We start from the raw sequence: 72,089 nt of genomic DNA on the forward strand, positions 1-72,089 counted from the left end.
AATCTGCAGCATGACCACATTAATGTCACTCTTCATCATGTTACTGACCATGTACATTACATTTCTGTATCACTGTACACTGCTGCCCATTCAGCATACCACATGGTGGGAGCTAGCTGCATCTGTGTGCCTCAATGAGTGGACATGACCTCAGCAGGCACAAAGTCTAGAAGGGCTTCAACTTGGTGCAGCAGTGAGTGCAAAATCTTTCTACACCTGTTGCAGCGGGATCACGGACAGCACCTGTGGACTGTGAAGGCTCCCTTTATAAAGTGGATGCCTTGTACCTGTTTATTAAGGGAGTGAGTGATGCCACTGGCAAAAAAGTAATGACCTGAGAAGGCACCCACCTAGACCTCTGTTAGTGGGAAGAGGAGACTGGTGGGGCACACATATACACCTATTTATTTAACTATTCTCCTTTTGGATTGGTACTATACAGCATGCCTAAGACCAGTATTTGAAATTGCCACGTGCTGTCAGTTAAATGCTGTGCTCATTACTGTTTGTTTTATATTTTCCGTTTCCACAGGGGACTAACAAGAATCAGACTGCCTGCAGAGAGCATGAGACAGTTTCTTCAGGCTATGCGGTAGGTTTCATGTACTGCTGGCAGTAATGTAACAGCTGAATAAGTTACAAAACAGATAACTGAACACCTCTGTGTGTCTCTTATGTTTTGACTTTTTCATTTACTTGTTTTATTTTTTTTAATATTTATTTTATTTTGTTGTAAGATCAGGTTGTAGTGCAGGCAGAGGTGAGGAGCCAGTCACCACACTTACCACTGGGTCCACAGAGCACATCAGTATAGATAAGGGCTGTGACAGTCATACAGAAAATAAAAACGGATATGGCACATGTGGCTTTGCAATCTGTCCCAGGGTATGATTTGCATATAGGTAGTTAGGTGCGATATGCTGCTTCTACACAGGGAAGCATGGTAAAGTGCCAAATTTATAAAAACCTAAAAAGCAAGAGTTATCAGAAAATCATTTATTTAGTATATGTGTACCTCTTTGAAATACATCAAGATTTTCATTTCTGCATGTGAAATATACATTTTTTATTTTTAGAGTAACATTTTAATCCGCAATGGATGAAGGTAATGACACTTAAAAATGAACACATGCTGAAAAAGTGATGGACGAGAAATATTTAACATTTTTGCCCTGTCTTCATCTAAAGTTCATCTGGGGCCTTGCTGAAAATATTTCCCATTAAGATCAGAGCAACCTAAAAAAGCATCTGTCATTAGACATCTCTTTTGTTTGATTATTCATTTTTTGCATATTTTATCATTTTGTCTTAGCATTCAGTGCCACTGATAAGATGTCAATGTGGCATATCTCTGACATACTGCAGAGCTCCCCACTCTCAAAATTTGTTGACACCAGCTCCCTCACTGTAGCAAGACATACCTGACTGTCATCACAAGAATATTACCAATGGACAAACACTGGAGCCGCAGTCATCACATGATGGTCAAATATCATTTCAGACACCTACTACGTTGCTTCCTTTCTATTCTTTCCGAGAGAAAACTATGTATTACATTCTAAGTTGAAAAATCATGAAACACTGCTGACTGCTGTTAAATCGAGTACGTCTAACACGGCAGATCAAAGGGATGAAAGAATGAGCAGAAAGTGAAAAGTATACTGATGAGAATCTTTGGCATGTTTAAAAATATCTTTTTAGAACACAACATTATAACTAATATTCATTAAAGTACCAGTAAAATAAAAGTAAGTACATACAGCATTGCCAAAGATATTTCATCAATCTGTTTCACCATTTGGAGAGCCTCAGGCTTTTTCTGAATCACTTAGTTTGTATGAAATGCCCAGAAACATCAAACATGGTGATGGAAGGGGTTGCGTAAGAAGATTTAGCAGTTACTGTAAGACGGAATTTCCTTCATTGTCTTCTAGAAGAAAAACACACAGAAAAACACACAGCTGCTGAGGTATTTTAAGGTGGCCACAGAGAACATTTTGCAACAGATTCAGTTTGCCTGCCTTTACAAATACTGCTGCCTACACATTGTCACTTAATACTATGGCATTACATTCAAAAGAGTAAACATAAAGAAATATACATATATCTTCTGTGTTTATCGCCACTTATTCTCAACAACTGTCATTTTATCTGTTCAAGCTTGAGACATCAGTATGGTGACAAATAAACATGGGTCAGATGACTTGACTGGATCTTCTCCTTAAATAGTGAGCACTTAGGCTTTGATAAGCAATACTTTATTCATTAAACTTAAATAAAACGTTTTATAACTATTGTTTGCATTTTTGTATTCCCTTTACAGTTTTGAACTAACTGCTTCACAAAGACTGTCTTGTGCTCTCTGATGGGAAAAAAGTCAATTTCTAAAATTTTCCATATGATATTCACATCTCACATTAAAACTATGCCTACATTTTTACCTGCATCTACAGCCAGTTTAGTGGCTCAGAGATTAAGATTTCTGCCATACTGGTCTGGGATTCAATTCCAGATTTTGAGCTACTATTCGTATAAAGTTCGCTTGCTCTTCCACACCAACCAGAACTATCCTGGTGGGCTAGCAGCTCTAAACTGCAATGTCTTTTAAATATATCCTTGCCATTCCAGAGCAGGGAATAATTAGAAAGGCTTCCCAAAGGATAAGTTCACTTATTTGGTTAACAAACAAATAAACAAACAAACAAACAAACAAACATGATAGTTTGCCTTACCAGAATTTGTAATTTCCCAGAAGATGTCATGAACCTCCTGTTTTATCCAAGAATCTTTGAATATTTTAGGCTGCCTTCATATGGCTTTTATAAAGACACTACTACCTTCTGATTCTCCACTGGAAAGTAATTTTTAATTCTCTGACATAAAAGTATCAATGGACTCACCAGAAGCATCCCTTTTTAAGGAGATGTCCATAAAGCAAACATTAGAGAAAGTAATTTATAAATAAACCATTCTCTTTAGATGTGTAGTTCTATTCAGTTCAAAAGTATTATGGCATGCTGATGATACATGGGTGCACCCACAACCTACAGCACTGAGTAGATACACAGTGGCCATATTAGAAGCACAGATGAAAAGTGACAAAAGGAACATGGTTGTATCTGGTCACCTTCCATGTCTCTGAGGATATGATGTTCCCGTGCTTAAAGAAATGGGCTGTTCAGTTCTCCAGTTTATGATATTTCCATTCATTGTTGAATTGGGACCTCATGATCTTAAGAAATCAGTGTTTCTAAGCTTTGAATAGTTGGGTCTTCGGTTGTGTAGAACTGATGAGATGTGTTCAGTAAGTCTTCGGTTACATAGGGTCTCTAGTCCATGAGAAGACTGTGACTGCAGTCACTGTGGGGATGGGAACTCCAGTCTTTGAGTATATATGCTTGCTAGTCCTACAGAGATGGGATTTTTGTTTTGAGAAACAGCACTCCAGTCCACAAAGAAACAGGGTTAGCAGTACTTAAGTAGATGGGTGTAATAAACCTTGACAGGAAGTCTCCAGACCTTGAGAAGATTAAGAGGTCCTTGAGAATGTTTCATCTCAGACTTTCAGAAGTTTGTGTCACCATTTTAGAGAAAGACAACCTCAAATATTCAGCTTTTGAGAAGTCAGGGTTTGTGTCAGTGGTCAATAAGATGATGACCCAAAGGATCTATGGTCTTGTCTTTATGTACAGATGAGCTTCCACTCACAAATATCTGTGGTATCCTCTTTAAGAACTGATGTAAACTCAGTCCACAGAAGTTGGGATTGCAGTCTTTGAGCAGATGAAATGATACTGATCATCTTATCAATGACTATTTGCCCAAAGGCCACATAGGAAAGATTAACTGATGGAATAACACTTTGGCATTAATTACACTCACCTTTGTTATGCAGGATGGGGCTTTTCTTGCAAGCCTCTAGTAAAAGAGGAGACCTGCTGTGCCTCTAATACAAAGAAACTAAATTTGAGGTTCAATCCACTAAACAGTAACGTTTTGCAGTCGACATGTTTGATCAAATATTCCATTTTTTAGCTGAGTGAACACTTCCCAAACTAGGTTATCCAGTCCATTAGCAAATAGTCAACCATTTTGGAAGACTGAACTTCCACTCTTTGAAGAGATAGGCTCTATAGTTATACAGAATTCTGTGTCTTCATTTCTTATTTAGAATTCTGACTTCATGTCTTACAATATGGTATATAATGCCCTTGAGATATTTCTTCAGTTGATTAGATAAGGCAGTCACTTCTTAGCAAATGCATTCCCAAACAATAAAGATGATCCTGTCTATGTTTTTTGAAAAATGGCCACCATTCCTGAAGTAGGTTCTCCAGTCCATGAAGAGATGGAACTACCATTACTCGAGGATCTCGGTCTTCATTACTTGAAAAACTTTGACTACAGTCTTTGAGGAGATGGATATCTACTCCAGTCCTAAGGAGACAGAAAAGTTGAGATTTAAATTCTTCATAAGAATGTTATCCATTCTTAAAAAAAATTGGGACTCCAGTGTATAAACAAATAAAGCCTCTAGTCCACGAGGCAATAATCTTTATTAATGACGATACTGATCAATATTAATTCTAATTTCTAATCTTTGAGACTAGGCATGTCAAGCATTTTTCATTTCAATATATGAGAAGCAAATTCAAACTCTACAGAAAGATAAAGTCAAGTCTTGCCTGCATTATTGGCTGCATATTAAAGGAAACATGGCCAACAGGCACTCTTCTATGGGAATGGAACTTAAGAGAGAATTTGCAGGTGCTTGAATTATTTGCTAAAATGTTCTGTTTTAGCACACTTAGAGTGCAGTATCAGTATAAAGAAGATAAAAGCTTAACCCTCCCCACATTTTTGCAAGCACTCCCTGTACCTGCTATGACTTGCTTTTGAAGGCTTCAGTAAAATATGCATTGCACCTAATTTTGGTAAAAAAAATGTTTGGCCTAGCTGAAGATGTTGAAGGCCATTGTTTCAGAACAAAATTCTGTTAAATATGTTTGATTGTCTTGGAAGGTCACACGCTGAAGTCACTATACGAATATCAGAAAAGAACAGCAGAAAGTGTATCACACACCTTGCCCATGTCACACTGTACCTATCAACCTAATTCTAATGTTTGTTGTACCATGGAGATGAAGTCGTTCTTTTAATGACTTTATGACAGTATTGATTCAGTAAGTACCCTAAAGTGGTGGGACTGCCAAGTGTAGACCTAAGATCATCACCAATAAACAAGGTTCCCATTGAACAGTAAGTCAGCTTTTCTAACAGGTTGTAACCTAGACATAATTAACAAAGTACTAGCAAGAGAAGAAAACAAAAAAATATGTAGCAATGATCATTCAGTATCTACACTAGGATTTAAGTCAGCTGCATCAGGGCTACAGATCTAGGCTTTCAAGTCCATAAGCAGAAGAAAGTCCCTGTATCTCAGTTGAGAGCTAAGTAGAGTTGAACTTAAATAATTATCTGTAATTTGTCACAGGGCCCATGTTCAAATTCCAAGCCAGACTGCCACAGGAATCCCCACAGTGAGCTGCATAAAGGATTTCAGTCTGTGATGGCATAACTTGGCTAATTAGCCTTAAGGACAGGTAGTTAAACCCCTCCACAGATGTTCAGACATCCGATGGTTCTTATTTTTAATAAACAAAAAAAATATTTTATTAAATTGTCCCTTATGACATAGGCAATCATATTTATATAAATGAAAACAAACGATATTGACATAATTTTAGTTGTAAACACTATACATCACTTATAATCTATCTAGTCACTGTCAGTCAAACATTACATAGCTCATTCAGATCCTGCCTTCTTAAACCTCATCCGTCGTCTGCATGTATTGGTCCCACGATTCCCATTTTTCCTATGTAATTTGTTCCTACCCTTTTCTAAAGATCTCAGTTCCAGTTGTTTTATCTTTGTTACTATATTCACTACTTCTACTATAGTTAGTTTAGACTTTGATTTCCATTTCCGAGAAATTGCTTTTTTTGGCAGCTACCATAATTAGACTCAGCAGGGCCTTACTATGTCTAGGCAATTTAGATTCTGTATCATAGCTCAAAAACTACATTTCCTTAGTCATATCAATTTGCTCATCCAATATTTCTGATAGAATAGTCTGCAGGGAATTTGCAATGTCTGCCAACTCATTACACTTCCAGATTTGCCCCAAAACTGGTGATTGCACTGCTTTTTTTCTGAACAGCTGCAGAATTCTTCCCAGTCTGCGTTTTTCCTCTTTCTTCCTCATCACTCCTCCAACATTTGTTATCTATCTGAGGAAAAATTCTTTGGAGACTAATTGGAGTATAAAATACCCGTGTAAAAACTTACAAGCAAAGATCCTAAATCTTCTAGACTTTGTTGCATATTTGGGAAATATATATACACCCCAATGCTTCTTTGTGAATTGCGTATCCAGTCTCTCTTCCCAATAATTTCTAACCTCCTCTGAGTGACTCATAGTTATTATGCAATATTTTATATGCTCTGCTAATTATTCCTTTTTTTATTTCTGTTCTAGATTCTATAAAACCACTACCAGTGCTGGTCTTTCACTTGGGATCCCCAATTTCTCTCTCTTTTTCTATACTCTGATATAATCCCTTGACAAGGAAAACAATCTCTAGCCTGCAGTCCAAATAAGCTCTTGGCATCTTCCCACTCTATTACCTTTCTCTTTCTAATTATTTGCTCCCAATACCTTGGTTCTTTCACCAGTTTTCTCCAATAAATTTCAGCCCCTTATTGCCTATTATCTGTATCCCTAATTGCAGTCATCCCTATCAGCAGACTGTCCTTTCTCCATTCCTGTTTTGGTTTGCTTCTTAGAATACTTTCTGCTACTTTATGAATATATATATAATATAATATAATATAATATAATATAATATAATATAATATAATATAATATGGCTATTGTTATTCCACTCTCTCCTTGTTTCTTGAGCTTTCCTACTGTTTTATCATCATCTCTTTCCAATTTGAATTATAGGTTTCTGCTTATGCTATATATAGGAGCCTTAACTGTGTAGCTCGGATATACCCCCTTAAAATCAGATAACCCCAGACTACCTTATGCTATTAGAAGATTCAGCTTATCCCAATTGACTCTTGCCATCTTCTCCTCCCAGATAAAATCCTTCAACTCTATATAAATTGCTATTCACAACTTTTCCTCTGGTTGATAAAAATATGCCTGACCTATGTATAAAACTAAAGGGACTAAAAACATTTTAACTGCTTCTATTTTGCTATCCATATCCATAAGACAGAGCTTCCAACTTCTCAGTTTTTGTATTATCTTTTGTTTAGTCTATTCCCACATATCCTTAGCTGCCACCACAGAATCCTTTTTATTCCAGTCTCCTAAGTACTTAGTGTTATCATGTCCCCATAAATATGAATTTTTTTAACCAATTTGTGTGGGGGTACATAATTACAGCTATTGCTTTTGTTTTAGCTTCATTAATTTTGCATCCCAAAAAGATATGAATCTGTTTCAAAATGTTCCACAAAACTGAAATATCCTTTTCTGGTTTTGTCAGGTATAAAATAATATCATCTGCAAATAGCGTGAGCTTTTCTTGACTACCATACCAATTACATCTTTGAATTTCTGTGTCCCTTATTTTCTTTTCCAGTGGTTCTAAATATAAAGCAAATAACAAAGGAGAGAGAACACCCCTGCCTGGTTCCCCTGTTCAAACAGAAAATATCAGAGAAGAACCCACTCACTTTTTGTTTCGCCTCTGATTTCTCATATATCCTCCAAATCAACCTTATAATTTTAGTAGGGAATGCAAATGCTTCCACTGTCCTGCTCATAAACTTCCAGCTTACTCTGTCAAATGCTTTCTCTGCACCAAGACCTACCAACAACAGTGGTATTTTCTCCCATTCTGCTTCCCTCTGGATCACTGTTCTGTTAATGTTGCCAAATATTTGCCTCCCCTCCACAAAACCACACTGATCCATATGTATCAAGTTTGGCATCATCTTTGCTGTTCCTTTAGCTATTATAGACATAAACACTTTATAAGCATGGTTTAGGATTGAAATGGTCCTGTACGAAGCTGGATCTGATGGATGTTTAAGCTTTTAGGTATTACAGCCACCACCACTTTCTTCCAGGATGCTGGTGCTTCTCTTTCTCTTAAAATACTATTAAAACTTTCCAGACCTTTATCACTTTCTTCCTCCTAACTTCCAAACTTTCATAGGAATACCATCTATTCCTGGGAACTTTACTGTGGATTGGTTAAATATCACAATTTTTATCTTATCTCCTAGCCTGTTAGTAATTGAACCTCGTCTGCCTATCACTTCAACATATTTAATTCTTCCACAAACATTTCCATTTGTACCTTTTCTTGATTTCCATTTTCTCTCTGCTTTATACATAGACTTGCATAAAAAAATTTGAAATATGTCTAGTACCTCTACAGGATCTCTTATTATCTTCCTTGTTATAGACTTCCTAAGCTTGGCGACATCCATTTTGTTGCCTGATTTGTTGTGCTAAAAGTTTTTGTGCTCTGGAGTTGCTATCACAAGCAATTGCTTAATATCAATCTTTGTAAACTCATGCATATTATCGAGGTAATCCCTTATTTTCTCTAGCATTCTGCACTTGCTCCTCTTCTTGTTCTGTGAGATTCCCCCTATTATTGTACAATACTTTAACCTTTGTCAGTCCCTCTAAATCATCCTTGTTACTTCTTAACCATCTCTCTCTCTTTCTCTCTTTTATTTCCACCCTATTTTTAAATTTCACTTTAATTTTATCCCACTCCTTAGCTATACTTTTTGCTTTTTTATGTTGCAGTGCTTATATTTCTTAAAACTGAACAAGGAGAAAGAAAGAAAGAAAGAGAGAAAGAAAGAAAGAAAGAAAGAAGAAGAAGAAGAAGAAGAAGAAGAAGAAGAAGAAGAAGAAGAAGAAGAAGGGAAAACAGCAGCACCTGTTTACTTTAGTATCTCCATTACACTTGAAAATAACTGAGAACACGTTACTTTATAGCATGCAGATTATATCATCCTCCCTCCTCCTAATTATTCTTCCAAAGATTAATGGCATGAAATACGGCAATGCTTTAGAGTCCTCTACAAGTCCAATATTTCCAGATTTTATTTTTCTGTCATGTTTCAAAAGTGTAATTAAAACTTTGTAATCCAAGATTTATTTGTCAATTTCTGAGCTTCTAGTTTTATTCCTGTTGATCTGCATTTCCCAGATCCAGTCCCTGCTTTATTCCCAACATACTCCTGGTTCTTGTAGTTAACGCTTGTGCTTTTTCTGTCTCTCAAGCATTTTCTGTTCAAACATTTGAAAAGGTTTCACTGGCACAATTTTTACAGCCTTTTGTTATTTGAACTGATATACTCTTTCAGTGTTTCATTTATTTTAATTAGCTCTGAGTACATTTGACTTATTTTTTCCACTAGGTTACTGGAAGTTATGTTTTGCCCCAAAACAGGAGATCGCACTGCTTTTTTTTTCTGAACAGCTGCAGAATTCTTCCCAGTCAGTGTTTTTCCTCACCTTTTATGATTGATTTTCTTTCAGGTTCTCTGAATTTCTTTTTTTCTGGCATCCAGGCAGTGCCCTTACTAGCCAGTTACTGAAACTTACCCAACATGCTGCACCTCAGAAAATCCAAATCCCATCGAGCTACATGCTCGAGAGACTTGAACCTCAGCACTGAAATAAATAGGACATGCTGGAGGGACAGATTCATAACCCAGAGGCTCCCTTCACTCTGGAATAAAATCCTAGGTCAGGTTAGGCAGAGTCCCTCATTGACTCTCTTCAAGAGGAATCTTGATGAGTGGATGGGAGATCATAGGTTTACCCCGGGTATCACTTCTGTGTCACTGTTAAACAGAGGCACAGTATACTAACCTCAAGAAAGGGCATAGCAAAATAAATTTAAAATGGGTGGTGAAAGCCAAACACATTCTGGCTAGGCTTATAAATGCCCTAGGGCAGATAGGCTAGTATGAACCTATGAACCTATGAACAATATTTGTAGGCTCTCTCTTCTGAGTTTCTCTTTTCGCACTGGGAGAGCTGAATGTGCAGCCATTGTGGAAGTCCCAGATGTCTGATGATTCTGTAACAAATATGTGCTCCCTGACATGCCTATTAATTGTTATATAGTACAGCATTATAGTGTGCTAAGATTTAGGTAGGTCCATTATCTAGGTGAAGCCATTACATCTACAGCATTGGTTACCCAGTGAAATTACTCTACTTATATTCAGCTAGCATATTTTTTCCATTTTGATTTGATGTTACTTTTAATCCTGTGCCCCATTACCCTTGCTCAAAAATGTATTCATGCATACAAAATAACCATTGTCCTTATTAGTCAAGAGAAACTAACTGAAATACGATGTAATGTCTCTGATCTGTTTCCTCTTCTGTGCAGAAGAATCATACCTGGTCTTCTTCAGTCCTCGTACACCATGGTATCCTTATTTTATTTTTAAGGAAATAGAGATTACATGGTATTAACTGTTCCGGAACACAGACTCCTCTCTGGTTTGCATAATCAATTAGTGACATAGACACAGGAGGAACCAGCTAAGAAGGGGTAGCACAAATGGCAAATGCTAAAAATCCCATCTTGGGAAGAGATAAAGTTGGTCCAAGTCCCCTGCAGAGAACCAATCGCTTTGGTTTACAAAGTAGAAGTGCATCCCATACACAGTTGGATGTGGGGAACACGTCTGTCAAAGAGTCCATGGCATTCCTGCAGGTGCAGCAAACACACAGTGGAACTCACACCATTATGGTTTAGCATATAGAGCACCAGACTGCCCCTGCTGGGAGCAAGGGTTGGGGTGGGGTTAACAGACGAAAACTTTGTGAGTTTCCAGTAGTCTTTCGTTCTTTCTTCTCTTGCTGTGAATTCCTGGATGAATTAGTCAGCAGGATGTGGGGGTTCAATGGTTGTGAAGAGGTAAGAAGGTGCAAAAATAGATAATAAAAAATGGAAGTATGTAGTATCATCAGTTTATCCTCAAAATTCCTTTAGAATTCTCTGGAAATTTCATAAATATTCTATTATTTATCAGGTTTCTTTTTAAACTGCAATGAGTACAATTAAAATCTAACAGCAGAAAGACTAAATATGAGATTACATATATCAAGTCGGATATTCCAATTTCTTGGAGATTTTCCGTTAAATCAAGGTACAGCAATCCTAGAGTTAGTAAATATAAGCAGCATAGATATGTACCCCTCCCCCCAAACCAAGAAATTCAGTTGGCTTTATTTCAATAGTATGACACAGTGAGAATTGATGCTCCTTGTCTTTATTTGTTATTAACATTTTAATTGCCAAATTGATAGACTCACAGTTGTGCGTTTACAGTCCTGAGAAGGACCATCACTTTGTTCACAAAAAGGGATAGCTTTTCTTTCTGCTTAAAATGGACTGCCAATGACCCCATACTCAGAATGCTTTTGTTGTACTTCTTCTTCCTATATGTCTGCTTTAATGGGCTACACCAAAACAACTATCTGCTTAATATTCTGCGCATACAAGTTTTTGGACAAACCTGTAGTATGCTGAATCGTCATCTGCCATATTATTTTCTTTACTTATTTACTGATGTTTGATTACTGGTAAAGTCCGACTGGGTAGAAGCCCATTTTCACTGGAGGCTTGGGGAGAAAAGCCCCAACTTATTACAAAACATTTTAAGAACAGTAATTTTACAATCTTCAAAAATAAAACAGAAATCTGCAATTTAAATAATTAGAACAAATTAGACATAACCCAGCAGCGTAAAACCTTGGCTTGAGATGATTGTTACTGCGGACGTAACACCGCGACCCCATGTTCAAAATGGGAAAAAGGGGTTGAGGATGGATGGACAGATGGATGTATAAAAACATTAGTTAAGAATCAATATGAGTCATTAAATACTTAGAGGAATTTTAGACAGTTTGTAGAGAAATTAATGGTAAGTTAGTCTAATATAAACAGGAATTGCAATATGAAGTGAGGGGAAACTGTTTTATGGTACATTTAGAGAGAGAAAGACAGGGACGAGAATTTGATAAAAGTAAGGAAATAAGTGATAAAAGGAGAGTAAGGAGGTGAAAGGAATGAAAAGGTACTAGTTCACATTTAAAGATATAGTTTATCCTGGTTTTGAGGAAGAACAGAGACATATTTTAGCTAGGAAGTCTTTCAGAGTGGTTTTGAAAGATGAGATGGCGGGTATTGACCTGATGGATACAGGCATGGAGTTCCAGGCCTTAGCAACCTTGCACGAGTGCAGCCAATGCCAAGCAGATTTGCTAGGGTTGAAGACAGACAGGAGTTTTTGGTAACTGGATCACAATGACCATCTGGGAACATAGTTGTGTAGAATGTTTTTTGGTGCTGGACAGGCAGATGGATTCTGGATAATTTTATAGGTGATAAGAAGTTATGTATATGTTAGCTTATTGGGTAATTCTAAGCAAATTTTTTTGAGTGCTATATGGTTGTGGGGTCTGAAAAGGGTATTTACAGCAAATTTAGCAACTTTGTTGTAGCACTGTTAAAATTTTATTTTTTGTGAAGTCTGGAGATTAGTAAGGATGGGAGCACCATAAAGAAGAGCGGGGAGGAGATAAGTAGTGGCAAGTGTAGTTTTTGTTGCGTCAGTGAGAAAGTTTTTGGCTGTATAGCATAGAGAATCCTTAGTTTTTGATGAGTTTTTCTTATGCAATTTCATATATGCAGGTCGAATATAAGATTGTCATCTTCTATCACCCTGAATAATTTGCTATGAGAAGTGACTTCAATGGTTATATCATCAAGAGAGAGGACTTTAAAGTTTGTTTTTTTTTCATGAGAGAGGGATTTGGGGAAGAAAAGTACTAGTTTGGTCTTTTTGGGTTGAACATGAGTTGTGAGTTACAAAGCCATGTTTCAGAGGGTGTTAAAACTTTCTGAGTAATTTTTTGTAGGTGTATCATGTTGTCAGCTGAGTGCAATCATCTGTGTATTGTATTAGGATGGCTTGTTTTGTGGATGCATAGAGAGTATTGGTGAAAATGTTAAAGAGAAGTGGACCAAGGAAAGAGCCTTGAGGTACACCAGTGATGACTGGGAGGTAGAGAGAGAGCGTAGAGTGCCTTTTTACTGACTGATACCTATTGAACAGGTAACTTTTGCACCACAGAAGGGTGGGCTGAGAGAGTCCTAGAGAGGACATTTGAAATAGAAGTTTGCTTTGACAAATTGTGACGATGGCTTTAGGTAAGTCTAGAAATAAGGAAGAGACTAGCTTGCCATTAACTATATCTTTATTAACAGTATCTATATAGGTTAGGAGGGCAGTGCTAGTACTATGGAAAGGATGGAAGCCATGTTGTTCAGGAGATAGCAGTTCTTCCTGCAGGAGATAGTCTAGCACCTGTTTTTGAATACAGTTTTGTGTCAGGGCATAAAAGAATATCCTAGAGAAATAAAAATGCATATCAGAACTCTTAAGTAACTTGAACTACACTGAACAATTGTCTTAACATTGTGTTTTTACATCCAGGTTCAAAGTCATCCGAGTCTGAAGTTTAAAATGTGACAGAGTGGAGAAAAAGTTTTCAAGGTGATGACAGTTGTGGTTTTAAAATGCAATATTACTAATGGGAGTGATTCTGTTTCAAAGCAGTGAACCTAAATGGGAAAATAATATAAAAGGATGAGTTATGCCAAGTGTGACTTCTGACAAAAATATTTTTACAGGTAAGCACCCCCACTACACTCTAATATAGGGGGCTGTGCCCCAAACCCCCTTTACTAAGATGATATATGCCCAACGTTGCATGTGTAAAGGTAAGCAAAAGGCATTGTCAGCAGCTCTGTAAAACTGGCACTGGATTTCTTCTCCAGGCCACAGAGTCTATACAATGACATGAACCCAGTACAGAAGAATATAAAGATAAACTGCAGTGACGACAGAAAACTTCAACGCTACATTATGCTGTGAAGACTATTAAAACCAAGGAGTGATTCTACTGCACACTGTATGCATATGCCAATGAATAAAAGGTGTGTGTGTGTGTGTGTGTGTGTGTGTGTGTGTGTGTGTGTGTGTGTGTGTGTGTGTGTGTGTGCATGTGTGTGTTGGGGGGAAGCCATAAATTGCTCAGGAAAACGGAAACACTAAAGAACTGTGTGTGGAATTAGAGTACTGAGATCATACTCTGAAAGGCTATGAAAATAAATGTGTGAAACAACTATAACTCTCATCTGTCTCTGATTTCTCCTCATATTCTTAATTAACTTCTTGTAAAATGTATGGTTTTCTGGCAAATTGCTGAAGTTTGTATTCAATAAATAATGACAGCGATTTCAATTTCAGACTTCATATCCTTCTGAAAACATGTTAATGCAAAACTTGTTATTCTAGGAACTTTGCAATTACATGATAGCAATATTGTAAACATAACGCTGGTTTTGAGCCTTTGTCACTGACTCTTGCGCTAAGAGAATGACATATATGGGTACACCTTTTTGATGACAGTAGCAACTGCTGTTGCTGTCCCTTTGTGATTATTTCAATCACTAACAGTAAAGGAAGAGTAAGTGTGTTTTGTTGTTAGATCCCATCTTCAGTGCTTTATACTGTTTTTTGCAGATCTATATTATATTATCAAAAGTTTAATTCAATGAACGCTCACATGAGCAAAAATGCTGGAAATCGAACTTCTTATTGTGGGGGGCAGATCCCCCCCGCTAACTATATATTCCAACTCCGAGATTGCACTACAGTGAGGAAAGGACAAATCTTCCACTCCTCACTCTACCATGACCCCACAAACACCTTTCGATTTCCAGTGTTTTCTCTTATGTGAGCGTTCGCTGAATTAAACTTCCGCTAATATAATACAGACCCATTTCTTTGCCACTATATGGACTTCTAGGTCTCACTTCATAAAACCAGCATATCAATAAGCCCATTGGAACCACACAGATAAATATGAAAATAAAGAAAAAAATGTTAAGCAGCAATAAGAAAATATATTATTGAAATTGAGTGCTTAGTTGTTTCAAATGGATGAATAATAATAAAAAAACAAAAACAAATGAAAAATCATGAGCAAAGGAAATCATGTTTCTTGATGATTTTAATGTGATGGAAGCCATGGCTAAATAGGAAGATGCTTTTTAAATGCAATATTGTTATGGGAGCACTGTCCTTTCAACTGAGAGAGCTACTTTAAAATGTACCCCTTAATTCAGGATACTTTAACAGCAATTACATTTTGTGATTTAAAGTGAATTTTCTATCATTTCATCTTTAGGGTATGTTTACATTTCCTTATATGTGTCAATGAAATGATTCAATTATTAATTATTAATAAATCATATGAGTGGAACTGCATGTTCATAATTTTGCAAAATAAAATATTTTTAGAAGCATGTAACAAAGCCAAATGAACAAGTGCTGTGTGAGATGTGAAATGCTTTAAGGTTTGTTTTAATAAACTCTTACATCTTTTGTGCTTCTTATTACCGATTATTAATGCAACTTGCTGAAATGTGTAGCCATTAGCCAGCTTTTTACAGGGTTTTCCATTGAAGGAAGGATAACACACAAGTATGGGAAAGCATCTCAGAAAGTGCTGATTCTTATTTTTATTGATCACATTTATTAAGCAGGTAAGCCATCTGCACACAAGCTTCTCTTTCAGTATTACTGTGGTTGAATAACTTGCTCAGTCACACAGGAAGCAAAAGGAGTGTTGCAGGCTCAAACTCTGGATGGCAGAATGAAGCTTATCAGTAGCTCGTAGCCTTATTTCTTTGAACTAAACATCTTACCTACTTAATATTTCACAGCAGTGAGTAGGCAAGAAGGCAGGTTAAAGTACAATGCAAAACACCAAGACCATAGTAAGATAAACAGTGAGCCTTTCACCCAGATTTAGATTCACAGTTTATAATCACAAAAGCCACAGTAAGACAATGACTCAAGACACAGTGAGATAGAAAGCATATTTCAGTGCATATGTAGTGCAGACCAACCAAGCGAATGCATACGGCACAACAGATGGCAATATTTTCCATTGAGTATGGCAGTACAGTCTATGCAGGGAAAAGAACAGAGCTCCTGTATGGAATAAGGTAGGGTAGTTCTATGTCAGTATGCCATCATGGGGCACAAACACTAAAGTAAGGTGCACTAAAGTAAGGCAGAGAGGAAAGTGGCAATCTGCATTACACAGACTAACAACATTCATGGCAAGCAACATTTATGGGCACAGTTTTAGCACACCTTAAGGCACACAGTGAAGCAACACCACGTCTTACATCACCCTGCCATGGTGCACAATCCACATCCTCCTATCCAGATGACACAACACACCTTAGCTGATCCTTGAAGAGGTAGGTCTACACAACTCTTCCTACAAAACGTTCCATTTAAAGTCTATACAGGTGTTGACTATTGCTATAATTCACTTCAAAAATCTAATAGAGCAATAGATTTTGCATCAATGTGTATTTTTTGAACAATAAGAAGCGTGAAACATTATTATCTGGCATTACTGGCTGAATGTAATCCTCAGTCATTTTTCAGAAAAACAAAACATTTAAGTAGGGCAGAGCAGAATTATGTGACAAACCCAAGGATAGTTTTGAGGCATGGACAGCAAGTGGAAACAAAACTGTTTTACTTTCTTCCACTTTTTTTTTTTGCCAGCCTGAACTGCCCACAGTTTGCCATAGTGTGACACCTGATCATAATAGCACTTGACGGGGTGATTAACTATTTTTAAGCACCTGATAAATATTGCTACCTTCAGGTCTCATGCTAGAGAAGCTGTTTACAAATTTGTTTTTTTTTTCAGATATTGGAGAGTAATTTTGGTACTCCATTCACAACAGCAGTGTTGTACCGTCTATAAGTACACAAATTAATGAGCACTTAGGACACAGTATATATACTCAGAATGTTAGGCACATGGTACACAGTCTAACAGTATTATGGGAGTAGATGTGCTTTATATGTACGCAGAGCACTAGGCAGATAATGCCACAGTTTAACAGTATTATAGGATTTGAAGCATAACTGTAATGTATGCTGTATGTGTACATAGTGTAGGAGGCACAAAGCACAGTATCTATGAGTATTACAAATACCTACTGTATTAGGCATAAAACACACAGCCTAAGAGTATTATCAGGATATGCTACAGGGCAGTACTTGCGGGCTGTACATGTTACACGGAGTATTAGGTGCACAGTGCATGTTTAAGAGAATTACGGTATGCAGCACAGCACTACCGCAGGCTTGATGCGAACGAGAAATTAGGTGTAGATAGGGTAATGATATGTGCAGGTAGGGCACAGCACAAGCTAGTCATGTGTCCTTGGTCCAGGCAATCTAACATAAGGAAGTACAGATGCACATATACAGTATACATGGAATGGTGGTATGCAGCTTGAACTACCGCAACTAGACCAGTATGCAGGTATTAGCAGTGTAGTTCATAAGCTTAAATGCACTGTGCTCATTTCCATTGCCAACATACAAGTCATTATATTTTTTCATTTCAGCATGTTGCTCTAAGTATTGTCACATAATGATGTATTCTACCACTTTAGGAACCCATATCAGTCCAGTCCACCAATGGATATTTATCTAGCTGCTATCTACAATGGCAGTGCTGGCTTTACAAAATGACATAATGGCACCCAGCTCTATTTTATCTACTGTGCATGCATTGCAGCAACAGCAGCTCATAAATGCAGACTCTTGACATTGTACCTGATGGCATCTCAGGCTGCATGTTCATAGGACAGCAGTGGACCCTCTCCTATTACAGCACCTGTCTAAATGCAATATGCCTCTAGTTCAGTAAGAAGTACAGTTATCACTGATTTGCAATATCAGTGTTATTCAAGCTGTGTATCTGTTATGGACATGTGTTATCCACCTTCGGACTTACTGTCTCACAGTAATGTGCTGTTACTTAGAAAAAGCCCCATACAGTTGTTTGTGAATCAGGAGTTCTCCCTGCATTTCACAATGCATGGGCCACATATACAGTGTGGATCACACATATGAATCTTGCCCTTCATGTAACAAAAACATAAAAGATGCATGAAATAAAATAAAAGGCATGCACACATGCTACTGTATTACATAAAACAGAAGGCAATGGGTACATTATACTGCTGTTTTGTGTTTTTTACTGGACTGCTCCAAAAAACAACCACAGTTTTCAAACATTGCAATGAAGTATTGTAGTTAAACTTGAAGGAACTGGAGAAAAACTTATAACATCTCAAAAGATGAAGGGGATAATCAGGTTAGGGGAAAGAAGAATATTAGGGAGTTAAGAAAGACTACAAGAGTCTAAAAAGGTGAAAAAAATGGGAATACCAAATACATTTTTCTGCTCAGCTTTTATAAAAGAAAATATAGATACTGATGCAAAATCTATTAAACAAATAAAATAGTCTAGGTATGGGTGGGGAGGGTAATCTAGTCCATTCACATTAGGTCTGGCTCTGAAGCATTTTTTAATGGCAGGGCTAAGAAGAAGCAGGGAAACTACAGTCCTAGTAGTTTAATTTCCAACCAGGACAGCATTATGCGAAATGCTCTAGAGGCTAGACTGTCATATCTCCCAAATGCCAGTTCACTTGCAGATGATTAACATTATGCTCCAAATAGAAGACATTTTACTGGTTAGCAAAGTTTCTACTGAGGTGGGGAAGGGAAAAATTGAGGATATGGTTTATTTGGACTTTATTAAATGTTTTTACACTTAACCTCACTAGATGTTGGCAGGGAAACTAAACAGTATGGTACTGGGACAAGACTGATGATGCAGACAGTATTGTTTGTTTGTGTCTTTCGGCTTTTCCCAGTTAGGGGTCGCCACAGCGGAACTCCGATCCGCTAATGATTGACAGTAGAGTTTTTACGTGCTGGCTTGCCGGGCCTAACGCACAACCTTCAAAGAAGGAACGCCCGTTCACGCATGTCCCCACACAGAAGATGCTGTAACTGAGGATCAAACGGGCAGCGTCTAACTGTGAGGCGACAACGCTACTGCAGCACCACCACTGCAGTATGATGCAGACAGTATGTAGGTCATTATCTCTCTCTCTCTCTCTCTCTCAGTTCCATCTGTGTCATGCAGCACATCGGGAAACAAGTGCTCTCCAGCACTCATTGTTTCTGTAGTGGTTGCAGTTTTACACGTTCTCGGTGCTAGCCCAGCTCCCAACACACCAGGGTGGGGGACCACACATCTGTACGCACACACACATGCACCTAGGGCCAATTTAGAGTGTCCAATCCACCTGCTGCATGTCTTTGGAATGTGGGAGTAAATTGCAGCACATAGAAGAAACCCACGTGAATGCAGGAAGAACATGTAGACTCTGCACAGAAGGCACATCAGCCAAGAATCAAACTGGAGAATGTCTTACTGTGAGGTGACAAAGCTAACCATTGCAACACTGTGCCACCCTATGTAGGTCATTATACAGAGTCAAAATTTAGCAGATGGTGGGAACTCTCCAGAGAAGGGTTGATAATTTCTGGAGTGCCTCTCATCCAGTACTGTGGACTAAAACTGTATAATATTCAGTGGATATAAAAACTGTACATACCCCTGTTAAAATGCCAGTTTTTTGTGATATAGAAAAATGAGACCACAATAAATCATTTCAAAACTTTTCCCACCTTTAATGTGACGTATAACCTGTACAATTCAATTGAAAAACAAACAAATCTGTTAGGGGAAAAAAATCTAAAAAATAAAAAACGTACACTAAGCTGGTTGCATAAGTGTGCACACCCTTAAACTATTACTTTGTTGAAGCACCTTTTGATTTAATTACAGGATATCACAATTTGGTTGGACCAGGATAAGTCTATTTACTAATGTAATCAGATTAGATGTAGCCAAGGATGGAGGATGCCATCTCATGCATGCACATCGTGGTACTATTTAGATCCACTATATGGTATAACAGGTAACCGTTTGAAATGTCATGATCCCCTACAGTAAGGCATGAAACAAGGAGAGTGAATGACCAAAAAAGCAGGATTACATATATCAGGTCTGCTATGGCCATTACCCAGAATGCTTCTATTTTTCTGTGGTATGGTGATCTTGGACTAGGTATATGTAACTTGGGGGGGTTGGGCTTGTTCCCCACACTGGGGCTGCAGGGGGGCGTACATCCCTGCAAAAAAGAAGTTTAAAGGAAAAGAGTGATCTTTGAGGTTCTCTCTCTTCTCCTGGATTTTTTTTTTTTTGGAGTGCTGACTTTTCAATAGTTAGCCGGTATAATAGTATAGATGACTTTTCCAAAAAGACACAAATGAAAAAAAGGCTTTTCTTCTGCTTTTTATACTTTCTTTTTCTTTATTGTTTTTTGTCCCGTGCACCCTTTCTGATAGCACTGAGTTGAACTCTCTATACACTTAAATATTTCCATGGAATGGATCAAGAGAATATTTGACTGAACATGTTAACTTGTCACCCAATCAAAGGCACAAGTCACTGAAACTAACTTGTTGCTGTTGTGTACAAGGCACACTTTATCAAAATGGGCCTTTTAGCTCCAACAGAAAATGCTGCATTTTATTGATTTGTGTTTTGTGGTCTGTGGTGTAAGTCTGTATGTGTACATTATTGGGGAGGAGATTGCAGTTATGTTTTTCATTAGGCTTTTTAGTGTGTGTTTTACTGCATGTTGATTGATTGTGGCTAGTGTGGGAATGTGTGCAACTAAGTGTATATTCAATTAGTTTATTTGAACACCTGTACTGTATGCACACACACACACACACACACACACACACACACACACACACACACACACACACACACACACACATGCACACGCACACACACACACACACACACACACACACACACACACACACACACACACACACACACGTGCGCGCTCCCTTATATATACATACACACGTGTTCATTGGTTGACCCACATTTAGCAAACTCACATTTAAGCAACTTCTTTGTAGTCCTGTTGGAATATACAGGTTGTAGGTGTAGAGGACACCCCCAGATACTGAGTGGTGAAAGAGAAATTAGATTTCAAACTGCTGTTGCTGTTAAGATCCACAGACTCTAAAGATGGTCAAATGGAGGCTGACAAAATGTGAGTTGATCAACTGTCCTGTAACATTATATAATACAGTATAATATCTTCATTTGACCTGAGGGACCAAATCAAAGCTGTTGAAAGTGAAGATTGTGTTTTTTCCCTGTATGTGCCTACCCCTACATCTGTCACTGTTGGTGACCTGGAAGTAACCAATGTGTAATGCCTGCTAACATCAACTCATGGATGACTTGAGGATGTGCTTCCATGCCCAGCATTCCAGTGACAGTGCACATACCTGATGCATGCTAGCTTGTCTGACTTGTCTATTATCTGAGATCAATACCTGGCAGGTCTGTAGACAGCTGCCAAGTGACAGCTAAGCCACAAATGGCAAAACATTACCAATCACCTTTTTGTGATAATTGTGTAATCTACTTCTACCCTCCCTTCAGTCAGCATCTCCAATAACTAACCAACTACCTGAATCCAATACAGCTGTGTAATTCTCAGAGATCCGTCCTTCTGTAGCAAGATTTATGTCAGGGGCCTTATCCTTCTTTACCCTGTGTGTGAAATTTCACTTGTTATTCAGTGTATTTCATGATACTCCATTAATTTTCCAAAGTGATTGACTTGGTAAGGGTCACAGTAACAGAACACTCAACAGGACAGACAAGACATCCCTAACAGCAACAGTTTGTAGCTGTTCCCGAGTAAGGCAACATGCCTCTGGTCTCTTTGCACAGGGTTGTGCCTGTTAAATGTCCATTGGAGAGTACTCAGGAAGAATCAAAAAGATGATAAAGCTGGCACAAAACTGTAAAGTGATGAATACATCACAGGTGATTTGAGTTCGCATATCAACTTGTGCATCTATAGGAACTAGCCAAGAAGGTTGGGAGTGAGTAGCCATTGCTGGCTCCTCCTTCCTGGGGGCAGGAATGTGGCTCTGGCACACCACAAGGGTGGCACCTAAAGAGAGCACTAGGTGTTGAAGTCAGACCTGACAAGTCCATGCTGTCATGGTGTTATAACAGCTGTAGCTGAGGGAATTCAGCATACACAGATACACGTTTCTCAGGAGACAACAATAGGGGAATTCAGAGGAGGATTATTAAGGATCATTATTTCTGACATTTGTTTTTATTTTCTCATCAATTTGGTCTTTACAGAAATATTTTGACTATAGTCATAGAAATGGATATAAAATTACAGATAAATTAAGAGTGTTGTCCTCTGAATTAGTCCCAATCCACCAACTAAGAGGTGATAATATTTTGGGCTTGGTATTAACCAACATGAGTAACTGCTGTAGCATCCCTACAGTATCATCCTCCCTGGTAATATCCGACCATAAAGCAGTCACTTCCAAAGTAAGCATCTCCCCTGACCCCCCCCCCCTCTAGCTAGGGTCAAACAAAAAAACTTCTCCAAAGCTGATTACAACCTCCTCAGGGATGGTATAAACAGCTTCACAGCCCCCTCCCTCTCTGTTGGAACTGGCACCAATCTCCAACTTTACACCAAAGTACTATACGAGCATTTATATAGATGCATGGAATCAGGAATACCTGACAGGACAAAATCATCTTCCACAAGGAAGAGTAAACTTGTTTGGTGGACATCTGCAATAAATAAACTATATAACAAAAGGAAAAAAAATTGCTGTCCAGGACCAAGAAAGAGCAGGTACCCAATTGGAAGTAAGCTCTCTTTAGCCTGAACAAGCAAATAAGAGCACTACTGAAATCCTCTAAAGCCAACTTAGAGTCCAAATTGGCCACATCTACTAGAGACAATCATAAGGCCTTCTTCGCATATGTCCACAATCTCAAAGGAAGCACCCAGACCTGTTCAGAACTGGTGGTCAAGGACACCACATACACAAATGCTGTAGATAAGCTGTAGCCAACCTACTGGCTGACAGATTCAGTGAAAGCTTCACCCCTCTGTCGCCCCATCAGTAAATCAGGACATCCTCAGTACCTGCACCCTTCCCTTATCTCTAGAGAACAGGTCATCACTGCCCTCACAAAGGCAAAAAAATACAGCCTCCATGGTACCTGATAACATCGCAGGCTGCATCCTACATGAACTCAATCATGAACTGGCAACACCATTAGGCACCCAATACAACCAAAGACTGAGTACCAGCTTTGTCCTAGCTGAGTGGAGGACAGCCACTGTCATCCCTTTACACAAAGGTGGAGCATCTACTGATCTGGGAAATTATAGACTCATCAGCCTAACTACCCTGATCTGCAAGGCCATGGAATGGATTATCATGGACCTCATTAACAGGGACATTGGCAACCTCAAAACACTCAACCCCACATGGTTTGGCTTTGTCAAGGGGAGCATGTGATCAGTCATGAGGGATTTGGGTACCCAGGTTGATAGCAATTTGACTTTTGACCACCATTTTGCTTCTGTTGTATGGAAAGCTTTCTATGTGGTCCACCTCATAAGTAAGGGTATCTCATCCAGGGACAATGAGGTCATAACATCCCTGTATTCTTCCCTTATAAGGCCAATTATTGAGTACAATGCCCCCTTTGGTATGTGCCTTGGAAAGCACATGTAGCAGCTGGAGAGACGTTAGAGGTTCTGCACAGAAAAATTCAGGGCCTCAAACATCTACCCTACTCAGATAGGCTAAAAGCCCTGTCCCTCTACTCAGTTTCATACAGACTCCTCAGAGGTGACCTCTGTCTGGCATAAAAAGCAATCTCAGACCCCGCCTTGATGGAACTGCTGCACATTCGCAAGTCAAGCTCCACTCGAGTAACCCATATGCGCAACCTGAACCTGGTCTGTGATATCAATAGGACTTGTTGGTGAGACAGATTTGTGTGCAAGAGACTCCCCATCTGTGGAATAGACTCCCATTCCACGTCAAGCAGAGTACCTCATTATCCCTTTTTAAGTGCAACCTGGATGATGGGAAACAAAAAATACATCCCTGGGATTGCAACTGTGTCTCTGCTGGACAGGGGATTTGGGTACTGACTTGTCTAAACATGGGCTAAACTCTTAGCTAGGCTTATAAGGACCTCAGGGCAAATAGCCTAGTAACTTTCTATGATCCTATGAACATAGTCAAGTGCTATACATGCAGTACTGCAACAACTGCTGCACCCATCCACTAATCAATATCCTGATCTTCTTCATCCTCATTGGTTTGCAATACCCCAAGATACTTTACCTACTCCTTCTGGAGTAGGCCCTCCTATATACTGATAGCAATTATTTTATTTCTGAGAGATTCATGATGTCAGATTTGGAGGTGATGATTTTCATTCCAGGTCATTCACACTCAGCAGAGAGCCACTCCAGTGCATGCTGATGGCTCCAGTCACTTGATGACAAGAGGACAACATAATTTGAAAACAACAGTGGAGTCAACCATACATTCCTAAACTGCATACTCTCCAAACCTTGGCTGCATCTTTACATCTTGTCCAGAAAAATTGCAAATGGGAAGGGAGATGATACACAACCTTGAAGAATGCAGATACAACTCTTACTTCGCAAATATGGGTAGTGAGTGGTATGCAGTAGTGGCACTGGAACACTGTACTGATGTCACACTTCCCCACAAGCCTTTGTAAGGCACACAGTCATATGCCATCTCTCAGTCACCAAAACACATATAGACAGCATAAGCAATTTAAGAACTCTCTCAGAGAGATACTGGGCATTTTGTATATTGTCTTTGACCTGGAAACATCAACTCATCATCACCATCTGCACTTGCCTTGCTGTAAATAATATTTAGGGCATAGTTATCTGTTTTAGATATAAATATATATATATATATATATATATATATATATATATATATATATATATATATGTAGGAAGATAGTAAAGATGAGTTTGGATGTTTTCTGTATTTATTTGAGACTGCCCTGCAATGTTGTTTTAAAATATTTCCTCTGATTTTGTACTCTGACATTACTGTGTTAATTTATTGAGTACTGACTTGTTCTTTTATTATTATGAAATATATTTAGACCCATCTTTGTGGCTGATATTTGTGAGATATATTCAAGCTTTTAGAGTACTTGTATATGTACTTGGTGACACTATGCAGGCCACTCTTAAATAGCCTTGCAAGTCTTGGGCAAAACTACCATTTGGATTATTTGTAACATTACACAGTAGGATTGGACACCATTTCTTAACGGCCTTATGTAGCTGATAAAGAGTTGGCTGGTGACAGCTGGAACTACCTTTTAGTCTAGGTAAAAGTGAGCATAGCTAGTAAGCCTGTGCCAGCCTTCCTCAGGTGTGTGTGCATGCTTGTATATAAATCAAATCTCAAAGAGTGTGTGTGTGTGTCAGCTACTTGGGCAGGAACATGAAGCACTGGTTGGACAGAGAGAGTGCTGCAGGTTTTAGCTTGGCCACTCAACTGAGATCTCAAACCTATAGCTGTGGAAGTGGGGAGTCTTATTGGGGATCTGGAGAAAGAGGGAGAAACCAGCCCCAGACTGACTGTGATCTCTGTGTGCCCTTAAGGGAAATTGCACTTTACTGTGTGTGTGTGTGTGTGTGTGTGTGTGTGTGTGTGTGTGTGTGTGTGTGTGTGTGTGTGTGTACTTGTCACCCTCCCAGTCTGCATGTCCCCCATTGTTGCCAGTGGTGAAGATTGAGGATCCTTGATTACTGGGCCAGTGCAGGGGTGTCACATATTAATTGGTGGCAGTGGTGGGATAGCCACATCACATATTAATTGGCTTATAGTGGTGTGGATGTTGAATTTCTGTAGCCTGTGTACAGTGGTCACTGAAGGTGTTTGCACTCACAATCAGCCACACAGTGAACATTCAGAGTTTCACATCACAATTGTTTTATTTATTTATTTTTGTTAGCTTAGTTAGTCAGGGAGAGCAGGCAAGCATGTCAGCAGAGGAGTATGGCAAGCTGACAAAAGGCCAGTTGGCTGAGATGTGCCAGGCTAAAGGACTGGTGCATATCAACCTGACTAAGGCAGAAATGATTGTAGCTTTGGACATAGCTGCATCACAGACCAGTGATCAGGAGGACAACCAGGTTGGCCTTAGAGATGTACAACTTTCAGAAAATGGACAACTCAACCTTTCCACAGACGACTTAAAAATCCATCTGGAGTTAAAGACACTTGAGATGGAGTCCAAGCATTTGGAAATAGAAGCAACAGAGAGACTGAGGTGTCTAGGGGATGAGGAAAATGAGAAACTCAGATGTCTAGAGGTTGAAGAAAATGAGAAACTCCAATGTCTAGAGGCCGAGGAGAAGAAGATGCAGAGGCAACTTCAAAAGGAGATGCTGACTCTTCACCAGAGTCATGGAGGTAAAGGGGGAAGGGAGTAACCAAACCCCAGAAGCAACAAAGGTCAGTAAATTTCTGTCACAATTTACGGAGGGGATAATTTTGAGAGTTTCATTCATGTTTGAAAGGGTATGTAAATAGTTATAATGTTGGCCAGGGCTCAGGGTATGGTTCCTGACCCCCTTATTCCATGATAAAACTGTAACTGCTATTTCTAAATTGTCTGATACTGACTGCTTAAATTATAATATTGTAAAAAACTGTATTTTAGAATTCTTGAAGTTAACACCTGAAGCTTATAGGAAAAAGTTTCCTGAACATAGATACAAAGCAGATGAAAGTGTGCGTGAATATATTGCTGAACTAAGCACTATATTTCATAGGAGGGTGAGTGGATGTCAGGTCACCACTTTTGAAGGGCTGGCAGACATTTTGGTGAGGGAACAAGCCCTTAGAACTTTGCCTGAGATCATGAGAATCTGGTTAGCTGATAGACAATGCAGTACTGCAGATGAGTTGGGGAAGAAAGGAGACCTATACCTAGCAAGCAGGGCATCACTGTGCAGGAAAGGGACACCCAGTCCTGCTCATGTGTCTAAAGGAACCCATTGTGGGCAGCCCAGCCTCCCACAACAGAGTCCACCAGTAGCAGGGTAAGCCACTAGTTCAGGTACACATCCAGGACCAAAGGTTAAATGTTTTAAATGCAACCAGTGGGGCCATGTAGCATATAGATGTCCATCAGGGCAATGTGGGGAGCAAAAGGTGGGAGAGCCAGTAAGTGGGAATGACAAAATGCCAGCAGTAAGTTTTCTCGAAACAACAAGGGTACCAAACTACCACAAGAGGTTATATCCTATTTTAGTGGATGGGAAACAGGCCACTGCTAAGAGAGACATAGCCTCTGACCTAACTATTATGAATCCTGCAATGGTTAATGAGGAGTACTACTTGCTTGGGCAGTCTACTCCAGTCAGAGCTTTAGGAGGGACCCCATTCCAAATACCTTTGGCTAGGGTTCACCTTGACTGGGAGGGTGGAAATGGAAGCCAGCAAATAGGTGTGTTTGAGGATAACCCCACAGATGTCTTGATAGGGAATGATTTTGATAATGCAGTACTCTGTGTGCATGCAGTTACATGCAGTCAGATTTGGAGACAAGCATGTGGGTCTGGTAGCCTGAGGAGACACAGACAGACCGCACACTTGCAGCCAGGACTGGTGAGATGGTTACTTCAGGGAGGGAGCTACCCTGTAGCAGTGAGACTGAAGGTGAGCCACAGCTGCTTGTGGATACTGATGTTCCCTTGGACAGAGTGACTGCAAGGGCAGAGGTGAGTAGTAGTACCCAGGGAGACAGTGAGGCACCGCTATCAGAGAATACCAGAATTCCTGTGAAAGGGGAGCTGGGAAGGGTTACAAAGAGAGAGCTGAGACAAGCTCAGCTCTCAGACCCTAAATTACAAGGCCGAGGGAGGTAGCTAAGTGAGGCACCTGATTTTCAAGGGAAGGGGGAATCTGTATACTTGGACAAAGTGTTACTGTATAGAGATTGGACCTCTGAAGGAGAGCTAGAGGGTGAGGAAATACAGCAGCTGGTAGTGCCCAGAGCCTACCATCTGGCACTTCTAGCCATAGCCCATGATATTCCCTTTTCAGGTCATATGGAAATAAAGCATACAAAGAGATGTATTATGCAGAACTTTTATTGACTGGCCTGGCATTTCCAGAGATGTAACAGGCTACTGCAGGACCTGTGAGCAGTTCCAAAAGGTAGGCAAGGCAGGTGACAAGGTGAAAGTTCCTTTGATGCCTTTGCTTGTGATTGCGGAGCCATTTCAGATGGCAAATATGGATATTGTAGGGCCTCTGAGTACCCTAAGTTCCACAGGGAAGAAGTATATCCTAGTTGTATTAAATTATGCTACCAGATACCCTGAGGCAGTGACATTGTCTTATACTGAGGCAGAAAAGGTGGCAAATGCTTTGTTAGAGATTTTCAGCAGGGTAGTTTTCCCAAAAGAAATACTGACTGACAGTGGTGCCTATTTCATGTCAGACTTGCTGGCTTGTCTGTAGAAGCACTGCAGGATGACGCACCTAAAGACCACCCCTACCATCTCCAGACTAATGGTCTTGTTGAGAGTTAAACTCTACACTCAAGTCCATGCTACGGGCATTTTCAGACCAGTTTAAGAGGGAGTGGGATAAATATTTGCACCATCTGTTGTTTGTTTACAGAGAGGTTCCCAAGGAATCCACAGGTTTTTCGCCCTTTGAGTTGCTGTATGGGCATAGGGTGAGGAGCCCTCTAGATTTTATTTGTGAGGAGTGGGAGAATGAATGTGAATCCCAAAAGGAGTCTGTTGTTGCATATATCCTAAACCTCAGGACAAGGCTTAGGGAATTCATGGGCTTGGCCCAGAAAATTCCAGCAGAAGCCCAACAGCAAAAAAGTTCTGTTATGAGAGGAATGTTGGAGCTAGAGAGTATGCTGCAGGGCAGCAGTAATGATTCTCATTCCTGTCAGACACAATAAGCTGCAGGCAGCTTGGGAGGAACCCTTCAAAGTGGTAAGGAAGGTCAGTGATGTTACCTATATGGTAGAACTATTAGGCAGGAGGCAGGGGCACAAATGTATCATGTTAACATAATGAAACCATATCATGACAGGTAGGCCCTTGTGCTGAGTATTTGCAGCACAAAGCAGGAGGAGTCTGAGGGGGATCTATGGCTGCAGGGAGCCAGCCAGCCAAATCCCAAATTATTATGGTGGAGCCCCAGGTTGCAGGCATATGATGGGACAGTGCAGCACTGTACTGGGGTCAGCAATGCCAAGGCAGCTGGAATCTCAAGAAAGGGAGTGGGGTAAGGTATCCCCAGATAGGCAACCCTCTCAAGCAACATTTCTCAAGGGTTACTTAAAAAACTAGCTTGAGTTTTTTTTGGGGGGGGTGTGACAAGGGAAATACTTCCAGCCCAGCTACCTGGAATTTTAAAAAAGTTAGTTTCAATGCAGCAAGGAGACAGGATGTCTAGAACTAGGGTGCTTTCTGCTTTGTTCTATAAGTGTTTTATTCTTTTTTGTCTTCTAGCAAATGCAAACATCTGAAGGCTATGCATTTTTCACAAGGAGATGTCAAATGCTACAAATGGTGGAGTTACCCTAGGAACTGAAGTCAGGTGACAAAAAGTGATGTCATCCATGCTAACTCAGCATTATATTTGATATTAATTTAAAAACACTCTCTGGCATTTTATATTTTGTCTTTGACCTGGAAGCATCTACTCATCATCACAATCTGCACTTGCCCTGCTGTAAGTAATATTTAGGCATAGTATCTCTTTTAGCTATAGATAGGAATATAGTAAGATTAGTTTAGATGTTTTCTGTATTTATTTGAGAGTGTCTTGCAATGTTGTTTTAAAATATTTCTTCTGATTTTGAACTCTGAATTGACTGTGTTGACTTATTGAGTATTATCTTGTTATTTTATTTATTATTAAATATATTTAAACCCATCTTTGTGGCTGATGTTTTTGAGACATATTTAAGCTCTTAGAGTACTTGCATATGCATTTGATGACACTGTACAGGCCACTCCAAAATAGACTTGCAAATCTTGGTCAAGACTGCTATTTGGATTATTAGTAACATTACACAATAGGATTGGACACCTTTTGTTAAGGGCCTTAAGTAGCTGATAAAGAGTTAGCTGGTAGTAGCTGGAACTACCTTATAGTCTGGGCAAAAGGGGCATTGCTAGTAAGCCTGTGTCAGCCTTCCCCAACTGTGTGTGTGTGCTTGTATATAAATCAAATCTCAAAGTGTGTGTGTGTGTGTGTGTGTGTGTGTGTGTGTGTGTGTGTGTGTGTGTGTGTGTGTGTGTGTGTGTGTGTGTGTGTGTGTCAGCAACTTGGGCAGACAGCACTGGTTGAACAAAGATGGTGCTGGAGGTCTTAGCTTGGACACTTGGCTGAGATCTCAACCATATAGCTGTGCCAGTGGGGAGTCTTATTGGGGAGCTGAGAAAGAGGGAGAAACCAGCCCCAGACAGACTGTGATCTCTGTGTGGTCTTAAGGAAAATTGCACTTTACTGTGTGTGTAATTGTCATCCTCCCAGTGTGTGCATCCCCCATTGTTGACAGTGGTGAGGATTGAGGCTCCTTGATTACTGGGCCAGTGCAGGGGTGTCACAACAGAAGCAGCATATTTGTAAGTTAAGACTTCTATATTCCAAAACTGAGAGGGTCTTGGTTTCACTACAATGTAACAAATCTGTTTTAAAGTGAATTAACACAGGAATACACTAGCAAGAAAATTATATGATTTTTCATATGTTTCATTCACCACTCTGAGTGTTATGCACATGTAATTTTGTTGATACATTTTACTGCACTTCTGCCAGCCAACTATCAATCTACTTCATAACTTTTTGGCCCAATCCTTTATGTTTTACTGAGACAGAAAGAGAGACAGAGAGAGTGCTGACCAATTTATACTACCACTTACGCAGCCATCAAAAGTTTTCTTATTTGAACTATTTCCCCACACATACATGCACTATAACACACTTCAGAGTATGGAGTGCAGTGGATTTCAGGGAGGTTGTGTCACTTAACACCTCATGGCTGTCCTTCCTCTCCAGCAGCCAGCATGTGGTCTCTGACTTGACTGGAAACTCTATATGGGACTGTTCAGCCATGGCATGTGCCTCCCACACTTTTTCCTAAAGAGAGGTGAGTCAGCAATGCCAAGATATTCCTCCTGTCCCCATTCTAACTCCAGCAGGCACCAGAGATACTAACTGAACTCAAGTCACCTAAGTCATAAGTCAGGGCTTTATCTGTTTATGTCAACAGAGATGGCTGTAATACACACAATGTACAAATGCACCATACCACAACTATCCTGAAGCAGAAAAGGGTAAGTGAGTAACAATAGTTATTTATTTATTTATTAAATTATTGACCACCCATGAAAACCAACTTTTATTTAAAGGCTGCGCAGTACATTAACCCATCAAATAATATTTTTACATAAAATGGTATGAATTAGGAAAGATCAAAGCAAATGTTAAGAACACAAAATAGTTTCATAATGACAAGGGAAGAGGACAATCTACAGGAAGAAAATCACAAAAGTGAGTCCCAGCTGCTGATTACAGCAGAAAAGTGATCAAGTCACCCACAATGTGATAGCAATGTTATATGCTACGGTAAATGTTATCCCAAAGGATATACACTTTGAGGGTACATACTAAATTCAGGAAGTACTACACATATCCTTAAGACAAAGCATCATGGTAAATCAGTGCAATTCCTTGCAACGTTCAAAACTAACTTCATTAACAGTAAAATATGGTATTAGGAACATAGTATGCATTAGCATAAGCTGAGAATAACAGATTCATGCTATTTTCTTGTTCATTTGTGTACTCTAACATACCATACCTATATCTCAAGGATGTTATCTATCATTTTAGCTGAAGTGCTGTATGACTATTGTTATTGCCTGATTGCATTTAATTTTGGATTGGATGTATTCATTTAAAGTTTGGATACTTCCATTATTTTTATTGTTGCTGTTATATTGCAGTTTGTTTTATTTTTAAATATTATTTCAACTCATTTTTTTCCTCTTGGAGCTTTAAATGTTTTTGGGTAGGGTCAGTTAAAAATAAGTCTCTTTGTATTCACTGACTGAAAAAAGAATCAAATCAAGCCAATCAGTGAAAGGAGATAAAAAGGAATTATTTAGCTGCAGGTACTTAGCTGCATTCGTATTTAGCTAAACTCTTATGCAACAACTACTGCTGTTACCTAACTGCATTTGATTTTTTCCCACCCAACCCTTTTTTTAATTGTGTCATCAGACTTGGTGGCTTTTGAACTACCTGCCCCTACTGTAAATATTTGACTTTGGACCCTCCTCCCAATCTCATCTTATCTGCTCATTTTTCTGGGCACTGAGAGATCAACTGGGAAGGACCTCCCCGAAGACTCTTAAAACTTTAAGTTATCTTCTTTTTCGTATCATCCCACTCATATAGTACACACTGCAAATTTCAGAGTATTAATCATTTTTTCTTCTTGCTTTTAAAATTGGTAACATCTGGAACTAGACTACCAATCACCAGTGAACCTAGGAACTGCTTCTCAGAAATCAGGACAAGATTATTCATTCTGTTTTACTCCTAGTGAGAGAAGGAGGACAGAGACATTATTTCCTAACCTTCCGAGGAATTACCAATAAATAGAAAGCCTGAAAATTGTTTTTTATGAACTATCTTGGGATTAATATACTGCTTTTCTCCTGTGATCGAAGGAGCAGAGGGACATTGGTTTCTACTGGCCTCTGACAGGGCAGCGTGTATGAGAATTCACTGAGTGGTCTGGTTGCATTTTTCGTGATAACCTCTTTAGGGCCTTTGTGTAACTTGGCTTTCTGTTGCATCCAACTGGCATGTTTAATCCAGGGTATCTACTAAGAGAAGATGATAGCAATTGTACTAAACCCATCAACATCTGGGTTAATACTACTAATTGTACTAAACTCATCAACATCTGGGTTAATACAACTAATTGCACTAAACTCATCAACATCTGGGTTAATACTACTAATTGTACTAAACCCATCAACATCTGGGTTAATACTACTAATTGTACTAAACCCATCAACATCTAGGTTAATACTACTAATTGTACTAAACCCATCAACATCTGGGTTAATGCTACTAATTGTACTAAACCCATCAACATCTGGGTTAATACTACTAATTGTATTAAACCCATCAACATCTGGGTTAATACTACTAATTGTACTAAATCCATCAACATCTGGGTTAATACTAATTGTACTAAACCCATCAACATCTGGGTTAATACTACTTATATAAAGCAGCCTGGGATTAGTGCTATTCTTTTGCTTTTGCTGAGAGATGTAGCCACGGGTAATTGATTCCCAGTCATGTGCAGCTTTTTTGAGACAAGCACAGTCTCTGCTGTCAGACAGGTGAGCAGCTTTATACCTTGTAAGTGCTACTCCCCCCTTTGGCACACATTGGTACACACCTGGTTCCAAGGATTTGTACTTTCCAACCATCTCTGTAGCTGGTTTGGTTGAAATGGGCATCCTGAAACAATGTAGCAATTGTCTTAAGTTTACTAACAATCACCTATTAGTGAAACAAACATGGTGCAAGAGATATCATTATATAATGTTATTTGAGGTAAATCTTTCACACAAAGCAACAACAAATAAAACAACACAATAAACCAGTCACACACAGCTCAAACTAAACATGCAGACCTAAATATGCTTAAGCTATTAAAAGTAACATACCTATCTAAAAGGTCTATATTATTTAGTCGAACAAGCAGAATGTCAACACATATGTGTCAAAGCTGCATTTCAGTGAACAGCTGTTCTTTTAAATCTGCTCTTTTCCCAACTGTAGTGCGATCTCAGGGTTAGTATATTTAGTTAGGAAGGGTGTGGGGGTGCAGCCCCCCCACATTGGGGGGCATGTTGGGCGAAGCCTCCCAGTTTATAGTGTTTGTTTTTATGTGATGTGCATGGTTGGCCTATTGATTTCTTTCTCTTGGAAAGAAATCGATGATTTGGCCATTCGATGAAGTGCAGCTTCGACACATATGTGTCAATCAAAGGTGAGTCAAAATTCTGCTTGTTCGACTATATAATATAGACCCTATCTAAATTACAAAGGCCTCCTAAATATAACATAAGAAACACATATCCTCTACCACCTCACAAACACACAGCTTAGGCAGTACCCACCATGAAACATCTGGGAATCACACTAGCTCGGTGCAAAATCATCATCATCATCAACCCCCTTTTTTCCCATTTTCTACATGGGTTCGGGGTGTCATGTTAACTGTCGCCACCTCTCTCTATTCAATGCCACTATCCTGCCTTCTTCAGCACTCATGTCTGACTGTTCCCAGTCTTCTCTCACACAATCCATCTACCCCTTTGCTGGATGCCTCGTGTCCTCTTGCCTTACTTCCTGTCTGTCCCAAATCTTCTTCACCAGCTTGTCTTCCACTTTTCTGCATGTGTCTGAAACACTGTGATATGTTCTCTTTGATCTTTTCTGCAATTGGGCTACTTTGGCTTCTACTCTGATGTCCTCATTTCTTCATCTGTCCCACAATGTGCATCCTACCACCCATCTCAGACATTTTTTCCCATCACCTATAGTTTCCTCAACTGCTCTGCCTTTACTACCCAAGTTTCTGTACAATACAGTAGTACCAGTCACATCACTGTTTTGTACACCTTATGTTTAGGCTTCTTTGGCATTCTTCTGTCATATACTACACCTGACACTCTGTGCCAGTTAGCTGCAACCCCACTGATTCTTGCTTTGATCTCATTATTCAGACTTCTCCTCAACCACCCCTCCCAGATACTTGAAGCTGTTAACCTGTTCCACTACTTTCCCTTCTATCTCAAGCCTTAGCTTCTTCTGATTTCCCCCATTTCCTGCCATTACAGCTATCTTATCTGTACTCAGTTTGATCCCACATACTTTAGTTTTTGCATTCCATTCCCCTGTCCTTTGCACAGAGTCTGCCTGTAATGCCACATCATCTGCATGCAGCAAGTTTGTTGACCTGTCCCCTCTGATCTATTTGTTAATGTAGTCCATCACCTGTACAAACAGCAGTGGGCTCAGGGCTGAACCCTGATGCATACCTACTCCCACTGGGAACCCCTCTATGAGACTGAATATTGTTTATACTTGAGTCATTGGGTCCTGGTACATAGCCTGCACTAATTCCACCAATGTTTGTGGGACCTTGAACCACTACAGGACTGCCCAAATCAGCTTTCTCTGGACCTTGTCATATGTTTTCTCAAAGTCTATGAATGCCCAGTTGGACTCTTTCCTCATCTCCAGCTTCTTCTCAACTAACTGTCTCACTGCAAACATCGACTCTGTTGTGCTACATCCTAATCTGAATCCAAACTGCTCATGTCCCATCGTATTTTCTACTACTCTGCGTAATCGTTTATCAATCCCCCTCTCCAGAACTTCCATGCAATACGACAGGAGTTTGATGCCTCTGTACTGCTCACAGTTGTAAATGTCTCCATTGTTCTTGAACAGTGGCTTTAGTATGCTTATTCTCCAGTCATCTTAGACTCATCTTTCTCTCCACACTGCTCTGAGTACCCGCAGGAGCCATTTCTCCCCTAACTCACCCAGCATCTTTATCATATCTGCTGTGACCTCATCTGAGCCTGCTGTTTTCACTGACTTCATTTTCCTTAGTGCTGTTCTTACTTCTGCTATGGTGGCCTCTTCATCTCCTCTCATTGTAGGTTGTGTTTGGGGCAGTACAGCTTCTGCAGGGTTTTCCTCATTCAGAAGCTGCTGGAAGTACGCCTTTGATGTCCTGTGGACTAGTGAGCAGATTGTTGTTGGCATCCCTTAGAAAGGGTGCCTGACTATCTTCTTTATCTTTCTGACTTTGCCATACAACCCAATATAGTTTCTTTGTGCCATCTACTGACTCACCTTCCAGAAGCCAGTAAAGTGCCTCTGATGCCTTTTTATTGCTACTACAATTCCTTTCTTAGCCTCTTTATTAGTCAATCAGTATTTCTTCTTAGTTGGCCCATTTTTCTATCTCCTATTTTTTTTCTGCACGCCTCCTTTCTTTTGATGACTTACTGGACTTCTACATTCCACCACCAGCTTTCCTTATGTACACTATTTTCATACCTGGTTCAGCTGAATATCTGTTCTGTAGTCCTCACACAAGCTGTTTTGAGGCACTGCCATTCTTCTTCAACTCCACCTATTTCCTCTTCTTCTTCTTCAGGTGGTAGAGCCTTGAATAATTCCTTAAATTAATGTTCTTTCTCTCTAGTCAACTTCCTGGTCTCTGCTGACCTTAAAACCTTCTCTGACCACTACTTGCAGCTGACTTTGACAACCAGTTGTTTATGCTGTTGGCTGAATGTTTCACTGGGGATGACTTTGCAATCAGTGTTTCTACCCCAGTGCCCTATCCTTACTAGCAGGAAGTCTATCTGGCTTGCATGTTGGACACTTTTACATGTAATATTGTGATTGCCTCTTTTTCTGAATAATGTGTTGGCTACTTACTTATCCAGGACTAATAGACTTAGTGGATGTACAATGGACAACAGAGAAACATACACCCTTCCCACCATTAGCATGCATTCCTTGCACAGGTTGGGTTCTCAACCCACTTATTACCGACAAATACCCATGTCCATTTGGTGACATTAGTCAACATGACCAAATCACTAGCTAGCTCTGCCATGTTACGTATTCTTGAAGCTAAGCCAAACCTCCACACATTCCAGTATCCTAGTCAAAAGTGACTCCATAGTTAGGCACATTGATGCACCACTCATCAAGGTTTGTAAGTGGAGGGCCATGGTCAGTAGTCTATCAGGTACCAAGACTCGCCACATTCCTCATGCACTGAAGACTTTGCACCAAAAGTAGATATATGACACAGCCATAGTAAATGTCCATGTAAGTGGCTTGAGACACAACTCCCTGGAATATATAAACAGAACATTACAGAGCTCTTGGAATATGTCTAAGACAGGTATGAACCTTGCCTTGAGCAGCATTCTACCATCACCAAATATGTTGCCACAATACAAACAAAATATTATTTATTTCAATTGGCTTAGCTTCTAGAATCATTCTATGGGGGTGCAATATATGTTAGCCTGGGAAAAGATGATAGACAGTCCAAACTGCTTTATTAGGGATACCCCTAAAGCTTTAGTATGTTGACTAAATCTTTGACCATCCCACAGTGCCTTTTTTAGGCAATGTCAGTCTTCTAAAGTTTCCGACATAAGCTCCACTCACTGCAAACACTGTTTACCGTGGGAAAAAAATAAATATTCATCATCACAGAGACTTGGCTCAACACCAGTCAGGACACTCCATCATTGCAAGTTTCCAATGCCTACAACACATTCAAGTCCACCCCATTAAATGAAAGCACTAAAGGTAGGGGTGTCTCCATATTCTAAAAATGTCATTTCACCACCAGATTCACATTAGACAAGATAATGACCTGGAAATCCTCAACATCCAACTTACTATTAAGAAAACCCTTATCATATCTATACAATAAAGGGCCCCTCAATTACCCTTCCCCCAATCTGCCCATACCTCCTACTTAACAACTATGGAGTCACTATGCATTAAACCAAACACAATTCTCTTAGGAGACTTCAACTGCACCAAACTTCACTGGGAGACTTACATCTCCTCACACGTGTGTGCCGAAAATTTCTGAGACTTCATTAATATAAACTCTCTGGACCAGTTAATCCTCACAACAACCAGGGGGGGGGGGTCAATAGAATCATGGAGTTCATCTTTGCATTGTGGGGCAGTTTTGCTCAGCAACAACTTTAACTTCCTCTCTAGTCAAACTGTACCATGGACTAGTCACATTCATCTTGATATTGAAGCTGGAAGCATCTTCAAATACCTCGGTATTCAGAGATTATGCCAAGGTTAAGCTATAAAACTTAGTGCTGACCTGGTTCAAAAGCCCCTTCCAACTTGATGATCTCATTAATTACACAGAATCCTTTACCACCAAATGCTATGCATATGTAAATAACTGAACAGATGCATCTAGCCCTCTCTGAAGTAAATATAACTGATTTTAAAAATAAACCCGCAGAGCTCCATAATGAAAGAAAAAAAAATGTTGTACACAAAGCTAACTTTAACTCTCAAGATATCAATAATGTTATTGTTAAACTTAACAAAGGACTCTGAACCCTGATCAAATCAGCCAAAACTAAATATGAGGTAAAAACAGCCACACAGGTGATGGATAACCACAAACTCTTTAACTATTTTAGAAATCTAAATAAATAATGCCAAACACTGGGCAGAGCTAATAGTAAAGGAAATAAAGTGTCTTCTAGTGGACAAATATATTTCAGACTCCAACTCCTTCTCCTCTCCTATATTCACCAAATTCATACCTGTATCTACACCGTCCTTCAAATCTCCAAAGAACAGGAACTCAAGGTGCTATCCAAGGCCAAGAACTTTTCTGAGGCTGGATAACATAATGGACTGCCTACTGGTGAATCTGAAACATGACTTTTCAGACCACCTACAGAAATTATTCAATATTAACCTACAAACAGGCTTCATCCCATATGAATGGAGGACAGCAACAGTCATCCCCTTGCACAAAGGTGGGACATCAACAGACCCAGGTAATTACAGAGTCATAATCCTGATGAGCCTCATCCATAAGGTAATGGAAAAGATTATTATGTACGTAATAAATAAGAACATAGGTAACCTACTAACTCTCACCACAAGCCAATTCAGATTCATCAAGGGCAGGTCCTGCCTACTTAAGCTGGCTGACTTCTTTGAGAAGGTTACTAAACCAATGGATAAGACAAATCAGTACATTCTGCATATCTAGACCTTACAGCTGCATTCAACACAATCCCACACTCAGGTATCAAACACATTCAGGTATCAAAGATAACTTTTCCAACTAAATGTAAATCCCTATATAAATCATTGGAAAGCAAACTGATTCACAAGTAGAACCTGGGAAAGTAGGGTGGGCGGCTCTCTCTCCTCCAAAAGCCCTGTCTCTAGCAATGTAATCCAAGGTTCAGTCCTTGGGACACTCCTGTTTGGTATTTATTTCTTGGATGTCAAAGCAAATGTTATGAGTTTATGGCTGACTAAGTTTGCAGATTTATTTATTTTATCTATTGACATTTGTTAACTGGGTTGGTCCAACTGGGCCAGTAGCCCATTTTCAGTGGAGACCCAAGGAGAAGACTACAAAGAAATTTCAAATTAAAATTCACACTCAAAAGCATTTACAGTACATATAATAATTTACATTTTGAGATAGTACAAAGTTAGTAGTTCAAGAGATAAAAAGGAAAAAGTTAAAAACAAAACACATATTGTATAAACAAACAGCGTTTGTCCAAAGAGATAGACAATAATGTACATCACAAGAGTCTTCACTATTGAGAGGATGAGTTAACCAGGTAAACACATACTAGGTGCTATAAGAAAATAAAAAACAGTCACCAGAGAAAAATTGATAGTCTTCCACTTTTAATGCGCCAACAAACACAGAAATAGCAATCAACTAAGCACTTTCACCAGGCTACAAACCACTGGCTTCTTCAAAGTCATGACCAAATAAATTATGGGCCTCAGTGATAGTATGAATAAATGATAGGAGGACAGCAGTTGTGCTATGGTTATGACGAAAGCCATGCTGAGTGGAAGTGAAAAGGTTATGCTGGAGGAGATAGTTGAGAAGCTGTGAATGAATGCATTTTTTCAAGTATTTTTAGAGAGAGGAGATAGGATAGCAATGGGTCTGTAGTTAGATGGGTCAGTTGAGTTTCCTCCTTTATGGAGGGGGACTGTGAAAAAGGGTTTCCAAATGACAGGAACAGTAGCTTCTTGAATTGATCTGTTGATGAGAATGGATACATGATAGGCTATAGATTCAGCAGCTAGTTTGAGGAAGGTAGAGGGGAGTTTGTCTATGGAGGGAGAGCAGGGTTTTGGCTTCAGAACAATTGTTTTTATGTAGGAAGTGGGAACAGGTTGAAAGGAGAAGAGGTTTTTGTTGAGAGGGCGGAGGGGAGTAGGGGGAGAAGTAGGGTTAGAATTGGAGGGAGGGAGTTTTTGGATCATATCAATGAAGTGTTTGTTGAGGAGGGTAACTGTCTCTAGCGGAGATTTATTTGGGAAAGGGGAGGAATTGGAAGGCCGATCTGGAGAAAGAATATTGTTTAAAGTCAACCAGAACTTATATGGGTTGGATATGCCATTGAGTTGGGCAGAGTTATAGCAGTTTTTTTGTCCTTATTGATTTGTTTCTTGACAAGATTTCATAGTGCTCTATAATTGTGTAACAGGGGTACTTCTTTTTTTTTTAATCCATGCTTTCCAAGCACTATCTCTTTTGTGCAAAAGGGATCTGGTGTCTTTGGTTTGATTCTAATTCTCCTGGATGGAGCAAGGGAGTTGAGGGTGTCCAGAAAAATGCTTTTAAATTTACTCACTGCATCATCAAGAGGGAGCTGCCAAAGTATGGGCTAGTCACTATTGAACAGTATGGAGTTGAACTGAGTGATATTAAAGTTAGTAAGTTTACAACAGTCTCTGTAAAGGTGTGATTTGGGTGCTTGGTTAGAGTGCCTTAGAACAGAGGTAGGGAGATGATCACTTAGGGAGTCTTTTAAGGTAGTTGGGCTATGGTAGAGTTTGGGGGAGTTAGTGAGAATCCAGTCAAGAGTAGAGCCATATGATGAGGTTTTATGGAAGTGGGTGGGGGATGTTATCAGTTGATAGAATCCATGGAGGTTTATACTAAATTGTGGAGAGTCAGTTGTAAGTCTGGACCAGTCTATATTGACATCTCTGAGGATGAGAGTTTCATAGTGTATGTTATGGGAAAACCAGGATAGGATATTTTCTAGAGTGGGGATATTGTTTCCAGGGGGGTATAAATGGAAGTGATGGCAAATTTCTTATGTGGGTTAAGGTGGCAATTTAGAATTATTAGTTCAGCTGGGTGGAAGTCAGGGATAGGGATGGGTGACAGGTAAGATATTAAGGTTGTCTGAGTAGAGGATGGCTACTCCACCTCCTTTTTTTGGGAATCTGTCAGAGCAGTAGATATTATAGCCAGGTGGGAGAATTTTGCTGTGTGGTTTGAGGCAGGTTTCATATAGGAATAGAATGTGAGGTGTGTAGTTCAGTGATTATATTAGTGAGCCTTTGAATATTTAGTGTGTAGATATTTTGGTGTTTGTATAAGGAAGAGTATGGATTGGGAAGATGAGAATGGATTGAAGCATGAGGGGAGTGAGAGGTGGAGGGAGTCTGGTCGGGTATGTGGCTGAGAGGGGAAGATAGGGGTCCTGGGTTGGGCTGAATGTCTCCAGAGAGGAGTATGTTATTAGTAAAAAATATGATGACTGTATTATTATTAAAAAAGATGACTGTAGACTGCATAAACTCCACAGAGGACACTAAAATCCTCCAAGAGGAAAATTCTCAAACAAATAGCTGGTGTCAAAACCATGGACTAAAACTAAATGCCAAGAAGTGCATAGCTGTAGACTTTGAAAAGCATAACTTTCCTTGTTAACTGTCACATAGGCAATACACCCCTAGAAATTGATCGAGTAGTCAGGGATCCAGGAACCCATGTCGACAATGAACTATCCTTTTATCTCAACATATATGCTATTGTAAGGAAGTCCCTCTTCATCATACAGCTTATATATGAAGGTATGGGTCCAGGTCCAGGGATGCAATCATTCCAATGTACTCAGTTCTCATTAGACTGATCACTGAATATAAGGCCCCATTCGATATGTACCACTCCAAATCATTGTCACAAGTGGAGTGACCACAACAACTCTTTCTCAGTTAAAAAAAAAAAAATTCAAGGGCCCAAATCACAAAACCTATAAAAATCATCTCAAAACCTTATCCGTTTTATTGGTATCATTCTAGCTATTGAGAAGAAACCTTTGTCTCATGTGCATAGCCTCAGCAGACCTTATCCTGTCAGGCCTATTACATATTTGCAAGTCTAGTAGTAGCATTTTTCAACATAAATAGAACATTTTGGAAGAATAGGTCTGTGTCACAGAGAATAGCTCTTCTATGAAACCCCTTCACACAAAACAGAGTTCTTCTCTACTTACTTTATCCAAACCTAATTTGGATGAATGGATGGGAAACCACAAATTGTTTCTCAGATTAGCACCCATATCTCTCATGAATAGGGGCAACAAGTAAATGTCCCAACATGACCTTATTCTGCCTCCCACTGGGTTATTTCTATGCAAAATATAATGTCCAAAAACTGTTATGAGAATGTAAGGCTAGGCGTCTTATCTTCACAGATCAGTAGCATAGTAAGTACCTATGAACCACCGATGCTATATTTTTAAGCTGTATAGAATGAATTATGAAGCAGAAAAAGGTGACTCTGAAAGGCATGCATAATCTGCCATATCATTAAAATTCATTTGCAAAAGCACCAAGAAGACAGCTCTTCCTGAATAAATTTGGAGAAACTCATCTTAAAATGAGTTAGCATGCTTTTTATTAAAGGGTCTTAAACTATAATCAGGTATGACTGAGAAAAAGGGACAGGGACACATTCTCTCTTCATCTCTCTCTCTCTCTCTCTCTTCATCTGTGCTCTATAGCATGCTACAGCTCTGTCTTGGGCCTAATGACATTTGATCATGTGACAGCTGTTTTTGCAAATAAATGTGCCTGTTATAAAAACATTCGTCACAACAGAAGTGTGCCAGACTGTGTACTCCTCTCACTGATGCAGCTTCTATCTCCTCACATAAATCAGTCTCCTTACTCAGCCTTTTTCCTGCATATATTGCTTCATAAACTATAATTCACTGTTACTCAGTGAGACAACTATTCTATGGTCTAATCGCCCTCTCCATGAAACAATGCTTCCTTATGTGTTTACTGGAGTCTTCTACTAACTGACAACCACATGCCTTTCCTCTTCCTCTTTATTCATCCTCAACTTATATATACTTGCATTTGTGCAAGATATTCAGACTGGGAGGTCCACCCCATTAATTCTTTTGCTTCTCATTTAACACTGGAAGAAATTTCTGCCAGACATCTCTCTTCAAGTACTTGCCCAAACAAATAACTCATATACACCAAAGCTGGCCTGAGTGGCTGTCAATATGGCTGTCATCATTCTGTGAAGTAATGGTTTTCCTCATGGTTGAGTAAAAGGGATGGGCTTTCACAGCATTAATTCTTAAATCAAGCCATGCACATTAGAATATGTCTTTATGAAATGCCTTGATTGTTGCATGGACCAGTCATTCATGTAAATCATTTCAGGAAAGAAAGATTCTTACCAGAGCAAAAAGCAAACTGATAAAAGAAGCTTAGAGAAGTAAGAAGAGATGTTTTAAACACCCTGTTTTATTTTACACTTTCCTCTTTCAGCCAGACTAAACCTTGGCTGTGTATCTCTTCATTGAGCAGTTTATTGACTACTGTGTTTGTTGTAACAATCCTGTCACTCTCAACAGTATTAAGATTATAACTCTGTCTGCCAAATACTTCTGTTTGCACGTGGAAAATGGCCTCTACATAGGTCATGTTTTCCAAACTCAACAACCTTGCTGCTGTGCTATGTACTTTTTAAACATTCATTTCTCAGATAGAGAAAACCACAAATCTTCTTACGGAGCAGAGTGACAAATGGTGTGAGTAAATGCTTTACCATGTCTCTAAAGGCACATGGTATTTCTGTTAACAAGTACTGCTACTAGAAGAGGTGCAGTTCACTTGGAGACAAGCCAGAACTGAAACACTGTCAAGTTGTGTATCTTAAGTTCAGCAGACAGCACAAGGGTGTAGGAAATTTTCTGTGCAGTGCTTAAAGAATTCCTCCTAGATCTGCCCAGAGCAACTAAAATTTCACGTTGTCATACCGACTGAAAAGACTGGAAACATTAACTTTTAATGTAATCAGCTTTATTTAAGTGATCAACAAGGCTGGACCAAGAGTCTGACAACATTTTAGCTTGCCTTGATCTGCTCTGCATTAGTATTCTGGTATTTTCTACAGCATCTTGCTCCAATTCCTTGCATATTTAAGAGTGAGCCATCAGTAGAAAGGCTTAGGGCTGTCCCGTGAATGCTGCTTTGGAGCATAAGCTGCAGACAGATAGGTGACAGCACATACTTCTGTTGCCCTAAAAGGGCTCTATGTGCCACTCATATGTCACAGGCCAAGCCATGATATTGATTAAAATAGCAGTTAGTTTTTTGGGAAATTAGGTGCATTCTGATTTCCGTAAACATTACAAATTTATAAAGAAACCAGATTGTGAGTATTTGAGATACTCTCTGATAAAGACAGAACCTCACATGTCTTGCAATAAGCAGTATAGTTTGCAGGATAACATCACATCCTTGCAGTTTAAAATGCCACTCAGTGCTTCTGCTGGCCCAGTTTATCACCTTCTATTTTTCCTTACTAAGGCACATAGGAGCATTTAATTTTGACAGTTGCTAATTATTTGCAGTGAGACTCCCTCATAATCATATTATTAATTCCATTCTCAGCATAACTGATTATTCTGAGTGTCACTAATAGTGACAAAATGATAGGCTAAGTTTCCTTATATTAAGACCCTTGCATTAAGGAGCATACCAAGTCTAGAGTGAAACTTACTTCAAGACGAGGCTTGAATGCATGTAAAAATGCTAACTTAAAAAAAAAATGACCTCAGACTTAAACAGTAAACCACTGTATGTCAGTACTGTCCTCTACTATACTTGGATAATTCAGCTCTTCCAGGACACACTATGAGGCACTGAGAAAATGTTAAGCATGTAATAATTAATAGTACTAAAACATATATATTAAATATATTAAAATGAAATATGTAATTAATATACACATCAAGAAGTGTACTATTAGTTAATAATCTCTGTACTTCCACACTGACCTCCAGTAATTCGGCCCCCTTCACGACAGAAGGAAGTAAGAAAAGGCAGGTAGGAGACCAGCATACCATAATAATTCACAGTTACCATTGCAGCACAATCTAACCAAATTCTCTCTCTCTCTCTCTCTGGACATGAGACGTAGTGGCTACTATCATGGGCCGTCTCACACGTCTATGTGAGCCAGCACCACCTGTAATCGCTCTGCTTCCTCCATTCATCATAAGTCCTCTTCTGCATTTCTGCTCTGCTGAAACTACACTTCAAAGACTGCAGGATATTCCCTGCCCGTCAAGGGAGGTGAAGACATCAAAATATGTTTTACCCCTCTGGCAGTCATCGGGCATTTAAGTCATTGCTCAAATCTCAAATATCAACACCATGAGGAAAAGCAGCTAAATCATACATGGAAATGAGATATTAGTAATATATTATACTGTAAAATATTTCTGTAAACTAAATTTGAAGTAGCTTATATATTTTGAAAGTCAGATTTAAAATGAAACTGTGCTATAAATAAATTCTAATTACACTTACAGATGATACATTTTATAGTTATAAATAGTAATCCTATATTTGTAGTTACCTGTTCTATTATATCACAGACTTTCAGATATTTAAATTCATTTTGAAAAGCTGAGCACACAAAATAAAGAGATGAATTGAACTTACTACTGAGTCATTATATTCTGTGCAGTGGAAGTACAAATTTTGTACAATCCTGGTATAAATTATTATCAGAAGTGCAGGACAGCAGTGATATTACTTTCACATAAGATATTCCAAACCATAGAAACAGTTTTCTAGACTATGCTGAGATATTTTTATGTGCAAATCTTTTTCTTTCCATTGTTGTATTACAATTGCATTAAGTCCCTGAAAAGCCATAATTTTGTGACATATGTGCAAACCTATGTTTTTAATAAATTTTGTATTAACACTGAAAATCTCAATAAAGTCCTACAATAACAGAGCTGTGCTGATCAGGTTATTGTACTCACTTCATTGTGAGAACTTGCTTACCAAGGTATCAACACCTTTAACATGGCAGGGGATCTTCTAGTATCTCCTAGAACCCAGGCATGCAGTCACAAAGTTTGTAATGTAACACTTGCCATACCCACTCATCACTGCTGTGAAAGCCAGACCATGGTGGTGGGACCCCTCCCCCGCTCAATACCGGTAGGCCTTATGCTATTCTTATTTTGGTTTGACAGACAGAAGTAGTTGGACATAATTACTTTTCCAAATTCCATTTCCTGTAATTATTTCAGTTTTGAGTCAAAGGACATGGAATTCAGAAAACTTTCCAGAGAAGTAAATTCTTATAAATAGCCTTATATAGCAAGATTGACAAAATGTGAATTTAAAACACTCATGTTATCAGTCAAATACGTTCTCCAAATCAAGGACTTTTAGCAGTTTATTTAGCTTGTAGGGTTTTCCTAAGTTAATACTGCAAATGCTGCAAATGGGAGATTTGGCCAAAAATATAAAAGCCACACTTCAGCAGCGGCAAAGGAGAGAATTTTTTAGGTAAAATATAGCTATTATAGTGTCCGAAATGAGGTGATATTAGGTGTAAACATTAGTAACAACAATGAAGCAACAGGATACTGGAACAACACACAGCTCGATATCCAAACAGGCATTCACCACGAATAAAGAAATATAAAAGCTTTTATTCATGAATGAACAGGTAAGCACTTTCATCCATATAGAGCTTCATCAGACCATGAAAAATCACTATGAATCACCTCAATTTATACTGAAAATAGAGGGAAAACCAAAATCAATTAATTCTTAAAGATACATAGTAAAAAACTATACAAATTCCATAGTGCATAAACATATATAAAAAAACATACAAAAAAAATACCCATAACTAATCGTGTACACATCTAGAACAATAAAATATAAATGTGTCTTTCGGCTTTTCCTGGTTAGGGGTCACCACAGCAGAACTCCGGTCTGCTAATGATTGGCAGTAGATTTTTACATGCCGAGTTGCTGGCCCTGATGCACAACCTTCAACGAAGGTATGCCCATTCACGCATGTCTCCACACAGAAGACGCTCTAGCTGAGAATCGAACCAGACAACGTCTTACTGTGAGGCGACAATGCTACTGCAGTACCACCACCGCAGTAAATACATATACATATATACCCATACTGCATTAAAAAAAAAAAAAAAGGATCGCAAACCACCTTCTGTACCCATTGCGGCTCTTCGTAAATCTTGGACCAAACATTTTAGGATAAAATGGCTCTTGCTGCAAAAAAGATGATGACCCCTGCTTTAGACCAAAAAGTGAAACATGTGGCCATAGACCTAGTGAACTGTGCTTTTGGACGTTCGGGTAATGACAGATCTGTGCTCCTGTAAATAGAGGTGCTGCAATCAGTGAGCCATCTGGCTAGTGTCACAGTCACTGCTGTGCCTGATATGGCTTGGGAAAAGGGTACAAAAGACATTATGTACTTACCATAATGTTTCATGTGTGATGTCCCTCTCAGCCTTTATTCTCATTGATAGTCAGATCCATCTCAGCCTTTTCACAGGTCTAACTCTTCAGCTAAGCTTGTGGGCATCCTTCCCTACCCACAATGCAGTTTCCCCAACTACCTCAGATCTTGTTTGCCCCATGTACAAAATTATACAACTGACCAAAATTCTCCTCTAAATGGATCAATATCTACTGTTTATGTACCTGTATGACTGGACCAAAAACAGCATTTCTGAGGCTAAGTAGATCTGTCTACTAAGAAACTACTTGGTCTCCCAGGAGTATAGACAGGGGGTATGGAGAGAGGGTTGTGAGAATAAAGGTCAAGATGGGCAACACGCATGAAATGTTAAGTTAAGTATATCTTACTTATTTTATTTGAAGTTTGTTAACCGGGATAGTCCATTGGGCCAGAGTGAGCCCTTTTTCAATGAAGGCCCGGGGAGAAATGCTCCATGCGAATACATATACATAGCTACAGTCAAAACAATTACAAAAACAATCATGTAAAATAGCTTCAACATTAAAACAGAGTATTATGAATATAAAATCATTGGAGTTAATACAATTTTGTATGTGATAAAATTAATGGTTTATATAGAATATCAAGGTTATAGGCAAGTTATTATAGTTTGTACTTAATAGTGAAGAAATAGGGATAAGCAGGAGATGAAAGAATAGGGAAAGGTGGGAAGGGTAGGATGTGTTAGTGTTACAAGGAGAATAAAAAAGGTATATACGATGGAGGTGAAAATATGGTGAAGAGATTAGAAGGGGTGGGTGCAGGAACATTCCCATTCAGAAGAGAAGCAAGAGTGAAGCAAGGTTTGAAGGTAGAGGGGTTTTGGGTGGTTCAAATGTGGGGAGGTAGTGAGTTCCATTTCCGTGCTAGGGAGAAAGATAAGAGGAGTTGGCCAGGAGTGTGTAATGGTTTGTACACTTCGAGAAGGTTTTGATTATTAGATCTGAGGGATCGGTGACGAAGATGCGTGATAAAGGTACAAGCTAGATAAGAGCAATTTGAGGGTTTGAAAATGAATTTGTGGGCAGTGGAGATTTGAATGCGAGAGAGATAGTGGGGAAGCTCTAGCCAATTTAAGGAGTGTAGAGCCTCACAGTGATGAAGAGGAGGATTTGGCGCTTGTAGCAAACTTAGCAATTTCCTTCCTTAGGGTGGTACTGAGAGGTCTACACTCTTTACTAGTTGAATGGGAGAAGAGTCCCATTGTGTTGGACCCGTGTGAGCAGTAATGAAACTGTGACCAGGGTTATTATTAAGGAAACAAAGTTGAGTAGAAGCAGAAAAAAAGGGGAGTAGACAAGAGAAGGGGATGTAGTGTATTAGTGAGTTGGGCCGGGTGGTTAGTATGGGATAGCTGGGAGAGAAGGTAGCTCTTTGCACATTTGCAGGCAAAATACAACAAAATATAAATACATATCTAAAATAACAAAATATGTAAAACATATATTAAAAATTTATCAAATATATATGTGTATAAAGACATATATATATATATATATATATATATATATATATATATATATATATATATATATATATATATATATATATATATATATATATATATATACATACAGGAATATACTAATGTTATAATACAACACTTTCAGGTCCTCAGTTCCCTGGATTTTAAAATGGGTTTGAGGGATAATTTATCATTCAATCCCGGGTACTGGTCCGCCCTAAATTTCACAATCCATCTAACCTCATGTGTTTCAGTTACATTCCTAACATTTCCCCCTCATAAGTTAGGATAGATCACTTCCATAACCATAAATTTAAACCAATGGTACTCATCAGTATCCAATATGTGTTTAGAAAGTGGATTTATCGTGGACTTCATCCTAACTTGATACAAGTGTTCATGTACCCTGTCTCTTAAGTGTCTATCCATCTTACCCACATAGAACATATGACAGGAGACACAGAACATATGACAGGAGACACAGTATGCAAGATAGACCACATATTCTGTCTTACAACTAGCAGAAACTCTAAATCGAAACCTGAAGTTAGTCATGGGGTGTATGAATGCACTATCTGTATCTATATAATTACAGAAATTCCATTGATTACATGGAAAGGTACCCACATTCCCAGGCTCAACAGCCACATAATTGATTCTAGGATAACATAAATGTCTTCTCAAATTGGGTTTATTCTTGTATACATATTGTGGGGTTTCACCAACAAAGTTCTTGATGTCTGGATCTACCACAAGAACTCCCCAATGCTTCCTAATTACATCCTTAAGTAATCCTACATTCTCATTGTAGAACATAGGTACCCCAACAACTGCAGGATTATCCATGGGACCTGGCTCCACATTCCCTGCAATATCTGAAAAATATGGTGCAGCTACATCCTTTCTGAGATCAGTAAGGTAGGCCATCCCACCCTAAATTTCTCTAGTGCCATAGGCTCTATAATTATACTGCTAAATGGAAAGGTACTATAATACTATGTAAAAAAATCACTAACTATGCCTAGAGTAATCAACTTTTATTCTGATAAAAATGGCATGATGGGATTAGTTGTCCTAGAAATAGATAAAAAAATTACACTTTTGTTAATATATATTGGATTCCTGGAATTGGTTCAAGAGTAGCAAAGAAACATCTGGACATTATAACATTACATGCAAAGGGTTAAATACTTTTAATTGGAGATTTTAACTGTATTCTTTCAGAGAAAGATTCTACTAAGGATACAAAATCTAGAATAACAGCTACTGCAAAACAGTTAAATAATTATATAAGCACAATGAATCTTAGATATGGACAAGTATTGAAATTAATAAATTCCTTAAATTATACTAATTATTTATACAGATTTTACACCCACCCATAGAAAATAATTTTGTATCTAATGGATTATAATCTAAAGTTGATGAAGTATGAATAATATCTTGCCCTTTTACTGACCTTAGTGCTATTACTTTTAAAATTAATGTAAAATCCAGGGAATTAATATCTTGGCAAAGTATACCAGCAAATACTGTTAAAATTAAAGGATTTAATGAGTGGTTTCTTAAAGAACTGAAGTTATTAATGGATATTAAAAACAAATTGAGAATTTTCAGATGTTATTTTCGGAGACTCGTTAAAAGCCTATATATATATATATATATATATATATATATATATATATAATTTAAGTGTATCAATTTTATGAAGTGTATTTAATTCATTATCCCATTCTTTCTTTTTAAATGAATACCAACTTTTTATTCTACTATATATATATATATATATATATATATATATATATATATATATATACACACACACACACACACACACACACACACACACACACACACACACACACACACACACACATATATATATATATATATATATATATATATATATATATATATATATGTATGTATAATAGAATAAAAAGTTGGTATTCATTTAAAAAGAAAGAATGGGATAATTAATTAAATACACTTCATAAAATTGATACACTTAAATTAAAAGTGAATCCTTCTGACAAATATACTAATGCAGAATTGAAAACACTAAATTAAAAGTACATAGAAATTCTAAATTATAAAATATCAATAAACATGGGGAAATTAAAATTGCAATCTTATACTGTAGCTCCTAAGACATTGCATAGATTAGCAATCAGATCAAAAGTATTAAATAAAATAAACCATATAAAAGAAACTGTGTATCATATAGGCAATAAATCTAAAAAAGCAAAGGATCTAAAGAATATTTTAGAAAAAAACACTATGAAAATATTATTAATAGCAATTCACCATTAGATAATAATAATATAACAGACAGTCCCTTAAAAAGAATATAAAAAATAAAGTAACACAATAACAAAATTATAGATTAGATAAAACTGAAAATATTAGGTAATTAAAACAGCAGATAAAGAATTTAAAAGATAATAAGGCCCCTGGTTTAGATGGTTTGATTTCAGATATTTATAAAATAATTCCATATAATGTATTAAGTATTTTATTAAATATGTTTAATAAAATCACTGGTTCATTAAATATCTCACCTTCATGGAAATATTTAATTGTTTCTCATATTATGAAACTAGATAAAGATCCTAAATTATATACCACTTATCCTATTTCTTTACTAAATGTAGACTATAAAATGTTATGGCCATACTGACAAAAAGATTAAATACTATAGTACCAAATCTAATCCATTTTTTTAATCAAAAGTTTTTATTATTAGTTTTTCAAATGTAACACATATCTTGATATAGATTTCAAATAAATGTAAACAATAAGAGAAAAATAAAAAAATACATACATTACTTACATTTGGCCTGGAATTATATTTATACAGAAACCTTTCTGATTCAACATATTTAAACATTAGTCATAACATTTTTAGGAAGAGTCAGAGTTCAGTCTCAATAAGGGATAAAATCTTTCTCCATAGATTGTTGCTCCATAGTTTTGAATAAATCCTCTTTTCTTTTATTTTGATTTCCAATATCGCTGTTTCATTTAATAATGTTAAAAATTCTCAAAGGTAGGAGGAGAGTTGGATTTCCATTTTCTGAAGATGCATTTCCTAGCATCAGCTGAGATTGCCCATAGTAAATACATATTTTCTTTTTTCATTTCTAAGTTTTCATTTAAATTCAGCAAAATTAAATCTTTAGTTAGAACAAATTAATCTTTAAATATGTCTTGTAAATAATTGTTGATATTTCCCAGTATTTTTCAACTAAAATATAATCATGAAAAATATGTATCCAGTCTGCTTTACAATTCTGTAAGCATCTCCAGCAAGTAGCATTATTTGAAGAACTTAGATTGGTTAGTTTCTCAGGTGTATAAAATGCTCTATGCATAACTCTCCATGTGTAGATTCTCTAAAAGTGTGTGTTAGATGTTAATTTAATTGAAAGCAACATGTTAGTTTTGCTTTCCAATGATATATTTAATGAATGTCCTTTAATAATGTCATTCCAAAATTACTGTTGAGGACTAGATTTATAGCTTATTAGAATTTTATATAATCTAGAGGTTGCATTTTCCATATTAAGATTATTATAAATAACTTCATTTAGATATTTTATGAATTTAGGTTCATTCTTAAAGGAAGAATTATTAATCTTTCTGCATAGGTCTTGTGAGTATGTTAATACACTTTGAAGCACTAGCCAATTGGATGAAAGGAGGTCATATATATTCATTATGTACTGGATATATGTCACTTTTTGATTAATAAAATGTTTACAACATATACAATTCTTTGTTTCCCATGTATTAAAAACATTCGTATGTATCTTATTAAAGAAATGTTGTGTAATGCTGAAAGGTATTAATACATCTAACCAAATTTTAATATCTATATTAGCATTAATAAATTTTCTAAAACAATTGAAAACAGAATTTACACAATTTAGTTTAGTAGGTTTTATCAAGTTATATTGTAAGCTGATACACAAGATATGCCATAACTTGTTGGATTGATCAGATAACATAAAGTTTTTTAGTATGTAATTTTCATTTAGTAATATAGTAAAATGTAATGATTTCCTGCTGGAAGAGTAGTTTGAATCTATTCAATTTATGATAATTTTGAAAATTGAAGCTTTTATATATGTTTCTATATCTGGGGGGGTTGATCCTTCCCTGTTCTCATAGTCTAGTATGGTGAGTGTAAGCTATTCCGTTTCTATTAGGGTGCCATAGAAATTTTAGTAATAATGCATTTAAATTTTTCAAGAGCTGTTTGTCAGGTATTATGGAAATAGCTTGAGCTATATATAAAAGTAATATCATTTTTATTAATTGCAATCTATTTTCAAAGGTTATATACATTTTATTCCACTTATCCACATAATTATTTATTATTTTTATGATGTTACTGTAATTTGTAGTTAAGGTTTCTTCTACATTTTTACATAAAGTAATACCTAAATAGTTTAATGTGGGTACTTGTTTGCCAATTATATGATCCCATATACTAGGAATTCCCCATTTTTGTTTAATGCTATGATGTTAGATTTAGTTTTATTAAAGTGGAGACCTGAAATGATATAAACATTTTCAACCTGTTTATCTAATTATTTTAAAGATTTTTTTGTTTACGTAAAGTAAGGAGCACATCATCAGCAAATAACATTATTTTAGAATTGCAGTGACCATATGTATTAATACCTTTTATTTTAACATTGCCATGTATTAAAGAGGCAACTATTTTCATTGCTGGTGCAAATAAAATGGGAGACATAGGGCAACAATATTTAGTACCTTTAGTTAGAGCTATATAATTGGAAGTAAAAGGTCTTAATTTCACATATGCTAGATTATTTTTGTAAATATTTTTTAACAGAGTAATAAAAGAGAGAGGAAAATCATGAAGCTCTATGACTTTAAATAAATAGTCCCATTTTAAGGAATCAAAGGCTTTTTCTATATCTAGTGTGATTATTAGGGCTTCTTGATTTTCTTAATATATCAGTAAGTGTTAATATTCTTTGTATGTTATCGTATGTGTGTATGTTGTGTTTAAATCCAGTTTGATCTTCATTTATAATATGGGGCAAAGATTTTCTTTAATTCTGTTAACTAGTATAGACATGAAAATGTTATAATCATTGTTAAGAAGACATAGTGGTCTATAAGAGTTGCAGTGTGTAGGATCATTGTTCTTTTTTTATAATGGGTGTGATTAAGGAATATTTCCATGATGGTGGTATTGTGTTTTTAGTTTGGATTTCAAGTAGGATTTTATGAAAAAAGAGTAGATATAGAAGTCGGAAAAAGTTTATATAATTCTATAATCATTTCATCAGTTCCTGGAGCTTTATTACATTTACTTTCTTTAATCTTTTCTATAACTTTAACTTCTTTATGTGAAATAAATTTTTTTGAATATCAAATTTTAGTTTTTCTGGGATTTTCTTAATTTTGGGAAATTTCTTTCCAAATTTGGAGGATTATTTTGGAATTACTATATTTATATTGTTCAGTATAATGATGTTTGAATGCATCTAAAATATCGCTTTTGTATGTTTCCCCTCATGTATAATACTGATTATGTTATTAGCTCTTGATTATATTTTGATTCTTGCAGCTAAGTTATGCATGTGTTTGAGTGAAGTTGAATGAGAGTTTAATTTTAATTTCTCTAGGGCTAAATTAGTTTTATGGGATATAATTTCATTATATTTTTATTTAATTTGTCAATTGTCTTTTTGTTGTTAGAGGAGTTTGCCAACTTTTTAGATTTAATCTTTATATGTTGGTTTTGTATATTGTGTAATTCTGATTCCCATTCTTTTGATTTAATTTTTAAACCATGTAAGGGTTTTACCATATATGAAAGCTTTCAATGAATCCCATAGCATGACTACGTTAGTCTCTTCAGAATAATTAGTATCTAGAAAAATATTGTAATTCTGATACCAGCCATGGTTTAAATTATTTCAATTTTGTAATATATGCAGGAATTCTCATCATATGTATTACTTTTTTTAAATCTATTTGAAGATTGAGAATAATAGAGTTATGGTCTGATAAAGGACAGTGAATTATTGAATAGGTAGATATTTTTGTATTTAGATATTGAGAGACATAAATTCTGTCAATTCTAGTTTGAGTACCAAATCTGTAATCTTGATGTGAAAAATGTAATGAGTTAGTTTCTTTGAAATTAAAAATATCTAGTGGATTAAGATTTTCACTCCATTTCTTGAGAAGTTTTTGCTGCTGAAGTAAGATGAAAAAGTCTCTTGTTGGTAGTATCAGAGTTATCTAAAGTACATTTAAAATCTCCACCTATTATTAAGTTACCTTTATAAGTGTTAATAATGAGATCTAAATGTTTTTTAGCTGTCCCTACCCTCATACCAGGAAACCAATACAGATTCACTAATGTCCATATCCTGTTATTGAATTTTAGTGTAACAAGGGCCATGAGACCTTCTTTATCTACATAATTATAGATAACTTGGGGATTAGTGATATTTTTCTTCCATAAGATAATCACTCCTCTTTTTTTGTTTTATATGGAGAATGAGACAACACTAGATATTCTTTTGGATTCCATGTACATTTTTCATTTGTTTTGAAATGAGTTTCTTGGAGAAAGACTACTTGTGCTTTATTTAATTTTAAATATCTTAGTAAATTTGATCTCTTCTTTGGATTGTTTAAGCCATTAATATTTAAAGAGAATAGTGTTAGACCCATATTTATTTACTTAGGATTGGGAGATGTTTAAAAATATTTGTTAATACGAGTTTAAAACTATTCCATGATATAGTAAAGTTAAATATATCTTTTATTATTTCTAAGTATTTTAATCTGAGAGATTATCCTATATGGAATGATAAACATTCCAAATCCAATGGATACAGAATAATCTATTGGATTAACCTTCATGTCTCAGCAACAAGAAGACTTTATCAAAGCTTTTTTTCCTGCCAAAAAAAAAAATGAAAAAAAAAAAACAAAACAAAAATGAGTCATGTACAAAACTGAACAATGACGTAACAGCAGACAGAATAGCAACATCCTAGCAATCTAAGTTTTAGTCTAAACTATTGAAAAGACATTTCAAATCCAATATGGCAACTCAATTAGCCCAAAGCATAAGCAAAAATGCTACTCTACATGTGCAACAACTCCTCGAACATTTAAAAAATGAATGACAAATATATTTTACTAATAGATTGAGAGGCTTCTAATCTAACTATAAAGAAATATCAAGAAAAGGAAAGGTTACTAATTTAAATTAATTAAAGTTATTCATTCTATTAATATACTTTTACCAAAATCAAACAATATCAAGTATGTGTGTCCCTTGTTATTTTCAAATATGGTTATTACTATGAGATGTAAGACTATAAATTCTAAACAGGAGAGACTGTATCTCATTAATGTCACTTATTATATTGCATTTATCTAACTTTCATTTTAGTCTTAGTTGAAAGAAACCCCTAGAACAATAAAGAGAGACAAAGTGGAAAAGAAAGAAGAAAAACAAGAATTAAATATAGAAACATTCATATCTGTCATAATGTATTATAAATACTGAAACAGTAACAAATCAAGTTGAAGTAGATTGAGAGATTTAGATGGACCAGTTATTTTGGAATCAGCCTTTTGTTTTTTTCTTTTTAACATCAGTCCAGAATTTTTTTTCACTTGACCTCTTCAGAGATTGGGATGACCAGTCCATATCTTCAGGATAACATTGCTGTTTTTTATGAATGTTGAAGCTTCTTCTAAGCTGTTAAAAGTTCTCATTTCATTTGAATAATGGATTATGATTCTAGTAGGAAAGGCAAGCTGTGCCTTGATGATATTTTGCTTAAGCATTTTATAAGTAGTTAAATTTTCTTCCTTTTTTCTAATATTCTGGTGGAAAAGTAATTGTCAAATCTGATTACGTTTTGTTTATATTTCAAGGATGATTTCCTCTAAGCAGCTTATAGGACTAATTCTTTGTCCAAAAAAACATAAGAATTTTATTACTATTGATCTAGGATGTATATTAGAAGTGGAGTCAGGTTTCCCTAGAGTTCTGTGAGCTCTTTCAATGTCAAATGACAGCCCTTCTTTTAAATCTAGAAACTCAGGAATCCATGGGGTTAAAAAAGAAATAATGTCCTCACCTTCAGTATTATTAGGCAGTCTGAAAATTCTAATATTTGTTCTCCTTTCTCTATTCTCTAAGTCATTCACCTTATTAAGGAGCCAGGTATTTTGTTTGAGAAGATTTTTTTTTTTGGATTTCCTCTTCTTTGAGCCTCCATTCAGTATCATTTAATGAAGTTTCTATGTCTGCTATTTTTGTTTGTTGTTGTTATAACATTTTCTTAAGAACATTAGTTTGCTTCTGACAGCTGAATTTTAGATTCTCCAGGTTATCTGTAAAAAACATCCATTTTCATAGACAATTCTTGTAAAGTAGAAGTTACCAGCTGCAGCTCTTTCTTTAAGATCACATCAGAATGGGAGTTCATTGTGTTACTCATTTCCAGGATCTGTTGAATCTCCAAATATTTCTGACAGGAAAATATTCATAACATTCTTCCATACTTTCTATTTTTATAGTTTAGTTCTTTATCTATTTGCTATTGATATTTTTGACTGATAAAATTTAAATATTTCCAGTATTTTTTGATAGTTTTATGGATCTCTAAAATTATGCTGCTTTCAGTTGGCCATCAGGCTTCACCCCCCTCCCCCCAAATCTAATTAATGATGATCAAAGTTGTTTCATTTTAGGAAGAAAGTCCAAGATAATATCATTAGACTTATAGTGGATATAAAAAGTTTAAACACCCCTGTTAAAATGCCATTTTTTTGTGATACAAAAAAAATAAGACCACAATAAATGATTTCAAAACTTTTCCCACCTTTAATGTGACCTATAACCTGTACAATTCAATTGAAAAACATACAAATTTGTTAGGTAAAAAAATATATAAAAGATAAAAAAAAACATGCAATAAGTTGGTTGCATAATTGTGCACACCCTTAAACTAATACTTTGCTGAATCACCTTTTGATTTAATCCCAGCATTCAGTCTTTTTGGGTAGGAGTCTATCAGCATGGCACACTTTGACTTGATAATATTTGCATACTCTTCCTTGCAAAAGTGCTCCAAATCTGTGAGATTGCGAGCACATCTCTTGTGCACAGCCCTCTTCAGGTCACCCCACAGATTTTCTATTGGATTTAGGTCTGGGATCTTGCTGGGCCATTCCAATACTTTAATTTTCTTCTGGTGAAACCATTCTTTTATTGATTTGGATGTATGCTTGGGGTCATTGTCATGTTGAAAGGTGAAATTCCCTTTCATCTTCAACTTTCCAGCAGATGCCTGTAGGTTTTGGGCCAAAAGTGTATGGTATTTGGAACTGTTCATAATTCCCTCCACCTTGACTAAAGCCCCAGTTCAGCTGAAGAAAAGCAATCCCAAAGCATGATACTGCCACCACCATGCTTCACCCAGGGGATGGTGTTCTTTTGGTGATGTGAAGTGTTGTTTTTGCACCAAACGTACCTTTTGGAATTGTGGCAAAAAGTTCAACCTTGGTCTCATCAGACCATAACACATTTTCCCACATGCTTTTGGGAGACTTGATGTACTGTTTTGCAAATTTTAGCCAGGCCTGGGTGTTTTTCTGTGTAAGAAAAGGCTTCCATCTTGCAACCCTACCCCATAGCCCAGGCATACGGAGAATACAGGAGATTATTGTCAGATGTAGTACACAACCAGTACTTGCCAGAAATTCCTGCAACTTTTTTAGTGTTGCTTTAGGTCTCTTGGCAGCCCCCTCACCAGTTTTTTTGTCTTGTCTTTTCATCAGTTTTGGAGGAACATCCAGTTCTTTGCAACATCACTATTCTCCCATATTTTCTTCACTTTTTGATGACTGTCTTCACTGTGTTCCATGTATATCCAGTGCTGTGGAAATGTTTTTATACCCTTCTCCTGACTGATACTTTCCAACAATTAAATCCTTTGATGCTTTGTAAGCTCTTTGTGAACCATGGTTTTTGCTGTAGCAGGCAAATGAGTAAATGTCAGGAAAATCCAACTAGGATAGCTAAACTTTATTTGTGGTTAATTACAGTCTCTTTAATGGATGGCAGGTGTGTACCCAAGAAGACTGAATGCTGTAATTAAATCAAAAGGTGCTTCAACAAAGTATTAGTTTAAGGGTGTGCACACTTATGCAACCAGCTTATTGTACATGTTTTATTTTTTATAGTTTTTATATTTTTCCCCTAACAGATTTTTTTGTTTTTCAATTGAATTGTACAGGTTATAGGTCACATTAAAGGTGGGAAAAGTTTTGAAATTATTTATTGTGGTCTCATTTTGTATATCACAAAACCTGGCATTTTAAAAGGCGTGTGTAAACTTTTTATATACACTGTATAACTGTAATAGATATTGCCAATAAAAATAAAAAAGAACTATAAATAATGAATTTGGACACAGACAAGGATTTTGATTGAATTAATTGGTTATATTTACAAAAAGTGCTTAAATAATACAATTTTTGTTCAAGATTCATTGAAATAATGAAATTATATAACAATACATTTTCTTTTGCTAAAATGGGTTCTTTTATGTCCAATCCTTTTAAAATATTAGGAGGAGCTAAGAAAGGATGTCGTCTTTCTCCATTACTGTTTGCCTTAGTATAAGAGCCACTTGCTGTATGTATCAGACATAATAAAGAAATAAAAGGTTATTATATCAATGATGATTATAACTCAAAAGTTCAAATATATGGAGATGGTATTCTGTTAACTACTATTAATAATGATTCCTCACTAGAAAACATTATTGATTTATTACAATCTTTTGAGAAAATATCTGGTTTAAAATTTAATCATGATAAAACTGAAACATTATTAATAAATAACAAATAACTTCTGTCTTAAAAAATTGTAAGGAACTTAACTGGGAAAATAAACTTACATATGTAGGAATGAATATAAACAATATCATTACATTATAATAAGTTAATCAATAATATAGTAAAGCCTATTGAAACATGGAATTAAATCTACTTTTTAATGACGATAAACTTACTATATTGATAAAAATGATAATTTTACCTAAATTTCTATGCCCTGTTCAGGCTATGCTTGTATCTCTATCCAAGAAAATCATTAAAAGACTAAATAATATATCATTAAAATTCTCGTGGTACCCACAGAAATCAAGAATATTGCTTGATTGGCATGTAAGGAGTTGGGATGAGAATGGTATTGCTTTCCCCAATATTGATCTTTACATTAAATCTGCTATTTTAAACATTGTGAGTCTTTGGTTGAATCCATCATATAGTTCAAATTGAAAATCTTTACATGAAGCAATTTTGGATTCTAATGCTATACCTGAAATAAATTCTACTGTTTTGGCAAATATAAGTATAGCATATTGGATTATAAAAGATCACTGTATGAATAATAGAAATATAAATGTTAATAATTCTGTTATGAAACATATATTAGATACTTTCAAAGCATTTATAGATAGTAATTATCTTATAGATTATTTACAATTCTTAATATTCCCTATAGCTTATACTACTGGTTTCTTAGAATCTTATAATACTCATATAATAACTCATCTTAAAGAAAATAACTTATTATTCTTGCTTCAATTCCTGGATGGATATAAAACAAGTTCAATAGAAAGACTTCCAGGCAGTTATAATATAAATAATAGTAATTGGTTGGATATACTGACTTTTAGGAAATTTGTAGATAAAAGTTTACAAATATCTCTACTCCTGAATAATAATTCTATTCCCAAAATAGTAAAATTATTTTCCAGATTAATAAAGAAACATATAAAAATATGTCATACTTGTCAGTAATTTATAAAATATTAAGATCAGATTTTATGAGCTTTGATGAGTCTCATTGTACTTTTCTATAAAAATAAACAAAGGAATATTCTCAGAAACCAATAAAGGGCAGCCACAGTGGTGTAGTGGTTAGCACTGTCACCTCACAGCAAGAGGTTCTCCAGTTCGATCCTTGGCTGGGGTGTCTTCTGTGCAGAGTCTGCATGTCGTCCCTGTAGTCATGGGGGTTTCCTCTGGGTGCTCCGGTTTCCTCCCACATCCCAAAGACATGCTGCAGGTGGATTGGACACTCTAAATTGGCCCTAGGTGTGAGTGTGTGTGTGTTTGTGTGTGCCTTCTGTGGAAGGTTAGGCGCCGGGCTGGCAACTCGACACTGTAAAACTCCACTGCCAATCATGAGCGGATAGGTGATCCGCTGTGGTGACCCCTAACTGGGAAAAGCCGAAAGAAGAAGAAGAAGATTCTCAGAAACCAATAAAAATTTATATTTAAAATCTACAAGTAATTCTACATCTTCTATATACTGGAAGTTTCTGCATAGAAGTTTTTTAATGCCACACAGAATAGCCACATTTAGTAAAAAAAAAATATATAAGATGTTGGAGATGTGACAGTCAATTAGAGGTGGATTGGAAACATGATTTTGGAATGTCAAATGGTTGCTCCATTTTGGGAAGAATTTAAAAATGTTGCTAAAGCTTTGTGGTCAGATAACTGTAATATTACGGACTTGTTAATCTTATTTAATGTGCCAATTCCAGATTCTATTTCTACAGCTCGGGTGCCTCTCTTATGTTCCATCTTGGCTGTTGCCAGAAAGATAATTACAATGAATCAGAAAAATAAGAACGTAATCTCTTTTTCAGATTTTGTTTGTCTAGTGAAAAGTGTATGTAACAAAGAAATATAAACGTTGCATAATAGAACTATAAACATCAAACTTTTGAAAGTCAAAAAACAATCTGACATTATTAGATGTAAATTGTATGAATAGTCATTGCTCATGAATTATTCATGAACCCTGGATGTTGATTGGTTCAATAATTAACTTTATATTATAAATTTGCTATCAGTTGGGGCATGCTCTGTCTTGATAAAGTCTCCAAATGGTTGGAGACAAAAGTGCTTGATTCACTGGATGTATCTGATTTATTTTTATTTTTATTTGTTAAATTAAAGTTCTTTCTGTAAGCACTTCTTAGTTGCTTATTTGAAATTTTTTATCTTTCTTCATCTTGTTGCAACCGAGGTCGATTTTTGGATTGTGGTTTGTTTTTTGACTTTCAAAAGTTTGAAGTTATTTGTGTTTCTTATGGCAATGGAGGCACAGGAGGTGGAGGCTTCACAATCATTATATACACCACAAAGGAACAGTTCAATTGAGGATATCTTGCAGCACTTGGAACGGATCACTCAAAGGTTAGACAGAATAGAGCATGCTCGTATGACGTCAGCTCTGAAGGGAGGACCAAACCAGGAAGTTGCTGGCTCTAGTAGAAGTCATGGTGAGGAAACGAGTGCTGTTTCTCTTTTTTTCAACTCGGAAAATGCTGACATTAGACCTGGTGGAGACAGAAGTTTAAATAACAACGGCAACAATACCAGTAATGAGGAGCATTCAGGAAGAATTGCTGGTACGAGTTTAATTGATGGAGAGCAGCGTTCATCACAGAGCGCAAATTTAAGAAGAAATGCTTGTGAAGATGTTCATGTTAACTTTAATCCCATTAGAATGACCGACTGATTAGGAGAGGAAATGGCATTTTCTATACCTTCACTTGGAAGTACTGATTCTTACAACAACAGTTTGTATAAATTAGACTGCATTTTACTTAAAATTAAGAAGATTCAAGTTGAAAATGCATACTTTAAAGAATGTTTAAAGCTCAAACTTGTGCCTAAGGTTTTGCGCATGTGGTGCTTTCTGACAGGGCTAATAGCTGGTTCATGCTTCCATAAGGATTTGATTAGTATGTTTGATAGACATGGCTTTGAGTACATGGAGCTAGTTATCAAACATAATGAGCTAATTTTGAAAGATTTAATAAAAGAAGCAACTGAACTAGACAACAGGATTGTGCAAGATGTGACTCATGACAACAATATTTTTGACTACAGCAGAATACTTAAATCTATTGAACAAGAAATGGTTTTAATTAAAGCTGGGAAGATGAAGAAAATAGAGAGGGATAGGGCTCAATATTGTTCAAATACAGCTTATCCCCACTCTCCTCAGTCACAAGCTTGGAATATGGAGAACCATAACTATAATGATGGAGCCTCTGGGAATAATGAGGAACATTTTTTAGAACAAGACAACTTTCCGCCACTGAGGAGATCAGAAAGACTGAGAGAGAGAAACGACCAGAACGTGCAGAATCAAGGGACTTTTCCTGCAAACAGGGGTCGAGGGGGACAAATGTATTATCAGAGGGGGGGAGGGAGGGGGGATATCAGGAATGGAATTGAATTTGAATGAGCATATGTTGAATAATTGTGTTATTTTAAAGAATTCTAGAAATGATTTTAATGTATACAAATTTTCTTCATGTATTTTTGATGTTAAGGATTGTGATTTATTTTCTAGAGGTTTATCATTTATCCCAGCCAAAAATTTTAACATTGCACAAACATTAATTGATATCAGACATTTTGTTAGAAAGTTGAATTTAAATGTCCTTTTTAAATCTGTTGAATATGAGTAACCCTTTGCACATTTCAAGTACGTTCAACCCACCCCTACACCCTGCGTTAGCGATGTTTGATAAAATGTGTGAAATAGATGTTAGAAATATGCACAAAAATGCACGCTCACCTAACTTAAGTAAAAGTGAGATGGATGGTCTAAACAAACTTAGGTCTAATAGAGATGTGCAGATTATAAAACCAGATAAAGGTGGTGGTATTGTCATTATGGACCTAGATGATTATAACACAAGGATGAACAATATTCTCTTGAGTGATGCATATAGAAAAATCTCTATTAGTGAGTTAAATGGCATTTATAACAAAGTTAAAAATGAATTAATGGACCTCTTTATTGAAGGCTCAATTTCTATAGGTGACTACAATTACCTGTCAGTGCACCATCCAAAAACTCCTTGTATATTTGGATTACCAAAACTACACAAGAATATGGTTGATCCACCTATGCGCCCTATAGTGAATGGGCATGGTTCTATCACTTATCCCATAGCAAAATACTTAGATATTAATTTGCAATGTTTTATTAGTGAAGAAACTATTATTTGTAAGCATTCATGGGATTTTTTAGAAAGGGTTAATAATTTAGAGGGGGACAAATGTATTATCAGAGGGGGGAGGGAAGGGGGATATCGGGAATGGAATTGAATTTGAATGAGCATATGTTGAATAATTGTGTTATTTTAAAGAATTCTAGAAATTATTTTAATGTATACAATTTTTCTTCATGTATTTTTGATGTTAAAGATTGTGATTTATTTTCTAAAGGTTTATCATTTATCCCAGCCAAAAATTTTAACATTGCACAAACATTAATTGATATCAGACATTTTGTTAGAAAGTTGAATTTCAATGTCCTTTTTAAATCTGTTGAATATGTGAGTAACTCTTTGCACATTTCAAGTTCGTTCAACCCAGCCCTACACCCCGTGTTAGCGATGTTTGATAAAATGTGTGAAACAGATGTTAGAAATATACACAGAAAGGCATGCATACCTAACTTAAGTAAAAGTGAGATCAATGGTCTAAACAAACTTAGGTCTAATAGAGATGTGCAGATTATAAAACCAGATAAAGGTGGTGGTATTGTCATTATGGACCTAGATGATTATAACACAAGGATGAACAATATTTTCTTGAGTGATGCATATAGAAAAATCTCTATTAATGAGTTAAATGGCATTTATAACAAAGTTAAAAATGAATTAATGGACCTCTTTATTGAAGGCTCAATTTCTATAGGTGAGTACAATTACCTGTCAGTGCACCATCCAAAAACTCCTTGTATATTTGGATTAACAAAACTATACAAGAATATGGTTGATCCACCTATGCGCCCTATAGTGAATGGGCTTGGTTCTATCACTTATCCCATAGCAAAATACTTAGATATTAATTTGCAATGTTTTATTAGTGAAGAAACTATTATTTGTAAGCATTCATGGGATTTTTTAGAAAGGGTTAATAATTTAGAATACAGTGAGACAGGTGTATTCATCACCATTGATGTGAAGGATTTGTACACCTCAATACCCCATGATACTGGTATTGAATGGGCATGTGACTATTTATTGGAAAAAGGAGCATCACAACCAAAAATTAATGTATACGAACGACTATTTGAACTTGTGTTGAAAAATAGCTGTATATTTTTTAATGGTGATTTTTTTATCCAAGCAGTTGGTGTTGCTATGGGTTCTCCATGTGGTGGTTTGTACTCTAATTTGGTGATGCTACAATGGGAGAAAAAGTTTGTTATTAATTCAGTTTATTATCAATATTGTAAAATGTATGTGAGATTTTTGGATTATATTTTTATATTTTGGGATGGACCAAGTGAGATGATTAATGAATTTTTAACTCACATGAATAATTCAACAGCTTTTTTAAGGTTCACCCATAATATCGATCCCAATGAAATCTCATATTTGTATGTTAAACTGACAAAAAATACAGTCTTAAGGAATTTTGAGTCATGTATTTATGGGAAGGAAACGTATTCAAACAATTTTTTACATTTTGAAAGTAGCCATCCCTTCATGCAAAAAAGAACAGTTGTTAAGGGACAGTTTGTTAGAGCTGCTCGTATGGTGTCTAGTTTTGACTCTTTTTTGGATGAATGTGAACTGTTGAAAGATTTGTTTCTTAAAAGAGAATACCCATTGGACTTAACAACTTAATGTTGGAAGTAGTTAATAAGAGAGAGAGAGGGTTTTATCATGCTATATTGAATACGGAGATGGTGCACTCTGGCAATATGGTTTTAAATTTGAATGCTGGTTCCATTAATATGGACAGCAATGTTAATGTGAATGTTATGACACCTGTTGAACAAGTGCAGGCAAATGGGAAGCTTCGTTCAACTTTTATCACTTCTTATAATCTTGACAGTAAAGAAATGTTCAGGATTTTGGATAAAAATTGGATAATTTTGACCTCAAGCAATGACATTAGACAATGCATAAGTGAGAAGCCTATTGTGGTATATAGAAAGGGACAAACCTTAAAGAACATCTTTGAAAGGAGTTACCAGATTTGGAATGGGGCCATATGAAGAAGTGTGGGGTATGCAATTATTGACAACATACTAAGGAAGGGTCAAAATTTAATATAAATGGTATAAAGGTCTGTTTACAAAAAAGTGCAGCTGTTATACTGAGAAGGTGGTTTATTGTGCTTTCTGTTCCAAATGTGCTTGTTTTTATATTGGAAAGACAGAAAGGAAACTTAAAAACCATATTTATGAACATTTGAGGGATATCAGACTGCAAAAAGAAACCAATGCCCTTGCAAAACATTGTATGGAATGGCCCAGACATGATTTTAAATTCACTCTTATTGAAGTTATTGAACTAAACCCAAGAGGTGGAACTAGGACTTTATATTTGGAGAAAAGTGAGGCCGTATGGCAGTTAAAAACGAATGCAACCCAATGGCCAGGCTTACATGAATCTGTTGCAATTACTTGCTTTTTAAGATTAAAAGCTTTAGACAGATGATGCTTTTAAAGAAATGTTCTTGTAATTTTTAATAGTAGAAACATATGCATTAATTTTATGTTTTATATATATACATTGGTGAATTTTATACTATATCTATTATGTGATTATTTATACATGTATTTATTCATTTATATTACAATATATTAGGGTTATTTAAAGTGTACAACATATAGGAAATGTTGAGGTTTTATTAGATTTTATTTACACATATTCAATTTTATTTTAATAATGTATTTTATAGTTATGTATTTATATGTATTATAGTGAGTAATATATAGGATGATGAATGTTTTATGTGTGATTATCTGACATTATTAGATGTAAATTGTAGGAATAGTCATTACTCATGAATTATTCATGAACCCTGGATGTTGATTGGTTCAGTAATTAACTTTGTATTATAAATTTGCTGTCAGTTGGGGCATGCTCTGTCTTGATAAACTCTCCAAATGGTTGGAGATGAAAGCACTTGATTCACTGGATGTATCTGATTTATTTTTATTTTTATTTGTTAAATTAAAGTTCTTCTGTAAGGACTTCTTAGTTGCTTATTTGAAATTTTTTATCTATCTTCATCTTGTTGCAACCGAGGCTGAGTTTTAGAACTATAAACATCCCTATTTTTGAGCCTTTGTCCCCCCCATTTTGTCAGGCTTTGTTCAGATTTCTTACACTAACAAGTTGAGAGGTATGATCTAGGGGTTTATGCAGACCTCCACCTTTGTTTGGAATTGTGGCACATTTCTTGACTCAGTCTGTGCTTGTTGTAAATTTCTAAAGAGGTTGGTTTCATGATGATTTTAAGGATGATTACTTCTAATGCTGTTTTTTTTTTTTTTTTCATGATCAGTGAGTGCATGTGAACTTTTGCAGTTGCAAACGCCACACCTGATTTGAAGGTCTTAAGAGAACATACAACATTGTGCTAACACAGTTTTGTGAATATAGTCATACTTTGTTGCAGTGTCGATATTAGCCTACTTAAATGCTATTTTTTAACATTTGCCTACAATAACCTGCCATGTGAATAATCTACTCAAACCTGCAATTAGTTTCTCAGTCGCTACAGATTGTTTGCTTTCCCAGTTCTCTACATAAACCAGTGTAGCTGCTTGGATGCATTCTAATACCGCATACTACTATTTAGGCCTTGCTCTGGGGTCTTGTCTCTCAACCTATAAAGTGAATGCCATAAAAATCCTTCTGTTGTTTTCATTATGTTTTGCCTTATGAATTTACAAACCACAGAGCAACACAGTATATAGCAGGTCACCATAATGGTGCAGTGGTTAGCATTGTCTCCTCATAGCAAGAGGTTCTCCAGTTCAATTCTTGGCTGGAGTGCCTTCTGTCTGGAGTCTGCAGGTCCTCCCCGTGAGTGACACAACATTAAAAAGACATGCAGGTAGATGCATGAATGCATGTGTGCCTTCTCTGAAGGTTGGGCACTGGGCTGGCAAATGAACACCGTAAAAATCCACTGCCAATCATAAGGGGACCAGAGAAAGCTGTGGTGACCCTTAACCAGGAAAAACCAAAAGAAAATGCAACACAGTATATATCATTTGGTTACTCCTCAGACTTTTTCAGAACTGAAAGTTACATTTATTGTTTATGTAATCTATATCGTTTATGACTATTTTATACTGTTTTCTACAGAAATAAGCATTCACTGATCAGATCATGACCCCCCCCCAAAAAATATATATATTTATATATATATGCATGTATACATATACACATGTATATATATATATATATATATATATATATATATATATATATATATATATATATATATATATATATATATATATATATATATATATATATATATATATATATATGGATCTAGGACTAATTACCGATGACACGCTACAATGAAACTGAAACAGTTGATCTCACGTCCGCAAACAAACAGTGAACACGTTTATGCAGAGGGCAAGCTGTGCCCCCCCCATGCCCTACTTTTATATTCTCACTCCAAGATTGCACTACAGTAGGGAAAAGGGCATATTCCCTTATCCCCACTGTACTGCGATCTCAGCAACAGCCATTCTGTCATGTTTGTTTTTATTTAGTTCACTTTAGCAAAAGTGCATTTTCGGTGAAAATGCACTTTCGTGAAAGTGTGCTCACCCATTTTGGTTTTGGTGAAACGATCTTTCGCTCAACAGTCCTAGACCCATAGTTCTCTTAAGTGCAACTGCTTGAACTGGTGGGATTCGAGTATAATCATTTGCCTGTCATAATTAATACACTATTAGACACACATTCCAGTAAGAAATACAGGCCAGAATCCATATGTACAAGTCTTATTTGATATGATCCATATAACTAACTTTATTTCTAGACCTGTAATTCCATTATTATGCGAAGGAGAGGTTGATTACCAAGGTATTCTTTGTATGAATACTCTGAAGTGTTCGCACTCATAAACTCCCATTATGCAGCTACACATTCTTCAAAAACATTTTAAAAATCTTCTCTGCCCTCACTTTCTTCACATAATTCTTATTTTTGAATACAAATATCATATGGGGCTTAATGACAAGTCTGCAGATTATTTCTGATCACCTTCCAAAAGTGCAATCACAAGTGACTGAAACTTTTTAAATACAAAGAGCATTTGAGAGAAGAAGAAATATACTTGCAAAAGCATTTTTGCTGGGGTATGCAAGCCCCCACACCCCTCCCAATATTTATATATACCAAAACCAAGGTAAAAACACAAGGAAAGGAGAAATTCTTACTGCACTCGCAATTCATCCATTCTATTAAAAGTCTTCCAATTGCCCACTAGTGATCACAAAAAATTAGTGTTGATCATTAGTGCTTTGTAGAGAGTCCTGGCTCCCATCATGCAAGTATCTTAATTATTCAACCTGATTTACATATTTTGGTTCAATATACAACTAGCAGTGACTGTAAGAATGCACTACCTACCACTTTTTGTAACTTTTTTCTCATGGATGTAATGAGAAGTACTTACATAATCAAATCTCATATCTAGTAAGCTTACCTCCACACTACACAGGGCACCTCACTAACAATCTCCCACTTTAACTTGCAGTTTCTTCACTTGTTGGAATATGCAGACCATAACAACTTCTAAACACAGCACACTCAAGCTGAGCAGAGTTTTACAGTTGAGACATAAAACCGTCCACTGCTAAAACAGGCAACATTTCCTTGCTGTTCTTCTTCTTGCAAGAGAAACTGACCTAAATCTCAATATGCATAAAGGTCTAGCTGTCACATACTTTAATGCTGGTAGAATCAACAATAAATTCTCACACTTCAAATTCTGTATTCATGGACAATGAACACTATCCAGACATAGAGATCATTACTGAATTTTCAATAAAACCACATAATAAACTGCATCTATCTCCAAAGGCTCACTTTATCGATCACTCAACAACTGTAGACCAACAATCAGAACAATGGATGTGGTGCACTTTTTCTTATTGCAAAAAAATTTCCTGTTGTGTGTCTATCACATTCCTATAATTCTAGTAATCAAATAAACACTCAGGTTGAATGTAGCTGCGTAAAAGAATCACTTAAAAATTAATAATTTCAGCAGTTTATACAGTCCTCCCATTGGAGCCTCAGTAAGTTTGCACAAAGGCAACACCCTCATCTACATTGCCTTCCTATGGTTCTGCTTCAGATTTAAATAGAACTCCTCCCTGCTACATGATTCATTTTGCACTGTCTGTACCTATATTATAACTCAAAAAAACTTCAGTGTAGCCTTAGAATTTCCACTCGGTGACCTTTTAACTTAGATTGGATACTTCCCTTTAGCTATCAGATGCTGTGCAGACTGTGCTGCCTCTAGATGAATATATTCGGGCTAAATGATATTGTTAGGTCATTTAAAATTCATAACTCTCATGTCAGCTGGATAGCACTTCATTATGCAGAAATCATTGAAGAAATGTATTCAGCAACCAAAGACTGCTAATCTTCAAATACTACAATCTAGGCTTGTCAACAACCCAGAAGAGTTCTGCAGAGAAAGAGGTAATCAATTTGTTATGCAAATCCAAGGATCCTCTGATTTCCCAAATCTGAGTCAATGTTCAAATCCGCAATGACTATGTAGATATGATAAAATTATTTCAAGACTAGTTTAAATGCCACAGTAAACCTATATGAGCTGCAGAAATGCTGACATTTGTCAGAGAGAAGCTTGCTTAAAAGAAAGGATTATGTTCCTGTCTACCAATATCACATTATGCCATTAAATGGTTAAAAATTACAATTATGGGCATGCAGAATCTGATGACTTGATCCTAAATTTCATGAAATCCTGTTACACCCACTTAGGTATATTTTTAGCCTATTACCCAGAAATTCCTTCCCAGTAATTTCATTCCGTAAGAAAGGTGATTAACTACTGTTCTTGCTCTGCTGTCTCATCGATATCTTGTCTCCATTGGGCATACCTCTCAATTGTCCAGATTTTTGCAGACGGTCCAGATTTTTGGCTCATATTTTTGGTTTGTTCCTCATAAAATTTGATTTTCTGTATTATTGTGGCAAATCAGTGAGAATTGAATTCAGTAAATAAAGACAGACATTTGAGTTCCAGATTTCATATCTTTCAGAAAATGCATGATAACACAAGACCTTTTATTCTAACAACTGTATAAGTTTATAAGAGAAATATTAAAAATTTGCCCCAATTTTGGGGGCTTTGTCACAATTTTTTCTGCTAAAAGGTTAACAGCTATGCCACTGGGTAAAATCCTGATGCTAACTGTCTCACCACAGTTATCTTTCCTTCATAACTAACTCAGCCTGCTGAATGCTCCGTGGCATGGCTTCAGAAAGTGCCACAGTACATTAACAGCCATTTTATATATAACTAATGCTATATTTTAAGATTTGGGAAATGACAAACATACAGGGACAAGAACTGCCTTTTTATTCACCAGGACATGTTTTATAAAGCTTTTAACATTGTCAAAAACACTTACCTTCTTCAAGAATGAACTTATTACAGGATCACATCCAGGTAGGTAGCTTCACCTTTCACTTAGAACAGGTGAAAATAGGAGTGCCTCAAGGCTCCATATTGAACAGACTGCTTTCCATTGTTTTCTTAAATGCCTACAGCATTACCCTTCTCAGCGCCTCTGATGAATAAACAAAAAATTTCAAATCATCATTAAGTGGCCACCTCAAAGCTGTCAAGAACTGGTTTATTTTCTTGGAAATTAGCCATCATATCAAAAAAAAAAAAAATGCCAGTAGCACCACAAGAAAAGAATTACTTCTCCCTGTCACAGACTATGACATTCTACTGATTACTTCTGGCTTTTACAGTAGCGGTAACAGGCTTTAAGTCATCTTACATAAAATAAGCCCTGTAGGTTTATGGTGCAATCTCTTCACTTCGAACACCATTATATAAACCTTGCTAAAGCAGAAGTTTGATTCATAGCTCATAGAGCTAACGTTATCTCCAGCTCCC

This window comes from Protopterus annectens, chromosome 7.part0 (assembly GCF_019279795.1).
Source record: "Protopterus annectens isolate FY-2018-M chromosome 7.part0, PAN1.0, whole genome shotgun sequence".
Taxonomy (NCBI): Eukaryota; Metazoa; Chordata; order Ceratodontiformes; family Protopteridae; genus Protopterus; species Protopterus annectens.